This window comes from Rhinolophus hipposideros (genome assembly GCF_964194185.1).
Source record: "Rhinolophus hipposideros genome assembly, chromosome: 21".
NCBI classification, from domain to species: Eukaryota; Metazoa; Chordata; class Mammalia; order Chiroptera; family Rhinolophidae; genus Rhinolophus; species Rhinolophus hipposideros.
Window position 1 is genome coordinate 31417195 of NC_138067.1, and position 63521 is coordinate 31480715.

The 63521-nt window shown below is 50.5% G+C and overlaps 2 protein-coding genes across 2 annotated transcripts; one reads left to right on the top strand and one right to left on the bottom strand.

Moving 5' to 3' along the window:
* Positions 1 to 24919: 24919 nt before the first annotated feature.
* LOC308490189 (uncharacterized protein) lies at positions 24920 to 49836 on the bottom strand. The gene is made up of 4 exons (XM_081032102.1): positions 48297 to 49836; positions 47819 to 48032; positions 46782 to 46927; positions 24920 to 26729 (listed from the first exon to the last, which is right to left on the bottom strand). The coding sequence occupies exons 1-3, from the start codon at positions 48542 to 48544 to the stop codon at positions 46784 to 46786; spliced, it is 606 nt and encodes a 201-aa protein (XP_080888228.1). The 5' UTR covers positions 48545 to 49836; the 3' UTR covers positions 24920 to 26729; positions 46782 to 46783.
* Positions 49837 to 49981: 145 nt separating this feature from the next.
* On the top strand, positions 49982 to 54902 carry FOXF1 (forkhead box F1). The gene is made up of 2 exons (XM_081032122.1): positions 49982 to 51172; positions 52619 to 54902. The coding sequence occupies exons 1-2, from the start codon at positions 50044 to 50046 to the stop codon at positions 52777 to 52779; spliced, it is 1290 nt and encodes a 429-aa protein (XP_080888248.1). The 5' UTR covers positions 49982 to 50043; the 3' UTR covers positions 52780 to 54902.
* The last annotated feature ends 8619 nt before the right edge of the window (positions 54903 to 63521 follow it).

Consider the following 63521-nt stretch of genomic DNA (forward strand, 5'->3'; position numbering starts at 1 on the left):
GACGGTCATCTAGGAGCTCAGTCAAGATGAAGGTTGGAAGCCACGGCGAGGCCCTCAATCAGGACCTTACGTAGCTGCCTCATTCCAAAATGGTTTTGCTTGTCACAACGATTGGATACCTATAGGCAGGACTCTCTGACCCAAACGCCATTAAGCAAGACTGGTAGGAAAATCACTCAGTGGACAGTTTCCTAGCTCTGGCCCCCAGCCCTAGAGGGATAGCATCACCTGGGAACTTGTTAGAAAATCAAAATCTTGGGCACTGCCCAGCCCTCATGAAATTCCAGGGCTGAGTGGTAGGGGCATGGGGGCAGGCCCAGCATCTGTGTTTCACACACCCTCTGGTGCTGCTGATGTTCCCGATCAAGTTTGAGATGCCCTCCTTAGGCCAAGGTCTGTCTGTCAGCACCTCCCCTACAAAGGGGAGCAGTCTGGGGCCCAGACGATTGGTGGGTTTTCCCATCAAGGCTCTCCTAATTCAACTGGAGGGAGGAGCGATGGATAAGCTCACCCCCTCATCCTTGTCCTGTCCGTCTTGGGAATTTAGTGTCTGTCCTGCCCAGACACAGAGGACTCAGGCCGTACTCTGATGTTTCTTCCAGGCTCAACCAGACGGACAGTGAGATGGGGTTCAGGACACCCATGTGTGTACCCTGAAGGCACCTGCAGACCCAGGGCTAATGCTTGGATGCTGGCCTTGGTGGAGCTGGCCATCATGGGTGGGAGGGTCCAGACAGCTTGGGGGTGGGAGCAGGTCTACATAACACGGATATCTTGGAGGACACGGGAGAGGGCACAGGCAGACTTTCAGAAGGGCTGAAATCTCTCTCCTCACCGCTGGTAGCTTTGGGCAAGTTAACCAACATCCCCAAGCCCCCATCTATGAAATGGATGAGCCAGCCCTTACTGGGCACATGAAGTAATTTGTCCAGAGCACGTTTTCAATGAATGCTTCCATTGTGTATTATTTATTTCTTTGCCTTTTGGTGTAAAGACCCCCTGACCTTCCCCTGGCTTTGGAGGGAAGTACAGAGCAAGGAAGCGACACACTTGGTCAGGGGTCACCCACCCACCATGGTTACCATGGAGACAGGGACTGGGGAAGGGCAAGGTGGGGGAGTGCAAGGTGAAGGCAGGAAGGAGGAGGTAGCTGGTTTCTGGGCACCCTGCGTTCTCCTGTCTAATCCATGTCATATCACACCAGAGCAGGTGGTCATACACCTTGGACTGCCCCAAGTGCCAAATGCTGGGCCTTAGAAGTTGTTCAAACAACCATAGCAGCTGCTGTTGTTTCCATGGTAATGGTACCTCACTCTCATTACAGAGTGCCCCCCAGCTCCCGAGGACTGGACTCCAGCCGGGCTCGCTCGCTGCGCAGGGTGAGCTCCCTTCTCACCTCCCTACAGGAGTGGAGGGAGCACTCTTACCTGTTTTTTTATCATCTCAGTGCTGCACAGCCCCCGGGCCCTCCATCCCCACCCTGACTTACTTCCTGGGATGGCTGGTCCTCTTGGAATGTGCCTGGGCTGGGGTCACCTGGGTCTTTGCTCATCCTACATAATAGCTTCCGTAAACACAGGAAATGTGGTTTTATTCCCCAGACATGACTGCACGAGACTGCTGGATAGGACATGCTCCTTCCAGGAAAAGGCCCAAATCCACTCTCAAAGCTGACCGCCCCTGAGCAAGGACAAATCCAGCTCCCCAGGAAGGAAACTCTCAGGCTTGTGGGGTTCTCTAAAAATTTGAGGGGCAATGATGTCGCACTCTAAGGTCTTACTCGGATGTATCCCCCACCTCGTTCTTGACCATTTGGAACTTCCAGGCCCCTGTGAGGGGAAGAGTCAGACAGCTCAGGCACTGATGTGGGGACGTCCACAGGCCTGGGATCAAATGCTAGTGCTGCCTGTGGAGCTCTGTGAGCTTGGACGGCTCACTGCCTCAGTTTCCTCACATGTCCAAAGAAAGTAATAATAGTACCCATCTGGGAATGTTGTCATGGAGATTAAATGAGGGGTATATGATGACTAGTGATAATGCTCTGCGTAAATGCTTTTTGCTTGGATGGGTGGACGGATGGATGGATGGATGGATGGATGGATGGATGGATGGATGGATGGATGGATAGGTGTATGGATGGATTAATGATTTTATAAAGAGGAAGAAACCTGATCAAAAATTTTTACTTTTTGTTTTATTTTTGCGCTTGAAGAAATGCCATTTTAATACCTGGAGGGGAGAAGGAGTTGGAGATATTAATAGTTAGAGGGACTGGCAATACCTGGCAGAGACACTGGCCTGAGTAACTGTCCCACACTCCACGTGCACATGTGTTTATGAGAGAATTAAATCAAGAAGAGCCCATTGCATTTCTGTAGAGTCTCCACCTTATTAAAACATTAAACAAAGACATTTGGATACGATAAGTCGACCTCAGAGGTGAAGCAATCTGATACCAACATAAAAAAATGAAATACATTAAAAGTTGACGTATTCAATGGAATATTTTCAGCGGTAAGAAAAGATGAAATAGGACCGTTTGTGACAACATGGATGGATCTTGAGAGTATAATGCTAAGCGAAATAAATCAGACAGAAAAAGTAGGGAACCATATGATTTCACTGATATGTGGTATATAAACCAAAAACAACAAAAGAACAAGACAAACAAATGAGAAACAAAAACTCATAGACACAGACAACAGTTTAGTGGTTACCAGAGGGTAAGGGGGGTGGGGGGAAGGAGATGAGTGTAAAGGGGATCAAATATATGGTGATGGAAGGAGAACTGACTCTGGGTGGTGAACACACAATGGGATTTATAGATGTTGTAATACAGAATTGTACACCTGAAATCTGTGTAACTTTACTAACAATTGTCACCCAATAAACTTTAATTAAAAAAACAACAACGTTGATGTATGAGTGGTAGACAGAGGGATGGATAGACGATAGGTACCAGATCAAGCAAGAAAAGTAAGATATAATCTGGAGAGTCTCCGTGGTGTGGCTGGATGAATGGTTGCTGTACACTCCTTTCACCTTTTCTTTATGTCTGAACATTTCCATAATAAAAGTTGGGAATATAATGCCCCTCCCCCAGGCTGACTTTTTCCCAAAGAGCAAAAACTAATTTTCCCACAAGCCCTTTGGGCCCTGGTTAGTGGAGACACTGCTCGACCCCCACAGCAGCACCCAGGAAGGTGTTGAGGACGGCACCCAGGGTGACAGCCTTGCACCTGCCCAGCTGTGGGGCTCTGATGAGCCGGCTTTGTGCCAAACCCTGCAGAGGGGGCAGCGGGTGAGTGGCATCCAACCACTGCCCTCAATAAGTCCAGTTCTTTGTGGGGGCACCTCTGCTTCTGCAGCTCCCTTGCCCTGGAGAGACCCGTGGTCCCTCCTTCTTTTTTTTATCTGCCTAGATATCTCTAGATTCTGACTCTGGCCCGCCAAGGTTACCAAGGGCCAGTTGCATTATTAAAATGTTAAACAGACATTTGGGTTAAATAATTGGACCCCAGAGGTAAAGTCTATGCCTATAAAAAAATTGTTTTAATTATAAAATAAACCATGAATTGAGGCTGGGATAGAGGGATGGATGGATGGACAAATATCTGATAAATTAACTTCCTGTGCACTTACTATTGCAGGACTGCTCTATGTGGCTGAATGCATTTTATATTTAAAACTAACCTATGTGGCATTATGATTCCCATTGAACAGATGGGAAAACTGAGGCACATTGAAAGTCTTTTTAAGTCATGTCTAAGAACTCCCAGCAGGTCTGTGTCAGAGCTTGAATTTGAACCTAGGCAGGCTTGCTGCACACTTAATGTGCCTAGTTTTGCCCAATATTTGAGGTTAGCTCAATGTCTCTTTCTCCTCAGACTTGTGGCTAAGCCAAGCGCACAGTCTGGCCAAAGGGCCTGCCCAGGTCCAGCCAAAAGCACTGCCCCAGGTGACTCCAGAGCTCGATTACTGCACCCTCCCAGCCAGTGCTGAGCCAAGCTCACCGGTAAGGCCAACACTTTGCACCCTACACCAAAGGGCAAGACCCCGGAGGACAATGACAGGTCAGCCCTCCGTGTGGCCTAGGCTCACGGATCATGACCCCGATCAGCCTGAGGGCTCCAACCACCCTGACGAATCTTAGTGGCAACACAGACGTCAGAGAGGTTTCCTTCGCAGGCAGTGAGGGGGAAGACTCAAATGTGGGAGGTGAGTCACCATAAAAACCCATAATAATAATAACACCAGGCATGGACTCTCGTCTCTGCCAAGCCAAACATATGGTGGGGGCTGTTATTTCAGTTTATAGATCTCTCAGGCCATTTATGAGGCTGGTGGTCTGTATCCTAAGTGGGCAGTATGGTCAATTCTATTCCATCTGGGCCCATTCCAAGCCTCAGCGGTTTCAAAGAAAAACCAACCCTACAGAATAACAGTGCCATACCCGCTGTCCCCAGATACAATTTTCTTCGATGACTCTAAATCTACCCGCTGTTTTGATGGCTGTGGGCCCAAATGCTATTCTTCGGCTGTGGCACAGCCATCCTTCCCTTAGCTGGTCCTACATAAGCTCAACTCAGCAGTTCGTTCCTTTTAAAGGTGAGAGTGGGGTGGTGGGGCCCCCTCACTCAATTTTCTTAATTCTGGCTATACATTAGAATCCTCCAGAGAGTTCTACAAGGTTACTCCCCAAAATTTGGATTCAAATGGCTCAAGGTTGGATGCAGGAAGTGGTATTTAAAAGGAACGCCTATCCAAGTATTTTAAAGGGGGCAGGGAGCAGGAGAATCATGGCTGGTTCTAACTCTCGGGCATCAAAGTTACCTGGGAGGGGGGGGTCAAAGATGAGCATTCCCACCCCTGGCCAACCTCTGACTCAGCAGGTCTGGGGTAGGGCCCTGGAAGCCATATCTTTTAAAAGCAGCTTCCTAGGTGGACAGCAGGGAATAGCCTTCAGGAAGCGCTGCTTGACCAGGGTGCCCCTCCCTGGCCTTGGAAGTGTCCCCTGCAAAGGACGGGGACCTAGTCTGGTACCAGCTTCCCTGCTCTCACCCTATCAGTCACTCCCCCAACTCCTCCTCCCTAATCATTCTTAGAAGAGTGTTTTCAAGTGAAGTCCTTGAGTGCAGCAGCAGCACCTGGGAGCTTAGAAATACAAGTTCTTGGGACCCACCCCAGACCCAGCAAATCAGAAACTTTGAGGTGGGAAGCAGCAATCTGTTTCAACAAGCCTGTGGCCTAGCCTGAGGCAGGTTCCAGTTGGAGAACCCCCAGCTGAGAAGAAGGAAGTGAAGCCCAAGACCCAGGATGTTCTGAAGACCCATCCCCCACTCACAAGCTGTGCAATCTTGGATAAGATGCTTGCTGTCTCTGACCCTATTTCTGTAAGAGCACATGGATTCCTGATCTGTGGATAGCCCTTTAGAACCGGGGCACCTTCACCAATTTGACTTCAGGTGTAAGAAGCTCAAATCTAGGGACCCTGGCAGGGCAAGTTTTGTCATCCCCCTAGATGAATTCAGATGAGGAAACTGAGGTGCAAGGAGCAATAATGGAACTTGTCCAGACCCCCAGAGCTGATGATGGGTGGCCTTGGTCTGCTGCCCACCAGGTTTGGGACACTGTCTCCCACCTCGTGGGGGCAACCCAGGTGGTTCTCAAGTCCATTGCTGGCTTTCCAGGACCTCACCAGCTGCACAGCACCACTGCCAGGGCTGAGGGCTGTGAGTGGAGACGTAGGAGGTCCCCTAAGCCAGCAGCTAAAGAACAGCTGCACCTGGGGGTAGGGTGGGGTTGTAGGGGCATTGCCTTCAATGGTTTTCACTCTCAAATGACAGCAGTGGATCCAACATGGGAGTGGGGATGAAGGGGTGTTGGCGGCGTGACCTTTGGGCTGGAGCCCCAGGTCTTTCTGGAGAGTGCACGAATTCTTTGGTGTGCATTCCAGGCTTCACAGTCCCTTGTGGGGACCCTGGCCAAGAGTCACAAAATTTAAATGGATCCAAAAACCTCGAAATGAATACCAAAAAAAAAAATTCATGGTAAGCAAACTATCAAATTTTAAGTGCAGACAGAATCTGATCCTGAACTGGCACAACCTTGCCTCACTTGCCATACCCTAATCTTGGCCCTGGTTCCAATAAAACTTTATTTACAATAACAGGCCTGGGAACAGGTATTAGTTTCCCTGTGTTTTCATATTATACTAACATATTAACTTATCTTGATTACCAAGAATTTTGGAGCTCCCTTCAATGTAGAACCCAGTCCTGCCAACTGCCCCAGGCCGGACCAAAGCCCTGAGGTGCTGCATGTCCGAGTAGCCCCCAGAAGTCCTGCTGCCCTAGGTGGTGCCCCATCCTCTCCTCATTCAGGGATACTGTATATTTGCAGCGAACATTCCCGAGCACATTGCTGCTGACGGGGCAAAGCCTTTGCCAGGGGAATTCGCATCAAAGTCTTTTCAACTTTAATGGTGTATGACATTTTTGAGACAAAATATGGTTCGACTAATCATATTTTAATAGCTCTACCTTTATAAGCGGCCTGACTTGGAGTGTATACAGTAATATTTTAATTTCTTAGCTCTGATGAGCACCATTCTAACCAGGTATTCAATTTCTCCATTATAAATTTCGCTCCCAGATGTCAGATGCCAGGGAACTCTACAGAACAACTATACAAATATAATATTTAATATTGGATGTCAGTTTGGGTGTTCCACTCAATTTCCTGGAAAGAGCTCGAAACTCCTCTTACTTGGGGCGGAATGTCCAATCAGTTCCATACTCCGAGGCCCAGCCCGGATGGCTATGTAATACCTCATAACTAAGTTCTCTAATTTCTGAAATGCAAATTTGGAGCAGATGTAGGAAAAGTGTGTCATTTATTTCCAAATGCAACAGTTATCAAGCCGAGCAACGGGAGGGATGGTTTGCAAGGGGCAAGTTCACCAGGCAGCTGCCTCTCCCCCAAACAGGAGACTTGCTGGGCGATGACCCCTTTCCCTGGCAGGAAGGCTCCCAAGGGCGGCGGGTTTGGGGCCTCGTATCAGCTGCTGATCGAGGAGGCTAAACCAGACCTGTGGGCCTGCGGCAGGTCTTGCATTTGACTTTGAATTTAAAAAATAATAAAAGTGGATACCAGAGCAGGAAGGTGGACAGCACACAATCCCACCCCTCATTTTAAACATGAGTCCCTTTGAAGCTCAGAGTGTCTCCAATTACTCAGTCACCCATCCTGGCTGGAATGCAGACTCATTAATTTCCTCAATCCAGCTCGCTCTCAATTGGGGAGACCGCTTGGTTCTGTAAAACTCAAAGGAGTTTTAGCTCTTGGAGATGCCTCCTTAGTGACTTTGATGTAGGCAGTCAGCTGAGAAAGATCCCCTGAGTCCAGAAGCCGCTGTGCAAAACCAGTGTCCCAGGCAACCTGTGCCTCAGGACTGGGACCAGCCTTGGTGGCGTGGCCAAGGGAGGGACATCTCAGGTTGAAGCGCATCTTTCCAGGGCTGTTATTCATCAACTCATCTGTCCCTCGGTTTCCCCATCCACAGGAGGAATGCACGACACGGAGGGGTCCTCCAATAATGCAAACAGGGTAGAGGGAATTATGAAATAAGGTACCTGGAGGGAAATCGGGGTAAATTCCTGACATCCAGGACTGCATGCGGTTCTTGGTCCAGGCATAAGAGGCATGATGGCAAGTGGTGCAAAGCAGGCCCTTCTGAGGGACCCAAGAAGGACACCAGTGTCTTGCAAGGCAGGAGGCCCTGGGTCCAGTCCCAGCTCTCCTACGACCTTGGGCGACTCATGCTCCTCTCAGAGCCTCAGCTGGATGCTGGACCTGCGACGTCCCTGCTAGCTCTAAGAAGCTTTCTCTCTCACCTACCCCAGGTGAGGATGGAGGATGCAGACAAAGGCCCCTCATCGTTTCCTTGCAAGGAGAGAAAGGAACGTGAGTCCTTTGCGTGTTTGGCCCCAAGTAGAGCTTAAGGAGTCACAGCTGCGATGCCATATGGGGGAAGTGTGTGGGTGGTTCTGGCCTTTCCTGCTTCTTTCATTCTTGGTCCGGCCAAGTGAAGGAGCATCTTCCCTCTCCTCCTGCCAGAGTATTAAGTCACCTCCCTCCTTTCTCCCCCGTCCCTTACTCCCCTTCTTTTCAGATAGCAGCCTAACCTCTGCGGCAGCGAGCCTCACTGTGGAAGGCAAACTGCTCACGTCTTCCTGTTGTCTGGGGGGTCTACTGCTAATTGGATTGTAAAAGATGATCCCTTTGCACAGCTGTCTGCAAAGCTGGGGCCCAGTGACACAGGATAAATGAAACACAGACAGTGGGGTGGGGTTACCTGCTGGAACTCTGCAAGGCTCAGACCCCAGAAGTCGGAGAGGAGCAGAGGAGCGGCAATAAGGGACCTCACCTGGAATCCCTCAGTTAGCTGATGAGACCACCCCTCTCCTGCCGGCTTCCTCAATGCCCCAGCCCCCAGGGCATCGATGAAATCAAAGCTTCCAGAGCCTCTTTCCCAGCTCCAGTTAGAACACTGCTCCCTGGGGCCTCTCAGCAGCTGCGCCCTGGGTACCTTGCACCTTATTCCACGACGCCCTGCGAGAGTCGAGCCGCACATCCGAATCCTGCTGAGCCATTGATTCGTTCACTTACTCATTCAAGCATCACTTATGTACTGAGAATCTCTGACAATCCTGGCTCTAAGCTGAGCACTAGGAATAAACAGATGGTGTGGATAAGATGCAGCTCTCCTCCCATATTTGTCATTCCCCTCCATGGTGATAGAGCTCCGTGTTTAATTGGGGGCTTAACCAGAATTAGAGTTACATTTCCCAGACTCCCTTACAGCTAGATGTGGCCATGTGATTACATTCTGGCCAATCAGATTAAGTAGAGTGGCAGACCCTTCTTTTAAACTACAACAACACAGCTGACCCAAGCCCCTTGCCCTTTCTTCTCAGAGCTCTTCTTTCCTGCTGGTTGGAATACAGATGCGATGGCTAGAGCTGAAGTGGCCATCGTGAGCAAAGGTGCCTTTGGGCAAAGAGGCCCCACTGGTAGATTAATAAGACAGAGGAAGTCGTGTCCCTAAGGACGTTACTGAGGAGAGGTGCCACACATGCCCTGGGCTGCATTCCTCCAGATTTTGGTGTGAAAGAGAAAAAAAATACATATATGCTTTCTTTAAGCTATTGTTACTTTGGGCTTCCAGCAAAAGATAATCAAAACCTATAATATAGGGGTGGCCAGTTAGCTCAGTTGCTTAGAGCGTGGTGCTGATAACACCAAGGTGGCCAGTTTGGTCTCCACATGGGCCACTGTGAGCTGTGCCCTACTTTAAAACAAAACAAAACACCTGTAATATAATATTAGGTTGGCGCAAAAGTGATTGCAGTTTTTGCCATTATTTTTAACCTTTTAAACCGTAATTACTTTTGCACCAACCTAATAATTATATTATATATCAGGTAATGGTATACACCATAGTACACACCAGGTAATGCCACTCCCTCAGAGGGGGACAGCATTGGCTACACAGAGGAGCCCCTTGGCCTGGTCTTGGGGACCAGAGAAAGCTTTTCCAAGGAGGTCACGAATGGCTGCAACCTGCAGGGTGACTTAGCCAGGAGAAAGCAGGTGCTGGGACATTTCAGGGAGAAGAGAGGCCAGAGAACACTCTCTAGGGTTTGTCTGGGGAAGTACTGAGTCCTTCAGGGAGGTGGGGACCCCCTGCTCTGACTCTATGAAGTGCAGGTGAGGCCTCGAAGACCTGAAGCTGAGGCTGAACAATAATGAATGTCAACTACAATTTTATATGTATGTGTGTGTGTATATATATACATATAGTTACAAGAAGCGGAGAACAGCATTAGGAATAGAGCCAGTGGAAATGTAATGGCTCTGTGCAATGCCAGAGGGGTAGTAGAAGGGGAGGGGGGGTTATCACGCTGTGAGGGACATAAATGATAAATGTCTAACTATTAGATTGTTTTGTATACCTGAAAAAAAGATGTTATCCTTGATTCACAGGGAGAGACTCATTACTTAAAATGCAAGGTCACTTTGCTGCAGGGTTGAAATGTTACCTTCTGATTTTAAAGACTAGTAAAAACCTGTTAATAGGCTCATGCAGAAATTCACAATTGTTGATCTCAGCCTTTGGGAACAGCTTCTCCGTTCAGTTCAGGGCTTGAGAACTTGCGTTCTGTCTCCTTCGCCCTGAGGCCCTTATGTTCCTCTGGCAAGTGGTCAGCACCCTCTTCTCCATGGGTTCAGAAGATCCCCTTCTCTCCTGAATGCCAGCAAGTTGCCAAAGTGCCGGGGAAGAGGGAAGCCAGAATGAAGCCGCCCCACTGCCAGGCTCTGTGAAACTCACAGGAGTCCTTGGCCAGACACCCAATGTGCCATCAGAGGAGAGGGGTCCATCCCGCAGGGCCAGGCAGCCAGCTACTCGTATGGAGCAAAAGCAGCCTTTCTGATCCCTGTGGTCACCCCTATGTCCAGCTCTGTCCCTGGACACGCCAAGGCATTCTAGGAAGAGAGAGCCTAGAATAGCCTGGAAAGTGGGCATAAGAAAGAAACTCGAGAGAGGAGAGGCACAGATCAGACAGGCAATATCGCTGACTTTGCAAGCAGACAGCGCTCTCCGAGAAGTGAGAAGTGACCTGTATTCTTACAGTCAGCCGGTGTGGTCCATTTGTGTGAGCAGGTTTCCTCTCCTAAGTCTTTGGTGTGTCGTCAATAAGAAAAACCCCAGCTGGCTGCTGCCACCACTGGGGGCTCAGTACAGTTCTCTCCGTTTTACAGACAAGTAACTGTCCCACAGCTACTAAGCATCAGAGCTGGTGGCAGCCCAAGTTATCTGACTCCAAAACTCATGCTGTTGCCCACTGTGCCAGAATTCTGCATAGCTCTGTGAATTTAAAAATGAGAATGAGAATGGCCAGTGTGTATTGAGCACTCAGTGTGTGCTGAACCACTAACCTCCAGGACCAACGAGGATATGCAGCTATGGCTTCTCCAACCCTTGCCGGTCTATGGCATGCACCAAACATGGTGACAGGTCAGCTCCTACGTGGGAAGTGACACTGAGTGAGCATTTGGCAGGCATTTACAGTCCAGCTTGGCTGTGGGATACTGACCAGCATCCAAATACCAATCCATCCAGTGGCATCATCAGCTGCTGGCATGCTTTTCATCAGTCAGACAGAATAGGAGCTACCCTGCATTTAGAACTTCGCTGGTATTGTCTGCTTCCCCATCATGTGTTTTGGTTATTGCCAGGTAAACTTCAGTACATGTGGGACCATTATAGACAATCACTCATCCGACTATGCTTAAAGAAGCCCCTAGGAGTCAACATGATCACTTCATCCTGCTCCCCCCGAGTCATGCAGTGCAGCAGATGGTGGCTGAGTGCCCCCAAGGGTCCCCAAATTGGGGACGTCAAGAGGACTCCAGATGATCGCTGCCTCGGAAGCCTTCCCCAGCCAGAGGGCAGCCAGCCACGTCCAAAGACACACTCCATGCAACATGAGCTGTCTGCAGGACCTCCGTGGACCACCACCCAACACTCTTCTTAGTACACACAAGTTCAAGACTGTCGAGAAGCAAGAAGGCACGGCTGAGCTCGGGCCACTTCAGATCTATTTTCCTCTTGTGATTATTATAGTACATGCACATTTAACTGAAAACGACGATCTCCTTGCTGGTTTGGGAGGACATATTTACAGGAGGTATTTCTATGCTCTTGTCATTTAAAACTAAAAATGAAGACATCATGTTTGATGTTCAGGCTGTTTCTTCTGCAGAAATGCACACTGGTGGGTTACAATCATTTCTCCACCATTTGCGCTTTAGATGTGCTTGTAGGTATGTTTATTTGGTTTTTGACTATGCTTTTCGCTTAAAAATCAGGATCACATGTCTAATCTCAAAGGGTAGGCTAATCCCAGCTGGGATGTGAATTTGGCAAAGGTTCCAATTGGTTTCACATCAACAAATGGTTTCCATGGCGGGAGGGAGGGAGATTCGCAATTTTATACTTTGCAAAAGATAGCTTTCTGTTGCATCCCCCATATTGTTAGGAACAAACTATTTTCTTATTTGAAAAAAACAACAACAACCCTGCCCTTTTATGGGAAAACTAGTTGGGCTTTGTGCATATTATTCCACATGAAAGCAGTTTTGCCTTCATTTGTGGCTGCCTGATTACAAAGACAAGATCTTTAATTAAAATTGGTTTGGTTATGTGTATTTCTTTCAAAGAAAACCATCGAAATAGCATTTGTGACTCATTACCTTCTTAACAGCGATGTTATCCTATTTGTCTCCTTATTTCGCCCATTTTGATGGAGTCTCCAACCTCAAATGATGGGGATGGGCCAGTAAAGAGCCTTGTCTGCACCCTAAAGTTGGCTTTCTGGTCCTGTGACTTTGACCTGGGGAGGGGGTTTTAGTCTGACAATGTTTCTAGGGCATGTAAACCTCTGGGTCTTCACTGAGATCAGGGGGGCAGGGCTAAGGCTCTTGCAGACCAGCCAGCCTCTTTTGGGTGGGCCTGAAAGCGAGAGGGAGTGCTCCCACTGGGCTTGGCTGAAAGGCGAAGGAAGGCAGGGGCTGATTTTCTCATTATCCCCACATGCCCAGGGTGGATTTGGGATCACATGGCTTTCGGGAACTGTTTCCAGCCGAGGAACAGATTGCTTAGATCCGAAAGGCTGTCTAACATGTTAGCAAAATTAGTGCTTAGCAATATTTTTGAGAATTCTGCGGTTTGGGCGTTCTGTGTTTTTTTCCCCTGCCAAAACAAGCTTGCTAACTTCTTTGCTTCTCTGTTTGCTGCAAAGAAAAGCAAAGGGACTCTAAATCATTTGCACATTTCCTGTTGACGGCGTCCTGCACGAGCACAATCCTGGAGGTGCATGGACGGGAGGTGAAGTCCCAGCTTGGCTTTTAATAACAGGGTGACCCTGGCTCACCGACTCGCTGGTGTTTCCCATCTGACCCCAGCAGCAGCGGCTCCTCTACCCCTCCTCTCCCATGGCCTGGTGCATTTAAAAATTGTACAGGGTGAATTTGAATCTTGGATTTTTTTAAGTGTGCACGGTTATCTTCCAGTCCTCCCTCTCTCCACCTAGAAGAGACTAGCGATATTCCCATTCCTAGGGCAAGTACTGATGACAAGAGCTAATATTCAATGAGCACATACTATGTACCAGGTCTGTGTCAAAATGTTTTCTGTTCCCTGATGCATTTATCCCTCACAATAACCTGAAGCCAGATTGCTGGAATTGAATTCTAGCTCTGCTAAGTTGTGTGACCTTGGGCAAGCTACTTAACCTCTCTGTGCCTCAAAAAGACCCACGGGGAACGCAATGTGACTGGTTTTGCAATGTTGTCAAGGAAACGGGACTCGTACAATGCTCTTAAGAGGAGCGATGACTATGTAATAAGCACCCATGTAACATGTTGCTAATTATTATCCCAAGAGTCCTAAAGCACAGTAACTGCCCAAAAGCACACAATAAATTCGTGACAAAGCTGGGAGCCCAGGCTTTTGATCATGACTATGGTGCTATATACAGAAATGGTAGCTGCAAAATACCATCACTGTTTTCAGGGTATCTGCATAAAAGGACTCCTTACACAAACATTGTTCACTGGCTGCTGCGGGGTAGCTGCATACAAGCGTAGCAAATAGTGACACTCCCGGAAGGTAAGACCCATGTCTGCCTGTGAGAGGAGGCAAATATTAACTGAGTAGTGTTTGCCATCACCCCTGCCCCACCTTCTCAAAGAGGGGCTTTGTCTGCCTGGCTAGTTCCTGGGCTGGTGCGTAGAGAGTGGGCAAGGGGGGAAAGGAAATTATTAATAGAAGCTGGACAGAGAGAGGCAGCATTCTGTGACAGCCAATGTATGTAGCCAGCCAAATGTCCCTCAGTAGGAATACACTGTCCTGGAATACTACGCACCAGTCAAAAGGAAACTTGTCATGTACTGACATGAAAAGAGTGTCAAGATATATCGTCATGGGGAAAAGTCATATTACAAAAGAGGAACTTTTATGAAGGGGGAATAATATCATATATATTTGCGTTTTCTTTAATGTACATAAAGAAACTCTGGAATAAAAAGTGGTTATCTATGAGGGGGGTGGGGGATGATATACCAAAAACTGGCCAGATGGGACACAGACATAAGAGTGAGTCATGTATGTGTTATATGTAAATGTGCACACACACATTTACTGTGAAAATATTTACATATACAATATATATGCTGTATATATATATGCAGTATGTATGCATATATGATATATGTGTATATATTATATAGTGTATATATTATAATGAATAACTATGTATTCAACTATGTGAATGGCAAATGTGTATACACAGAGCTTCAACATATCATGAAGCAAATTTTATAGTTAAGAAAAGGAGAAACAAAACAACTCCACAGTCATAATTAGATATTTAAAATCCTACTCTCAATAATTGATAAAATGAGTAGGCAAAAGAAATCAGTAAAAATATAAAAGATTTAAGCAACACTGTCAGCCACCTCAACCTAACTGAATTTATAGAATACTCACTCAACAACTGTACAATGCTGACTCTTTTTGCGTGCACGTGAAATAGTCACCAAGACAGACCACGTGCTGGACCATGAATTAAGTCGCAATACACTGTAAAGGACTAAACATATGAAACATGTTCTCTGACCACAACGGAATTCAATTAGAAACAAACGAAAATACCCAGGAAAGTCTCAAAATCCTTGGAAATTAAGGGACACCCTGCTAAATAACCCATGGGTCACAGAAAAAAATCACAGGGGGAAATTATAAAATATTTTGTAATGAATGACGAAAGCAAAACACATTACAATCTGCAGCATGCAGCTAATGTGATCCTTAGAGAGAAATTTATAGTTTTGATGCTTATGTTTGTGGGTGAAGAATAAAAGTGTAACTTGAATGGTCCAAACATTCGTGTTAGAAAGCTGAAAAAAGAAGATTATGCTGAGCACAAAGTATGTAGAAGAATGAAATAAAAAAGATAAGGGCAGAAATGAAGGAAATAAAAAGCAAGTCACAGAAAAAAAATTAAAACCCAAAAGTGTTTCTTTGAAAAGATAATATAATTGATAAACCTCCAATTCAAGTGATCAAGCAAAAAACAGAGAAACCACAAATTACCTATATCAATTGAATAATCAATATTATTTTTAATCAAGAGGAGGGAAGAATAATCTTTTACACAAATGCTGCCTGAACAACTCAATAGCCTTAGGGAGAAAAAAAATGAACATTGATACATATCTGACACCGTACATAAAAATTATTAGAGATGGATTGCATACTTAAATGTAGGCAAAATGTGTAGACAAAACATGATTTGTTAGAGAAGACACAAAAAGCACGAACAACTAAATTAAACATTGCTAAATTGTACTTCATCAAAATTTAAAACGTTTGCTCTTCAAGAGACACCATTAAGAAAATGAAAAGGCAAGCTACAGGTTGTGAGAAAATGTTTGCAAAACATATATCTAATGAAGGACTCAGATCTGGAACATAGAAACTCCTACAATTCAATAATAAAAAGGACAACTCAATTTTTAAGGTTGGCAAACTATTTGAACAGACACTTCATAAAAGAAGATAGACGAAATGCCATTTATAACATGAAAAGATGCTCAACATAATTAGTCATCGGAAATGCAAATTAATACCATAATGAGACAACACTACACACGCCAGAACAGCTACAATTAAAACGACTGACAACACAAAATACCACCACTTTGGAAAGCAGCTTATCAGTCTTATCAAGTCTAACATATGCCTATCCTTCAACCCAGCAATTCCTGGGCATTTACCCAAAGAACTAAAAACAGATGTCCTTACAAAGACTAATACAAGAATATGCATAGCAGCTTTATTAAAGCTGCCAAAGGACAAGCCAAATGTCCTAAACAGGTGAATAGACATACATGTTATATTTAAATAATGGAAAGAGAGGCAATTTTTTTTTAAAGACTCCAGATGCAAGCATGATGGATGAAGCTCAAAAGCATATTGGTCCAAAGCAGCCAGACACAGAGTACATGCTCTGTGATTCCCTTACATGGGGTTCAAGGACAAATCAACCACGGTAATAGGAATCAGAGCATTGTTTGCCTTTGGTGGGAGAATGACTGTAAGGAGGCAAGAATGAGCTTTCTTGCACATTGGAAAGGTTCTCTATCTTGGTTACAGGAGTAACACGTGACTGCATAATTCATCAAACTTATTGAACTATACATTTTAAATTTTTATACATCGTTGTATGGAAAGTATACCTCAGTAGACGAAATATAAACAAAAAAAAAAAAACCCTGGCCAAAACTCTTTGCCCCTGGCTACCAGAGGTTAAGGACCAGAGATGGAGTGGGAGCAAGGTGGGTATGGATATAAAAGAGAAACACAGAGATACGTACTGTGATGGAACTCTCTGTATCTTGAGTGTCATTCTGAATACTGAAGCCTACACAGATGAAAAGTTTGCACACGACACACACAAAACACAAGAGGCAGAAATCTGAATTACACTGGTGGATTATGTCCACGTCCATATCCTGGTAGTGATATTGTACTAATTTTTTTCAAAGTACTACCATTGGGGGAAAACTGAGTAAAGGGCACATGGGATCTCTCTGTATTATTTCTTAACAACTGCATGCGAATCTACAAAATGTTTAAGCTTAAAAAACGACAACTATTTTGCCCCTCTTCATCCCTTTCTCTTCTGCTAAATGGAATGTAGATGAGATGGCTGGTGTTGAGGCAGCTGTTTTGGCCCGTCAACTGGCCCTTGGGAATGGAAGCCGTTCACATGAGAACAACAAGATGAGAGGGGCCAAGTCCCTGAGGACTTTACAGCACAAAGCATACCAGACCTAGACTATATCTCAATGTTTTCATGAAAGAGAAACCTTTAACTGATGTAAGCCCTTGCTACTCAAAGTGTGGTCTACAGACTAGCAACCTTGACATCATCTGGGAGCTGGTTAAAATAGAATCTCAGGCTCCACACCAGACCTATTGAATCAGAATCTGCATTTTTAACAAGATCCATGGCTATTCCATTTGCAGATTAAAATTTGAGATGCATTGCTATTATGCATCTGTCAATTTTCAGCCAATATTATGAGATTGCTAATTTAAATAATACTACTACTTAGAGATTTAGCAGTGCTTTTATTCCCTGAGAGCTATTTCTTGAAGATTGAGGCAATAGAAGTGAGAGAAGGTTTACAAAGAACCAGCATCTTTTATGTACGAATACATGGCAAGCGGTGGTAGATGAACCTGCCCAAATCCTGTTGGCCCACCGGAGTTTGCCTACAGCTGTAGATACACTTCCCAGCTCACTGACAGCATCCCATCTCAAGCACCTGTGCCTCATCCTCCATGGGGGAAGGGGGACCAGTGCAGGATGAGAGTCGTGGATAACTTCCCCAGCCCTCCCGCCTCCCATGGCATGACTCCACCCAGTTTCTCAGAGGGTCTCCATTGGGACCGTGCTTATCATGCATTAACTCGTTCTTTATTTTCTTTCCTTCCTTCACTGTCCTGCTGTCCTCATTCCCTCATTCCCTCATTGCTGGGATCTTCCCCCAAGTAAACCATCCACACCCAGATCCTGTCTTCGGCTCTACTTCTTGAGGACACAAACTTAGACACCTGGAAACAAGGAGTCATGAACCCCAGCTCACAAACTCAAGGGAGTTGGCTCATTTCACCCGGTACACCCACAAAGACCTGAGACCTTGCCTGTCTTAATGATGGATGAGTGGCTTCAACTTAGAGGAGAACAGGCTGCCCTTTGGGAGACTGCACCAGGAAATCACACAAATTCCCGACATACACTGGAGAGCTGGCATTTCTCAGAGGTCTCTCTGTCTCCATCAGAACTGTAGCCCTGTCACATTGGGAAGTCTCTCTCCTGTCCAGCACTCCTTTACTTACATTTTAGGTCATTTTGATTGTTTTTAATGGGGCCAGGTGGTCAAAGAGCAGGGACTCTCAAATCTGCAGCAATAAGATACCTGCTTTGACAAGTGTGTGTCCTCGAAAGATAACGAACACGGTTGCCCAATCAGCTCAGATCAACACGGGGCTGGCATTGTCACGCTGGCCAAGATGGTGGCAGGAGGCCCCAGGCTTCTCCTCATCCTTGACCTCTCTCCTGTGCACCCCTGGGAAGCTCAGCCATGAGGAGCTGCCAGCCCCCGCGAGGTGTGGCCCCCTCATCCTGCGCGGGGACCCACTTTGGACGGCAAAAAGAGAAGCAGCACTTTTGTCCGAGGAGAGCAGCAAAATCACCAAATGCACATGAAATCACTTAAGCTCTGGGAGCCCGCAGCCCCCTTGACTTAATTACACAGTGAGGCCGTGTTCTGCTGAAAGCAATTATGTTTCAGATCGTCCCCCTCTGCAGGCACATGCACAAACACCGCCCCGACCCCACCCGGCTGTCAAGGAGCCGCCAGCAAGACTTCTCCACGCACACCCACCCTCTCTGAGTTGCCTTTTGCAGGATGAAGATATTTTTGAATTAGCTATTTGTTCAGGTGGTTTCCTATTCCAAGGGTCCAGAAGGACAGAGTGTGAAGTTTCTTTCCCTCCCATTCTTTCTGCGAAGCCACTGAGCTCCCTGAACGTGGCCAGGGCTGTCCATCTCTTTCATATCCTTCTGAAACTGCTGACACCATAAATCCATCATCTATACGTCGTTTTTCTTCTAGAAGGAAATAGTTTGCCGACAGAGGGATGTATGTGTGCTTTCTACATCGTCTCCGTTGGAGTAAATAGCCAACACTTCTCTCCCCAACAAACAAGTTTGCTGACATCAGGAGAGCTCCCTGTTGGAAATCAAATAAAGGGCTTGTCCCAACGAGGGCGGTTCCAGGTATAGCACGGTGGACCGTGGCCACTGTGCCCAGAGCTGGCTAATGAGCGGGCCATGTGGTCCCCACCCTCCCAGATCAGCAGCACTGAAAGGCCCCTTTTGTGACAGGGGAGGGATCAGACACGAGTCATAATGCTCTCTTGTCAGAAGGGCCTCCTGGAACTGCCTGTGAGGCTGGCAGCCCAGCGGAGACATGCAGAAGGAAGGGAGCAATTTTGCGGTGGTTTCCGTGGCCCACTGGACCTGGTGGAGGTTCTCATGTTCCCAGGTCAGAGCTAGAGCCTGGGCTCCTTCCGCAAGCAGACGTGGCCCTCAGCCTCAGAGTTGCCAAGAGTGCAAGGCACAGGGACATCGCACTCCTTGGGACGTGCCAATCCCAAGATAGGGGGACACTGGGAGGCTGGATGGGGCTGTGCCCATCACTCTTTGCTGGCCAAAGACGGCAAGGCTCCCCAGGAGGACAAAATTCGAATCCGTAGTTACAGGCGATTCCCTTCTTCCTGTTATTCTAAAACTAAGTGCTTCACACATTTGGGAAGTATTATTAAATACGGGTCTGCTGGATGGTCTGTGGTTGGGGCTAATTTCTTGCCGTTTGCAAAGCGTCTAGTTACCAGACCCTTCAAAAGGACCTGTCAGAATTGCTTTGACTGTGCAAATGCCACTTGCAAACATTTCAACTGACTCCCCAGCCATGTGGCACCGCATGGGAAACGTGCAATGTTCATTTCTTTAGAATTTCCCCCAAGGTCTCAGTTCTCTCCTTGATGGCATCTGAAGGTGAAGTCCAAAGTGATGGCATGACTGCTGAAAAGCCAACAGAGTGATTATTTTTGTTCACTCCAGTGGGATGGAAGTTTGGGATTTTTAGGTCGTCTTAAGGCTACTCCAAAGGCAAATTTATAATTGATTAAAAGAAAAAACGGCCTGGCATTTAAAAAATTCTTTTCATGTTTCTCTGAAGCATTTGACAGACACAAATTCTCGAAACATTCCGGAGGAGAGAGAGGAGGGATTGTGTCCCGTTTTAGATAAGGAGGTACACTCTTGAGGGTGGGATAGTTTGAATTTGTCGAAAGAGGAACTTTGGGTTGGGGCAAAGATTCATAGGTGTGTGTCCCAACCCCTGCTGTCACCCCTGAGTCTGACATGAGGACAGAGAGTGACATCCTAAGATGGCACATGTTATAGGCACAAGAAAATGGATTCTGGAGGCAGAGGGTCTGGGTTTGAATCTTGGCTCCTCCCTGTGATAGCCACCTGACCCTGAGCAAAGTACTGCACCTTTGAGGGCCTCAGTTTCCTCACCTGTAAAATGGGTTCAAAAATAGTATCTAGCTATATGAGTAAAGGAGTTAATACTTATAAAGTGGTTAAAGACTCCTGGTGCATAGTAAGTGCTCAATTGTTGTGACTGCTTTGCTGTGGTTGTCCTCTCCTTCTGAGTCTGTGTGACAGCCCTGCCATCAGGCCATGGGCACGGTCCAACTCTAATATGTCAGTCCATGTGTCAATTTTCCTGGTGGCAGAAAGGCCAGTGCTGATTTTTTATTTATTTATTTATTTTTTTGGTCAAACTGACAAAGTCAGCTATGGAGAATGATTGGTTAAAACCTTGATTTGTCAGCCAATCTCTTCAGATAATTGTCAGTGGATGGCTGAATGGACAGGCTTGACAGAAGTCACCAGCAGAGTGACTCACAGCCCTTTCCAGTCCCTACATCCCCTCAGGGAAGAGGGACACAGCCAGGCACAGTGCGATTGGCTCTGAAATGTCAGGTGTGCATGTGGACTTGGCCAGGCTGCAGCGCCCAGTTATTCCATCAAACACTCGGCGAAGCGTTGCTGTGAAGCTGACAGACGTGATTAACATGCATAGTCCAGTAGCTGAGAAACGGAAATGACCCTCCATAGTGTGGGTGGGCTTCATCCAATCAGGCAGAGGCCTTAAGAGCAAAACTGAGGTTTCCTGGAGAAGAAGAAATTCTGCCTCAAGACTGCAGCATGGACTCCTGCCTCAGCTCCTTGCCTGCTCTACAGATTTCAGACTTGCCAGACCCCACAGTGGTGTGAGCCAATTCCTTAAAGCAAATACATATATATGTGGAGATTTCCTGGTTTCTCTCTTGTTTAGGTACATGTCATTCTGGACCTTTATTACAGCAGGCAAGCCCATACTCTACTGACACATCTTCCATCCTCTCCTTCCCCCTTCACACTCTAGTTTTGCTTTCCAGGCATATGAAGCAGAACAGTTTTCAACTATAACAGCGAACATCTCAACACAGGTGAGGATCTTCGAATGGCTAGTGCTGGTTGAATGCTGCCCCTCCCCCCCATACACACAGATAGGTCCACGTCCTAACTTCTCAAACCTGGAAATGTGACCTTACTTGGAAAAAGGGTCTTAGCAGGTGTAAACTAAGAATTTTAAAATGAGATCATCCTGGATCAGGGTGGACCCTAAATCCCATGACAGTGTCCCTCTACCTGGGGCTTAGGTGACGTGCCCCCTGCCTCAGCGGTCTTGCCTCTTGGTATATGAGGGCCCGTGGGTAGGATGCAGGAAGCACGCTTGCCTCCTCAAAGCCTCCAGACCTTTCGCATGCCACAAACTCACAGGGGCCTATTCTGAAAGTCAAAAGCTTTCGCTTTGCATTCCTACCATAACATCCTAATCCCTCCTATGGTGAACTGCTGCCTCTCAAGGATATACAGAAAAGGCCAGACATTAATACATGTTCAGTTACAAGTCACATAAAGCTGCTACAATGGAGACCTGAGCACAGTGGCTTGAACACACGGAGCTTTAATGTCTCGTGTTCACACACCCGGAAAAGAGGTCCCACTGAGATGGTTTCGGAGGGAGTGGAAGTGTCACCAGGTTCTCAGACCTGGGCCCTTCACCCCTCTGCACACCAATCTTTATGTCACAAGATGGCTGATGAAGCTGAGGAGAGCAGTGACAGCTTACCCTATGCCAACCAATTCACTTATCCTGGCCCATTTAATCTTCATAGCCTTCCAGACTTGGCCCCGTTTTACAGGGGAGAAAACAGACATGGTGGGTGGTGTAACTTGCCCACAGTCACACAACTAGTAAGTGGGGGAGTAAGGGCTTGAACCCAATCTGCCTCCAGAACCAGAGCTCACCACAACTATGCAAAGACATGTGAACCCTCCTGTGTGTCTTGGCTGGGCTTCTGAGAAAGCTTCTCTTCCCTAATGAAAGAAAAGTATCTCTTCCACTTGCCCCCTTCTTTCTTGCTTGGGATATGGAAGGAAGGACGTGCTGTGGGAGGAAGGATCCCTTGGCTTGCTGCTTCCAAGCTGTGTGACCTTGGGTAAGTTACTCATTTCTCTGAGTCTCGGTTTCCTCTCAAATAAGATGAGCTATGAATGAAACACCTTCTGACGTGTAAAGCTCTTAGCACGGTCTTTGCAATACAGGGACAGCTCAATAAAACTTAGCGTCTACTTCTGAATGTTTGGTGCCTAATAGACCCACGTGTCCAAAACAGGTTGTCCGGACTGCCCATTACAGGTATTGTAAGGATAAAGATTCAATGTCACAGGAATGAGGTGGAGTCCCAAGGTGCGTAGTTGGCTGCCATCATAAGATTATGGAAACCATATTGCAGTGTATGTCTTTCCAGGGACCTCTGCTCTGAGACCACCTGGTGCTGGCTGTGAGCAAAGAAAAGACGGCAGTTGTTTTCATAGCTACCTGATTACAATGCCTAATTTTTAAAAAATATTTGCCAAAGCCCAACCAAAACACAGCTCTGACAGAATATGTATCTAACCCTCACCTTTTATACACATATATATTCATTTTAGGACTTGATGCCTTCATGTAAAAATAAATCTGATACCTTAATCTGAATGGAATGATCGCAAATCAAATTTACCATGATATGGAACTAATTTTTACAACATGTCTCTTCATGCAAGGTCCATCAGATTCAGAGAGGGAAAAACTCTCTAAACGGCAGACATGTTTCCAGGTGGAGTACTCTCTGTCCCAGGCAGTCAGCCTTTCTCTTCATTCGGTTATTGCTGAGAACAGAAGGTAAATGCTCTTTGCCTTCTGACGTGAAGATATTTCTGTGGGTCTCAGCCTTCCATACAGGAACCTTCTGGGGTCTCCATCCTTCCATCATCTCCTGTGAGAATGTGTCGAAGAGCAGAGTGCCATAGGAGTCAGTGAGGGGCCATGGAAAGGCCACGAGCTTCTGCATAACAAACCACCCTGAAATGTAGTGGCTTAAAGCAACAGTCATGTACTTCGTTCACAAATGGGCAATTTGGACAGAGCTGAGCAGGATTGCTCATTGTCTCTGCTGCCTGGAAGGTGACCTGGGGCTGAAGGATACATGCCCAAGATGGTGCACTAATGTGACTGGCAGGTTGGCTGAGAGCACAGCCAGGGCTGCAGGCCGCCGCCTTGGATCCTGTCCACCTGGGCCTCTCCACAGGCTGCTTGGGCTTCCTTGTAGTATGGTGGCTGGGTTCCAAGAACAACTGTCCCAAAGCCTGGGAAATCACATCCCATTACTTCTGTTGTCCCAGAGTCAAAGGGAGGGCACGCGTCAGGTGACTTGGCCTCCCCACATCTCAATTGTATTTTCATTGAGGGTTCAATTACGAGCCCCATGAAAAGAGCCTGGCACTTAGTAGGTGCCATACAAATGTCAGCAGTTGTTGGAGTTACTTTTGCACACGTTCTCTCCAGATTCCTAACTTTGGGACCCGATTCGCGCCTCCATCAGTGCCCCACGCCTGGGGGTGTTCCTTCCACAAGGACACAGGACCAGGGTATCGGAGCTAGGCACTGCCTGAGTGCCGAGGAAGTGACCTCAGAGGGAACAAGACGGAACATTTGCTGCCCTCAGGACATGGCCTTCCCAGAGGGGGCATCAGACTCTAAACAAATAGCACAACTGTAGGCCGTGACAAGTGAGTGCAGAAATAAAACAGGCTATGTGTCAGTGAGAGCTTGGGCAGGAACCTTGGAGAGTGGGCAGCCCCTCTGCACGGGCAACATGTCAGCTGAAATCTAGCTGGAAAGGAGCCAGGCCTGAGGACACCTGGAGGCAGAGCCAAGGATGAATCCACTGGGCTGCTCCCTCTAAGCCCTCTGAGACCCTCGTTGCCCCCTCTTCACCCTTCCCTAGGCTTCGAGAGGTTCTGGAGCCACACGCTGAAGGATGGGTGTGGTGGGCACGCTGGAGCTCTAATCCCGCAAGTGCCAATGTGGGAAAGTGATTCACCCTCTCTGCTTCAGTTTCCCATCTGTACAGTGGGGGGATGAAGATAATAATTTTATGGCCTTGGCCTCCTAGAAGTGCCTGGGGATTCACTGAATAGTACACAGCAAGTGCTGAGAACAGAATGCCCAATGTTTCAGGAATCCCGGAACGCTGGTGAGTTTTTAAAGACATGGGTGCTCTTTGCTCCCCACAGGAGGGCCAGCCGTGGAAGTTCTAACTGGTGTGTCCTGAGACTCAGGGACAGATGGTCACCAGGATGGAATTCTGTCCTGAGGGTGGAGGCTCCTGCCTGCAGCTGGGCTCCAAGGGAGACCTCAGGAGGCAAAGCCACCTTCACACCAGGCTCGAACGCAGAGCCAGTCAGGGAGCAGCTGACATTGCAGCCCAGACTGAACAGGCTGGTGAGCATTTCTCGGAAAGGGCTCCCATTCTCTACCCTCAAAATGAGCAAAACCCCAAACCCCACAGAACACACACACACACACACACACACACACACACACACACACTCTGTCTAGAGCCCAAACCCTGTTTTCTACGCTGGTGGGATGGTTTATCCATTTAAGTCATTGAACCCTTTCAGTTTGTTTCATGAAAAAAATTTTTTTTCTGTTTGTTTTAGCCACATTGTTGTTGTTTAAAGGAATGAAATAATTAAAACAAGAGGAACCCTATGCAAGCTTGGATTTTTATCGTGGTGAGCACATACAATGTATGGATATATCTTTTTTTTAACCAGCACAATTTAATGAGTTTTATTCATTGCTCAGTGACTTATAATGCTATATATTTTATTATCTAGATCTACATTTGTTTCTTAGGGCCGCCACAACAAACTACCAGTAACTGGGGGACTTCAACCAACAGAAACTTCTTCTCTCACATTTCTAGAGGCCAGAAATCTGGCGTCAAAGTGTTAGCTGGGTTGGTTCCTTCTTCAGACTCCAACAGTGAATCCATCTCGCGTGTCTTTCTAGCTTCTGATGTCGCTGCCAATCTTGGCGATCCTTGGCATAAAGAGGCATCATTCTGATCTCTACCTCCATCAGTGTGTGGCCTCTGCCTGTGGCCTCCCGTGGTACTCTCCTCTCTGTGTGTCTGTCTCTGTCTTTTGTAAAACAGCTTTCTTTGCCCATCTTTGCCTAAGCTGGGTAAAAAGCCAGAACAACAGGAATGAATCTGTTCTGTCCCAGGAGGTACAGTTGTCTCTAGCCATGCTGTCTCTGTCGGGTTCCAGCAACTTACCATACACACAGCCAACTCTCAGCAGTCTGTTTGTGCCCCCTCCCTCCTCCTCCTAGCAACCGTCCATGCGGTGAGCCTACCTTCCTGCCTGCATATTTTTGAGTATGCAAACACCCAGAGAGGGTAAGTAACTTGCCCAAGGTCACGGCCAGTGGGGCAGTGGGGGTTTGATCCCTCACATTCCAGCTCCAGTGTCTGAGCTCACCCTCATGGTGCTACACAGCCTGCACCCTGGCCCTAGGTGGCATGTATCTAGAATCTGTTCATGTTGCTGTGAGTATCTTCATACAGTTTTCACTGTGGCGTAGTATTCCACTGGGTGCATAATCCACTGTGTCCCTATCCATTCTCCTAGAGAGGAACATTCAGGTGGCCCCTGCTCTAGGCTCTCCAAGCCCCATGCTGGTGAATGTCCTCATCGCGCCATACGGGACAAACATCAGAGTTAGCGCTAAACTGCTCACATCTGCATGGAGCTTCAGGATCTGTGTTTGGGGTAAAGTGTAGACCATTTCTATGGAGGAACCACACTCTGGTTTGTGGAGGAAGGTGTGCTCTTGGGAACCCAAGCCAGGAACAGGAGCCAGGACCAAAACTAAGCAAACTTCGCGGGTCCATCCATCAGAATGCAGGCCATGGGAAGGTGTTGAATCTCATTTACTCAGTGCTCACATCCAGGGTTTCTTGGGAGGGCTGGCCTTTAATACAGAGGTTGAGGTCACGATAAGGAAGGCCCCAAGGTGATTCTTAAGTCTTGGTGAACTCTGAGCACACAATTCCCTCTCCATAGCAACAAGAGTGCTCATCCTCAAGTGGAAATCAACATCCTAAGCTCCAAAGATGGTTCCCAAAAGCGCCATTCTCCCTGAGGTGCATGTCCGTCCTCCTTTCCAGAGATGGAGCACATTTCCCTCCCTCCAGTCCAGGCCGACGCTCTCACTGCTCTGGCCAATAGAATGAGGGTTGAGACATCTGAACCCAGGTCTTGAGAAGGCTGAAAACTTCTATTTCCTCCCTCTTGGAATCCAGGCACTCTGTTATTGGAAGCTAGAGCCACATGGTGAGGCCACAGGGAGGAGAGCTGAGGTGCTTTGGTCCAAAATCTCTGCTGAGCTCCCAGCACCCACTGTCAGCCAGGAGAGCAAGCAGCTTGGGCAGCCAGCCTAGTTGGTATAATTGAGCGTCACGTGGAACAGAAGCACTGCCTGGCTGAGCCCAGTCCATCCACAGAATCCTGAGAAACAAGAAAAGTGTTATTGCTTTAAGCCACTAAAGTGTAGGATGGTCTCGTACACACTGAGAGATACAGAGACAATACGCAATGGAAATGCATACAGATGTTCACCAAAAGACGTGCCAGAATATTCATAATAGCATTATGGATGATCGTTTCAAACTGGAAACAAGCATGTGTCCCTCAATAGCCGAATGAACAAAGAGCTTTTGTCGCATCGTGTGACGGAGTGCTACATAGTCATGGAGATGAATGAACTTTGGCTCCCTGCAACAACCTGAGTGCATTGCACACACAGTACAGAGGGAAAGACACCGGGTCAAAAGAGTACATTCTGTATGATTCCATTTATACAACATCCAAGATGAGGCAGGATTCTGCGGCCTCAAGTAAGGAGAGTGACCACCTTTGGGTCTGTCTCAGTCAGCTCAGGCTGCTATAACAAAAATGCCATAGACTGGAAGCTTAAACAACAGACATTTATTTCTCATGGTTCTAGATGCTGAAAGTCCAAGACCAAGAAGTCCAGTAGATTCAATGTCTAGTGAGAGTTGGTTTCCAGGTTCATAGGCAGCACCTTCTCTCTGTGTCCTCACGTGGCCTAAGGGGCAAGGAAAAGAGATCCCTAGAGGATCTCTTTTATAAGGGCACCAGTTCCATTCACTGGCTCTCCCAAAGGCCCCACCTCTAAATACCATTCCATTGCAGGCTAGGATTTCAACATATGCATTTTGGGGGGACACAATTCAGTCTATTGTGAGGTGGCAGTGACTGGAAGAGGGATGAGGGGCTTCTGGGGATGGAGATGTACGTTTTGATCTTCACATTTCTTATAGAGCACGTTGCCTTTGAGAAAACCCATTGAGCTCATTTGTGGACTTCTCTGTACATAAGTCATATTTCAATAAAAAGTTTACTTTAAAAATGTAAATCAAATTCTTTCTGGTTATCTATTGATGTATAACAAATTGTGCCAACATGTCATGGCTTTAATATTTCTCACAGTCTCTGTGAGTCAGGAATTCAAGAGGGAGTGGTGGGCTGGGCAGCTCTGGGGTGGGGTCTCGTATGTGGTCAGTTACATGGGGGCTGGGTTGGAGTCATCTGAAGGCTTCTTCACTCACACATCTAGCACCTGGGCTGGGAAGACTCGACAGCGGGGGTGGGGAGGAACGAGAGTAGGATGGGCTCCTGGGTCTCTCTCTTATCTTTAAGTGGCTTCTCCACGTGGTCTTTCCAGCACAGGGGCTTCTGAGTAGCCAACTCCTTACAAGGCTATCAGAGGTTCCAAAGGCATGTGTCCTGAGAGAGGCAGACAGAAGCAATCTCCTTTTTCCACCTGGCCCAGAAGTCACACCGTATCACTTCTGCCATATTCTGTTTGTAGAGGCGATCACAAAGGCCTGCCCAGGTTCACGGGAGGGGCATATAGACCTTATAGCCTTTCTGACAGAAAGAGCATCAGAGAATCTGCAGACATATTTTCAAACCACCAAAAGATCATGTCATTCTTCTCATCATAAACCTTCAATGGTTGACCGTCACGTTTAGAATAAAATCCACACTTTCCATGGCCCATCAGACCAGACCCAGACCCTGGATCCTGCCTACCGTTCCCGCCTCCTTTCCTACTTTCCCCGCCCCCGCTGCTCTGTCCTCCCCCCACTCCAGCCACACTGGCCTCCTCTGGATCTCGGGCCTTTGCACGCGCTGTTCCCTCCTGGTAGAATGCGCTTCCTCCTGATGGTCCCACTCCCTGTCATCCAGGCCTTGGTTCAAATGGCACCCTTTCAGATGTGCTCTCCTTTCTCTCACACTCAGTCTCGCTACCTGGTATTACTTTCTTCATTGTCCTTCACTCTATTTGGAATTAGTTTTCCTGATGCTTTCCTCTTCTTGGTGTTAATCGTGTGCTTCTCCCAACCAGAATGAAAGCTTCTTGTTAACCACCAGTGCAATGCCTGGTGTTAGTAAATGCTTGTTGAAGGCATAGATGGGTAGATAGCGGATGGACGGATGACACTAAATACAAAACTAGTACGTCCTTTTTGAGTATGCGCTTGACACAATGCCAGATGCTGGAGACAGAGGCCGACACCCCTAGCTAATCCCAGGCAGCTGGACAAGTGCTTGGCCAGTGCTATGAACAGAGCCCACTCTGGACACAGGAAAGGACCTGTGTTGGATATGATTGGCTCCAGCATCCACTCCCCTTTATTTATGTGTCTTCCTGAACTGGAAACCAAAAAACTACATTTCCCAGAATCTCTTGTAGCCCACGTGCTGGATGGGCATGAGATTCAGCCAATGCAATGCAGCTGCCCAAGACCGAGAGGCAAAAGGGAGGCAGCCTGGAGCAGAGCCCAGCTGGAATCTGCAGGTGTGCAGTCAGGGAGACTCGCGGTTTTCTGCAGCAACATTCCAGTATCCAGTCTCCTGCTTTGGGGAGTCAAGAGACAAGTGGGTGGTGACTTCCTGACTCTGGATTGCAGACATAGCTGTGTTCTTGAACTCAGTAGATCCAGTGGCAACCTCCTGCTTCCTGTCTGAGGGAAACACATCGCTCTCTTGGCAGGTCAATTCTGTGTTGTTCCAGAGTCAGTTCTGGTGGCCCAGCTAGAAGACACTCCAGCCTGTCTGGTGATGCTGGAAGCCTCTAACTCCTCGCATTAAGTCCCGCTCTATGTAAAAGGCTTCAAGGGTGTCATATCATCTGCCGTGACGAGAATGTCTGAAAAGATGAAGAGGGTAGGATTGCGCAGTGTCTAGTCACTGGGGGATATTTCAGCAGCTCCCTTAACATCCTGAGAAAATGGAAGACTCCAGCCACAAGACCACGAAGCATCCAGATATCTGGAATGTCCAGGTGACTCACTGCATTGCTCATCGTTTTACCCAGGTGGTGGTGGGTATAAGATGGGGTGACTGCCTGCTTCAGTGATTTTACACAATAGCAAATACTAAGTTCTTTCCTTCTGCTACATGACATGGTGAAAAAAAGCAAAACAAAAGAAAAGGACCAGAAGTCTGTGTCATTATGCAATCTAGTCCTGGCCCTTTAACTAACACTGCTCTGCCAGATTGGGTAAACCACTCAGCCTTTCTGGTCTTCATATTTCTCATTGTAAAATGGGACAATGAAACAAAGCCATCTCAACTTTCCTCCTAGCTTTAAACGCCTGGATTCCTGTGTGTGTGTGTGTGTGTGTGTGTGTGTGTGTGTGTGTGTGTGTGTGTGTGTGTTTAATTCATCCTTATACCCAGTAAATTGTGCATCCTCACTGTCTGACTCCCCACCCTGCCGTGTTGGTCCCTATGAGCTGAAGAAAGCCGATTTTAATGTTGTTTTTTTTAATTTTTTTTGCCATAAATATAAAACCAAGCATACCAAAGTAAATACCGTAACCAAACCCCATCTTCCCATTGCCCCAGCATCAATTTGCCAACTCACTTCCAATTTTGTTTCTTCTCCTCTACCCCTTCCCCTGTCCGTTTACCCATAGATTATCTTGAAGCCAATCCTATCTGTACATATTTCACTTAGAATCTTTAAAAGACAAGGACAGAGATGGTTTTGATGGTGATGCCATTGCTGGTCAAATGATACATTTCACATCCCGAAGTTGTCTTCAAATCTGAGTCACCTCTTCACAAATCCTGTTTGGAAATGTGCCCTTATCAAGAACAGATGCTCCAGATGTGTCACACACACTAAAACACACTCAGAACATCCCCCTACACACTTATTAGAAAGCAATTTTTAGTATGCAAATTAGGCAATTTCTCTTAACACCGACCCAAGCCAGCCTCCACACTCCTGCACTGTCACCTACAGCGCCTTCATCTTACACGTGCAGAAGTCCCCACCCTGTATCTGTGTTCGGTGTGAGTGGCGGAGATGTGTGGACGAACCAGGTCCCCTAACGACAGAGACTCCAGAGCTGGATGCCGTGTCAGCCCCTGCCTCTACCACTCAGAAATGTGTGCCTGGACTCGTCCTGACTGTCTGGGCCTCCATGACTCCATCTGTAGAATGGGAATAATCATCTCAAAGTCTCCCTCATAGCGCTGACTTGAGGATTAAATGAGATAAGCGAACACTCAGCTTGGTGCCTGACGTATAAGAATCATACTCCGTAAACACCATTGTCCTGGTATCATTGCCCGGTTTGCCAAACTGCGATGCGGGCTCCCTGTGGCTGGATGCCTGCTGCACTCTGTGTCAGTCTCCCTACAGGCCAGCTGTAGAAATCCGTTAAACACAGAGAACAGACCCAGATATGATCCCAAAAGGGAAAAAGTTGTCTAAGTTAGCCTAATCCTTCTGGATTTTCTGTGATTTCCTCCACCGCTTGAGCAAGCCTGACACAAGAAAGGCATTCATTCTCATTTTCACAGGGGAAGAAAGCACAGAAACAACATTTTTTAACAGAAGGAACGTAGATTTTGCAAGAACTGCAATTTCAAGACCCTGAAGGACACAATTGGAGTGTTGTACTTGGGGCTCCTTCTTGGAGCAGCCGGCTCGCCGGACAGTTAAGTACTCTTCCAATGAAACAAAAGTTTTGGGCAGCCGTTTGCCATGAGTAACAGGCAGTGTGCTTCCAAGAGTATGTCAGGCTAAATGCATTTGTCATCTTGAAGGGAGACCCTCCCAGCAACAAAACAACCTAAACAGTAGCAAGGACGCCAGCATTGCACGGAGAATCCGTCTCTGATTCAATCCAAAGTTTGTCCAAGGAGGTGCTTTTCAACAACCCACCTGAGGCGAATAAATCTGAGCAGAATCATCCAGCCATGCGTATATGCCTTTGCTGCCTGCGTCATTCTTTCTCGTCTTCACCCCCTGGAATTCCTGGGTAATACATGTGCAGCCCAAAGAAACTTAAGCCCTCAATACACGTTGTCTTAGAGCAATAAATCACATACATATTTCTATTACTCAATCAACAAAAACGACATATGGCAACATCATTTAATAGGAACTCCATATGATTAAATCTGTTGAATTTCTCTTTGTGTCCCTGCCCTAGCCACTGAGCCATCCGAGAAGCCTGGATCCCGGAGTCATCTCGGGATTAAATGCGCATGAAGCACCTGGTGCGTGCTTCGTGAAGCTGATGGGGGCGGTCATGGGGGTGGTGCCCTAGGGAGAGATAAGGTGATCCAACTGAGAAGGAGGGTCACCCCATGAATGTCATAGGTAGGCCTGGCCTCTAGAGAGTCACACAGAATCCCCTTTTCCCAGAAGAAGAAACAGAGGCTTGGAAATGGGTGGGATCGGGTCAAGGTCATACAGCAATGAGTGACAGTACGACATCATCATGCCGTCCAGCGCTTCCCTCTCAGACCTGCAAGCACTTCCAGAAATGGCGATGACGTGTAAAGATGAAGAAAGAGTGTTGGCACCCGTCCCCTGGCCAGGGCTTAAGTTCAGAAGGACCCCCAGGACTCCCTGCTGTTTGCCAATGGGCAGTGTGGAAGAAAGGCAAAGCATAAGCTGAAAGGACAGCACACAGGACAGTGTGAAGGTGTCCTAAGGGTCAGTGTTGGCTGTGTGTGTGAGTGGGAGTGTGTGTGTGTGTGTGTGTGTGTGTGTGTGTGTGTGTTTGTGTTTTCAACAGGAGAGGTCTGGGGGATCTGCTTTTGCCCCAATACAACCCACATCTACCTGACAGGAGCTCCCAGGATCTCTGAACAGGACATCCATGGGGAAAGGATGGACATTTTGGTGTCCTGCCCAGCCTGGAAGCCAGGAAAGTTGGGTCTTGGCCAGTGGAATGGGGACCACGGCCCCTTTCCTCTAGGACACACCTGCCCTGCTTGGGAGGGGGGAGGGCATTAGCCTTGTGATTAATCTACTCCCTCAGAGGCCTTGGGCAAACATTTAGACTGGGCACTCCCTCTTTTCATTTGTCCAAATATCTGTAGCTTGTGGGTCACCCAGTCACTTCCTGAGAAGCTAAATTTGTGGTGGTTTAAGTCCATGCAATTTCCATCCCCCCAGAACTACCAGGGTCAAGCTGTGCATCACCCGTGTATCTGGAAGCTTCTGGTTCTGACCAGCGGCACCCTGACATCCAGAATGTTGGAGAAGAGCAAGGTAGGGGGTGAGATAATGTTTAAGCATCTTCTCTTGTGTGGACCTCTGCACAGGACATCATCCCGCAGCATCTCCGCTACTGCTAGCTACTCTGAGTCAGGTAGTGTTCAAAGAGGAGGATCCTGCCGTCTGAACAAGAGAAATAAATTACCCAAGCTGATGGGCGCAGCTGGTGGTGGTCTGGGCCCCATTCAAACTTAGGGGTGTCCAACACTGGACTCCAAAGCTCCCACAACCTCTTACACAAGTGGCTTCATTCATTTACTCACTTCAGCAGCCCATAGTTATTTTTTACCGGCATCCTCATCGTTTTTTCCATTGGCCACCATTTACTGAACTTCCCCTTTGAGTCAAGAGCTGGGCTACAGCCTTCACATTAATATCTGATTTAATTCTCTTGAGCCTCGTAGGAGGAAGTAGGACTTCTCCTCCATTTTACGTGAGGTACAGGGAGACTAGGTAACCCACCCACGGCTGCACAGAAGTAGAACCACTGTAGATGTCCCACTGCAGATGTGTAGACCTCTCCAAGCTCCAGACTATTCCATTGCATGGCTGCCATGCCACCTTTATACAACCCTACCAAAGGCTTTCTCCGCTATGAACCAGGCAAGTGAGCTGGGCTGCGTGGGAACTCCAAATTTGGGAGCTGAGGCCAAACAGTGGATGTAAGCGCCCTCCTGCCCACTTAGATGTTGCTCCTTGGCGGCCCAGTATGCCCTGAGGCTGTGCCTTTGGAGCCTTGGGAAGCAGTGGGGAGGCCATGCCCCTTAGAGGTCTGGGGTGGGGGTACAGGCAACGCAGGAAAGGACCTGGAAGCTGCTCGTCCTGCCTGGGGTCGCCTGGAAGCCGGAGTCTGTACTTAGTTCTCCCTGGTAAATAACAGCTCTGGTTTCTGCTAAAAGGATTCATTCCCAGAACACAATAATTTTCATCTCCTCCTCGCGACAACCCATAGTTTATGGCTAAATATATGCCATAATGAGCCGCTGGCTTGATAGCATTGTTAAGGAGATATTTGACCTTGGGTTTAATTGCAGGATGGAATAAATGGCTGGGACGGGCAGAGGGGCTCCGCCAGCTCAAAGGCAGCTCAGGGCTCAGGTCTGGCATCCCCCAGCCCTGGAGAAAGTGGTGCCAGTGAAGAAAGTGGCTCCCACGGTGCCCAGGCCGCCAAGATGGGCCAAGGCTCAAGAACCAAGTGCGGCTGGTGCGGTCCTTGGCCAGGGCTGCCCCTGGAACGCTTCCCTGTGGGTGGATAAGGGTGACTGTTAACCCTGGAGATCAGCCCTCATCGGACTCACTGTCTTTTGGCCCAGCGCCCTGCTTTCCAGAAAAAAAGTCACCTCTACCCCCACAGGCAGAATGCAAGGTACAATAACTGGGCACTCAGCTGGCTCAGGAGTTGCCTCACCACCAATCGCAACAGACAAAACACTGACGTGAAGTGTTTCCAACACCAACCCCCTGTCTCAGTCCCACTGGCAAGGACGGAGGAAAGGGAAGCCAGGGAAGAGAACGGCCAGGTACCTGCTGAAGGCTAGTGAGCGAATAAAATGTTGGCGTGCATTGGCAGACAACGTGGAGAGGAGCAGGGCAGCAAGTGGGGAGGGACTCCGTGAAGCAAATGCTCTGGTCTCCTGCCCTGGGCCTGCAACCACAGCGCTTCTGCAGGGAAAACATGGCCCAGCTGGAGTCTGTGACCCCCAAGGCCTGGGGGGGGGGGCGATTCAGGCCGGCAGCCTCGCAGGGTGCTGCACATGTCCACACACTGTCTCTATCCTCTTGGATGTTTTCTCTCCGCTGCTCAATGTCAAAGCTACAAAACCCATCAGGGTCATATCAGCTCAACACACAGGTTTGACAAATGGCAGCTCTTTCAAAGAAGGGGGTGCCCAAAACCGTGACTTAGGCCCAATTTGTTGGATCTTGGTGGTTCTTATTTGGGAGGAGGGATAGGAGTTTCGAGCAGCTGCTGAAAGCTACGGCTCTTCTCGTCCCCAAAATGCACCCACATACCTAGATTTATACCTCCCACCTCAAGACCCTTTGATCTCAAGTTAAGAACTTCACACACACACACACACACACGCACACAGAACAGCTCCACTTTCCCCATCACCTAAGACCCAGGAATCGTAGAATCCAGCCTCCTCACAGTGTCCGGCCTCAGTTTCCAAGGGTTGGCATGGAGCCCCGAGGTGGCAGAGGAGAAAGGGAAACACGGTGTAACTCGCCCCCACACATGTGAGCTCTCTACCTAAACCTGGGGGTTAGAATGAATCATCCTAAGAACAACTCTCCTTCCCTGGGAGAGAAAGGCTGAATGCAGATTTCTTCTGTTGCCCGGTAATTATCCCGGATTTTCCCTCTTTCTCAAGAGCTCGTTGGTTTTTTGGTTCCCTCTACTTCTTTACTGCTCAAGTGCCAGTTGGGTTACCGGGTCAGGGTGAGCCTGGCCTTCAAAGCGTTTTTGAGTAATGAATCTGCTTTGTAGTGAAGAGGGAAGCAGAGAAGCAAAACCCAGGAAGGTGGGGCGCAACGTTGCTGGTAGACCCTGCTGGCCAGGTTGGAAGACCCCAGAGGGGGTGTTCTCTAGGCGCTGCCTTCTATCTGCAGCAGCCGGCACCCTGTGCACCTAAACGGGAGCTGAGCTGATGGGAAAGGGAGGGAGCAGCGACTACATGAGCACAGCATGGTGAAGAGCTGCGACAGTGAATGAAAAAACCCAAATCGCCCTAGTCCGATGTCCTCTAGGAAGAGATTAGACAAGGCCCTGAATTTTCCACTGGGCTAGCCGCCCTCAGTCTCCGTCTCACGTCGTCTCACGTTGCCCGTGGAGACGCGGCCGCACAGTGTTTGCAAGTGGCCAAGTGCGTTTCCAAGAGGATGCGCGACGGTGACCCCCCGGGGCATAATGCGGGTGTCTGCCTGGCTGCCCCAGCCCCGGCAATGCCCCTCCCGCGCCAGCGCCACTGCCGGCCTCCTGCGCGCGGTGGGAATCTCTCCCGCCTGCTGCGATCGGCAGCTCTTTCCAGCGGGGTCCCGGTTTTCCTTCTCCGGGTTCTCATTTACTAAAGAAAAGGAGGCAACAATCACACACGTGCTGCCGCGGTCCTTTCCAATCCACGGAGGAAAAATGGGGCGGTAGGTGTTGAGAAAGAGAAAAAGATTTTTCTCTTGGGATGGGGGAGTAGAAGCGGCCTTCGGAAAGCCAACTGCTTTTCCCCAAGGTGCGGGGGAGGGGGGAAGTCATCCATTACAGGAAGCGAACGTCAAAGCTAGAGAGAATTGTATTATTTTTAAAATAAAAGAAAAGCAAGCGAACGGCGGGCGGTCAAGGGGAGGAAGGAGACTGATTTTACCCCACTGGACTGTCCCAAAAGAGTTTACCAGGGGGCCGTTTTCAAAAGGGCGCTGCAGGACTTAAATTAGGGTTTTTTTTCTTATCCAGAAATCTGATTGTGCTACTGCGGGTCGCCGGGATAAGGGGGCAGGATGATTCCAAGCAGAGTTCCCGATGTGTGGGGGGGCTGGAGGGAGGAGACACAATTTCATACAGACGAAGTAGGGGTTCTGCTAAAGGTCCGAAGCGGGCCCAACCTGTGCGCCCTTTGATTGTGCCTGGGACGCGAGTCCCCGGTGGCCGCAGTGCGATCGGCAGGCTGTTTGTAATTCCATCCTTTTTTTCATTAACATAAACACCACTTGAACAAAAATATACAGGGCCACCTACTTCGCCAGGAAAGACGGCCCAGCGCCCACCAGCCCGCCCGCTTGCCCGCCCGCCGGACCCCCTGCCCTCCCGCGCGCCCCGGTGCGCCCAGGTCCACGCCGCGCGCCGCGCCTGGGCTGAGCTCCCCTTTGGGTGGCTTTGAAGTTTCAGGCCGCCCCCCCACACACACACACACACAGACACAGTGCAGCTTGTCATCCCAGCTGGCCGCTGCCGGAGCCCCGATGGAGGTGCTGAGTTGTCAACGTAAATTCCTAGTTAAGCCACTTGTAGATAAAGCCTCGAGGCAAATTTGTTCCTCTTTACCTGAGCGCCCCCGCCCCCGCCCCCGCCCTCGCCCGCGCGGCCCTAATTGCAGGAGGAGCTCGTAGCCGGCGGCGGCCTCCGCAGCGAGCTAATTGAGTTGGAACCCGCAAAGTCTCCTTTGAGCTGGACGCTTGTCGGGGATGAAAAGAAGGAGCTGGGGAACCGGGGTCCACGCCGCCTGGGACCTCCAGCCTGGAGCGGAGGCCTAGGTTTGCTGGCGTGGGCTTTTGCTGGAGGAAGGGCAATAATGGGGGGTTCTCTGCGGTCCACGTAAGTGAACGCAGTGACTTCCTGGCGGCTCTCGTGGGTGCGTCGGCCTCCAGGGTCCGCGTTCAAATAGTCCTGGTTCCTGGTTCTCACCTCCACACACACACACACACACACACACACACACACACACACACACACACACACTGCTCGTGTGCGTGTGCACGTGTCCCTAGGGCCCGGCAGGGATCAGAGCTCTCTAAAGTCATCCAGGAGTCCTGGGTCTGAGCTTCGCCCTATTCTGCCCCCTTCCGTACCCGCATTTCGTCTCCCCGCTACTGCCCGAATTAAAAATCGGGTTTTGGAGACCGCAATGGGAAATTAGCCCGACTCATCTAGTAACCCGGTTCCAGGCTTTGTCTACATGGGTACAGGCCGGTGGAGAACAGAGCTAGTTGCCCGTATAATTCAGGCTCCCAACAACGTAGGAGGAATGGTACCTGGAGCCGAGTCCGATGTGCTTTTTTTCCCCTCACATTACTGCATAATCTTTGGTGTCCGCTACTTCTCACTACCCGTATAGACACGTCCCAAGCAATCTTGCACTTTAAGTGCGTTTCCCGGTTTTGCAAGAAAAAAAGGAAAAACCAGTCGAGGCTCCCCAGCTTCGTGGACCTTAGATTCCGGTCTAGGCATCACCCTCTAGCGGTAACCAGGTTTCATCCAGAGTGCAGACCCTCCCTATCCTCCCTTCTCCCTCGTGTGCCCGGCGACCGCAGCAGTTATCCGAGACTGGACAGTCCAGGGGGCCGTCGGGGCCCGCAACGCGCGGACTTGGTTTCCAGAAGCCACCTCTCCACAAGCACAAGTCCCCGTTGCGCCGGGGTGCCCCGAGTCCCCCCTGCCCCCCAGCCTCAGCTCAGACACGCACGGGAGGAGGCTGAAATGCCCCCTGGCTCCCACCGAGGCCGGGCCAAGGCAATGAGAAAGGGGCACTCGCTGTCCCCACCTCCTAAGACCCTTCCCCAGACTGAGGGCTCTCGAATTTGCAGCTCCAGCGTCCCTCGCCGCGGCGCCCAGGGGAGTACCCCCTCCCCGGGGATGGTCGAAGTGAAATAAAAGACCGCATTCATGCCAGAGGAACCCATCATTAGCCCAAACCGCGGTTTCCACTATTGCTTCGTCGCTGAATGAGAGCAGCAGTAGCCAGGAGGGTCTGCCCGGACCCTCCTGCCGCCGCGGCCGCCAGGGCCTGGGTGGACGCGGAGCCACATCGCAGCCAGGGCCCAGCCCTGACCTTCGGGGGTGGCGCACCCAGAGCCCTGTGGGGACCTGGTCCGCGCGGAGAGAAACGCGTCCTGTACTTCCTACGAAAGGCAGATACACCGCCTCGGCCGAACGCCAGCCCTTTGCCAATTCTTTTCTGAGAGGCTACGTAAAGAACGCTTGAGTCAGACTCGAAAAACCAGAGTGAGTCTCAGCTGCTTTTGAGAGAGAGAGAGAGAGAGAGAGAGAGAGCAGGTCGGGGTGGTGGAGGGCAGCTACCCTGAAATGAAATCCTTCAGAAAATGCTGCTTTGCAGAAACGCGGAGAAAAACGTGGTGGTGGTGGTGAAGGGGCTGTTGGGACACTTATTACTGGTCTCTTTTAAAAGCGAATTTGATTCCTAATTGAGTTAGTGTTCATGGCGAATTAAATGGGTCTTAGCCTAATTTGGAGGGGAGGGTGACCCCGTGGACACGTTGCCTACAGCTGCCACGTGGACCTAAGTCATTCTCAAACTTTAACAGCAAAAAAGGAGGTGGGAGGAGAAGCAAGATAAAAGGATCGATTTTGACCGTGGGAATATAACAAAAATGCTTAAAATATTTTGAGGGTGATGCTTCTTAAAATAGCGGGTCTTACACATCTTCTCCTGCCAGGGATAGAATTTTGCAGGTAATCAATTGCTAATTATTAAGAAAAATAATTATAAGAATTAATTGCTGCCGGGGTAAAGAAATGGAGTGCATACATGAAAACGAAGTGCCCCAAAGAAATGACTTTTTAAAACGAACCCATGCGAGGACCTGTGTGTGATCAAATTGTTCAAAGATTTGGTGTAACTCCAGCATGGAGAAAATATTTTTCAAAATAAAAGGACCGCAAAGTTTGAGTGACGATTTTATGTTTTCACCTCTGATTTTTAAATTCTACAGGGTGGAACACTGTTCACTGTAATAAGGTGAACGTTGAGCGAGAGGCAAAAATAATAGTAGTAAAAAGGGACGGAGGCGCGTTTTAAACGGCAAGGAGTTCTCTAAGCGTTAGGCGTGAGGAGAAGCCACTGGATGGGGGCTCTTTAATCGCCCCAGGTAGAGACCTAGTGGCTGGGTGGGTCAGGGGCCTCCACTCGGAGGTCTGCTGCTGGGGGACAGGGACCCCTGGGCCTCCAAGCAGCTAAGCCGGGGGCTGTTCTGATGCCGCATTGCTATAAATCCTCTTGTCCCAATTTCGTGCCACAAAAAGAGCTGCAGGAAAGATTTTCCGTGAGCACCCTAGGAGGAGAGAGCCTAGGGACTAAATGAGCCCTAACTTCAGCAAGGGGAAGCCTGGTGAGGAGAGTGGTTCAGGCCACCACCCACCCTCCCTGCCATTTCTCAGAAACTGGACTGTTGGGGAACCGTACCGGGAAGCAGGAGTACAAATTGGTGGGGCCTCCCAGGAGGCCTAGGATTCTGCCTACCCCCACTCTGTGGGGGGGTTATAGGGTGAGACCCACCGCAGGCTGGAGACTGTTATTTTCTTATTACTCTCCGGGGAAAGCTGGGGGTGCACTACGCAGAGCCTCTGAGTTAAGGGGGGGGGCGACCGTCTTTCCTCTTCTTCCTGGGTTTGTCAATGGAGGCCCAGCGTCGGGGCCCCACAGGTGCCCTCAGGAGGAGGGAGGCGAGTGTCTTACAATTGGTCCCATATTTATGAGCCCTCACTGTGTGCCCACGCTGTGCCTTGCTCTCCTGTCTCTGAAATGAGCTCAGCCCTAGATGAGCACTGGCACTCCGTCGATGCTCAGAGATTTCCTAACGACAATGCTGTTCTCGATTAGTCTTCACACAGCCCTAGGGTAGAGATGTCTATATTTTCACCATCATGCAAACGAGAAAAGGGGACTCGGAGAGGTTAAGAAGCTGCACAGAGGTCACACAGCAGAGAGGGCAGGGAGGTGGGAATCTAATCCAGGTCTTTGGCAGGCTGGGCCCTGGGCAAGGTGGTCACCCCACAAGGGTCAGCAGGGAGCCCTTGAAGGACTCTGTTGACGCAGGGACCAAGGCTGGTTGGGGCTGGGGGGACAGACTTCATCAACATTCCCTGTGTCAGGAAGTCTGCTGTGAGTCGTCATATTCTCCAAAGAGGCTCCCCCTCCAACGCGACATTCTGCTCCCTGAAATTGGTGCCAGGATGTTGAGCTACTTTTCCTATCCACACTGGGGATGAGGGTGGGAGTGATTCCCTGGTGGCAAAAACAGAGCCACAGGAGAAGGGACTTGTCCAAAGGCCCACGCAAACTGATTCCCCTGCTTTTGTTCACTCCACCAAATCCTTGGTCATGTCAAGCCAAGTCCACAGGCTGGACACCCCCAGGCTTTCAAGACTGCAGGCAGAAGGGAATGAGGAATTTCATCCCCTAGTACCCCAAACACCCGTGAGGAAGCACCCTCAATTATAACAACTAGGGCAACAATTACTCATTTATCTAATCCTCTTGACTACCCAGAAGGAGGCACTCCTGTCACTGTTCTTGTTCAGCAGATAAGACGACCAGAGCACAGAGAGGTAAAGCCACCAGTCCCAGGCCACACAGCGGTGGAACCAAGTCTCAATCAGGCAGGTCCCAAGCTCCTAACTGCTCTTGGGTTTGTTTGTTTGTTGTTTAACAATTGCACCATGGTTCACATTAATGGTGCGCCCTCCCACTTCATCTCCCGCCTCCCACCAGACCTTGCACAGAGCACTTCGTGTTTCTCCTCTGGTTCTCAGGCCAGCTTTATAGATGGTACTGAACGTATCCTCCTTTTAAGATGAGAAAACTGAAGCAAGTAGAGGTTAAATCACTTGCCAAGGGACTCTTCAGTCCACTTTGCACACGGCCTCATGGGGCTTTACTCACAAACACTGAAAAGGGTTGCCACGAAGCCCCTTCCGGACTCTCTTGGGAAAGCCCCACATCAGGTCTAAAGGGGAGCAGGTCTGGGACCCACTCCCAGGAGAACTGGACCCAGAGAAACTGCAGTGTCAGAGCAGCCACTGCCAGCCCAAGAGCCTGGAGCCTGGAGAGAAGGGTGTCTCCCTCCCTCTCTTTGTCTTTTTCTCTTTTCCTCTCTTTCTCTCCCTCTGTCTCTGCCTGTCTCTCTTTCTCTTTCTTCCTCTCTCTGTCTCTGTCTCTCTCCCTCTCCCTCTCAGTCCCTCTCTGTCTCTGGCTCCCTCTTGCACACATTCCTCCCTTGGGTAGGGGGCTCCCTGCCTGACCCCATCAACAGTGGATACCTTTCTGGGTGCTGCCCCCCACCCCCAGCAGACCAAGGGACTTTGTCTATCCATGGTTTCTCTCTCCCTCTCCCTCTCTTTTTCCCTCTTCCTCTCCGTCTCCCTCTCCCTTTCTGTCTCTCTTTCCCCCTTGGCTTTGCTCTCCTGTTCCTGGCTCTCTCACCTCACTGTGCAAACTTCTGACTCTCTTACCATCTGTGTGTGTGTCTCTCTCCGCACCTTGCTCTCTGTGTCTCCGACTCCAGATGTCTCTGGATTCTGATGACTGGACATTGGTTCTCTCTCTGGGGAAGGGGTTGGGTCTGACCATCAGTGCTTCTCTGTTCTAGAGCACAGGGCAGGCGGCCTAGCGCTCTACCCAGCTCTGACTTCCCAGGAGCTGTGTCACCTTCACCCATGGCACATACACATAAGAGCTGGCTCTCCAATAAATTGTGCAGAAAACAGGCCCAGCAAAACGGTGCAGATCCTTCCAGGGGGCCCTGGGGCAACCCGGCTGGGACAAAAGGACCCAAACTAGACCTGGGGAAGGTGTGGGAGAGGCTGTCACTTCCATTTTCTCCGCAAACTGTGGGCAATGGGTCCTGACCTCAGGCAGGTAAAACCCCTTCCTCTCTCCTCCCTTTTTCATCCGTGTAGGGATGAACAATTTTTTTCTCCCTAAAAACAATACGTTTTTCATTGTCAAAATTCTATTCTCCTCTAAACAGGGAATATACAGAGCATTACCAGCTCTAAATGGAGACCTACACACTGGCAGGTTTATGGGAGCAAATTGCTGCTTTTGATTAAGAAACAAATCTGGGCATGTTCCCCCCACCTCCCTGCATTGCCTGGCCCTCATTTCCCCGATCTCACTCTGTTCTAACTCCCTCTTCCCTGCGTGTTGTGTGTGTGTCTGTCTTATTTTATCTCTCCCTCAAATCTGAGAAACAGAAAATACCTGGCCCCTGAAATTTAATTTATATTGTCCTTTTTTTTTTTGTAAGTCAGACAGAACTCATTTTCATCTTCTCTCTTTACGCTGCCTACCCCCATCTGAGAAGGACTCGTTTTCACTGCGAGTCCCACCCTCTGAAGAAGACGCTTTGAGCGACAGTCCCTTTCTCTCCGATATACCTTTTGGGCATCACTCTCTCTCCTTCCTCAGAAACAAAATCTACCGTCACACACACACCCCCATGCTGGAAGGAACATCTTCTCGCCATCTTTCCAAGCCCAGCTGTCCAGGCAGCGGGGATAAACACATTGGATGCTTTGGAGCCTGCCTCTGTGGGAAGGAGAGCTGTGGGCGCGCCAGGCATCTGGAATGGGAGCCGCGGGACGCTCCACGTCCCTGGAGCGGTCTCTGCTTCTTACAGCAGCAGGCACTGCAAATGCCAGAAAACTCCCAAAAATTTCACAGGGGAAGAGGGCTGTAAATTCCTGGGCTGCGATGTTGTCAAATATTTCATTGAAGAACGTCATGGAAAATGTGTGCTTTTGGGTAAAAGGGCCAAGTGAGGGGGCAAACTGAGGACTGCAGCAGTGCAAGCACGAGCCTTCTTTTTTTCTTTTTCTTGACCAAAATCTGAACCTCTCCCCAATGTACAGCTGACAGGGAGATGAACCTGCCAGGGCCTGGCGCAAGGATAACCCCTGTCCCCGCTGCTCCCCAAATGTGGCCCTGGTGGTCTGAACAGGTGGGTGCCGAGGGCGTGTGGCAGGGATGGGTGAGGTCCCGGGGTGCTGCCTCTCTGTCCTCCACACCTGGGGGGTATCCCCATGAAAAGTCTCAGGAAGCCCCAGAACCCATCTTGCAACTAACACAAAGGAACAATGGGACTGCCTTGGTTTGCAGTTTACTTGGGCAGCCGTGGGGCACAAGTGGGAACAGCATTCCAAAATGTGGGTGTGCGGCACAGATGAGGAGCATTCCCAACGGCCCTGGTACACCCAGGCACTGGGGCTTCCCAGGGTTCAGGGCGCCTTCTATACTTCTCTGTTGTTTCTGCATCTTTTCTGGGCCGGCTGCAGATAGAGGGTGACAGGGCCCGGCGCTCACAGCCTCTCAAGACCCACGGGGAAGACTCACTGTCCCCATGTCTCCATACTACTTTGAGAACTGCCCACCCTTCCCAGCACAACGAAGTGCGTGAAAGTTGTTCCTACGTTACAAAAATAAAGTGGGAGAGTCACTTGGCTTCCCTGGGACCTAAGATCAAAACAACCTACTTTACAGGGTTATGGTTGGGGTTTCCTGAGCCAGTGATTGCCTTCAGGGGCTTCAGAAGAGCACACAGTCAGCCCTCCATCATCATTAGCTGGGTGGGCTTTGCATTTTTTATTATTGCGTGTTCCAGCGCCTGCACATCTCCTGACAGCCTTTCATTCACCTAGCCTTGCTCTATTGTAAACACATTGCCTGGAGCTGGGGTGGACAGAGCACCCCGGGGTAGACCCCTCTCTGCAACATGCTGTACCCAGGATGCAGACTGCATTGTCACCACATTCCCCATCAAGTTCTGTGCCACAGGCATCGAATTGGACATATTTCCCAATGTTCCTGCAACGCCATGATGTCATGTACGATATAACTCATGATATCATACACACACACACCACAACAGTCTGTGTAATTCTATATTATATGGGCCTCAGAGGCTACAGTATCCTGTATCTGGATCACATTATGTTGTACACACCCCCAAACCCTTCCATGTGCATCACCTGTTATCCTATACACATTCTATAATGTTCTGGGGATGGAACACCTCACACTGCATTCGCATATCCTGCACACATATTGTGTTATATTGTTCCATCCCCATCTTAAAATATGAATTACACATGCAGTCACTGCACTCTACCCACCTCCTATAATGCTTAGCATAGGACACGCGTCATATTCGCACAAACCTCAGGCTATTCTGTGCCCAACCGTTACACTGTCCACCCACCTGACATTTTCGTGCCTGCCGGACACTACTTGGTGCCTTTCTAGTTCCACGGTTCTCGCCCCTCTGCAAATGGGCACGCATGTGAGAGCACATCTAGTTTGCAGAGAAATATCCCACTTCTTGTGTGCACAGAGAAGAGGGAATGTCCTATCTCCTCCCAACCCTGATGTGTCTCCCCACAGTGCCCTGCCCCCAGGTTGCATTTTGACCCACAAATGTCCCAGCCCAACCCCTCAGGGCTCCTTACCAATGTCCCCAGGCCAGGTGGTTTCCCTTACTGTCCAGCGCCGCCTGGGGTCTGGGGCCCAGCCCACACACTACCTTGCATCGCCTTTGGACATCGTCTGAAAGGGGTTCGAGGGAGCAGGGCAAGGGAGGCGCTGGCGCTGGCCGGGTGCTAATGCAGAGCTGGGGAGGCAGCGGGCAGGGCGGCTGCCCTCGAGGTGGGTGGTCGGCGGCCGCCTCTGCCCCCGCCCGCGAGGCGGGCCGGGCACAATCCAAGCTGGATCTGGTTCCCTGCTCGGGTTACCGCGCGCTCTCGGCCCGGGCGGCTTCACTTAAGCAATTAGCCAGTAAAAATACCTTGGGCTTGGGGAGTGGGAGACATGGCAGGCATGTCTGTTTTTACACCCCCTCCCCACATTTTGGGATTCCTGGGACTGGCGCTTGGGTGCAGATTTGATTTGGGACGGGGGGGGGGGTGTCTTTATCGATCTTTAAGCTAAGAGCCGGAATCTGCCATATCCCAGTCTGCATTTTCTCCAACTGCCCCTCAAGCTGGGCCCCAGGGGTTTTGTTTGTTTCTGTCTGTTTGGATAGTGTAAGTCTTTCTCTGCACAGTCTTGCCCAATGCTCCCAACAGCCCGAAGAAAAAAGTGTCATTATTCATCCCATTTTTCAGATGAAGAAACTAAGTTACAGCATGGTGATTATAGTTAATAATACTGTATTACATCCTTGAATCTTTTTAAGAGATCTTAAATAACGCTCTGAACACGCTCGCGGGCACACACACACAAATGGTAACTGTGGAGGGATGGAGGTGGCAGCTAACGTTGGGGGCAGTAATCATTTTGCAACATATAAATGTATCAAATCAATACCTTATATACCTTAAACTTACACAATGTTATGTTTCAATTATATCTCACTAAAGCTGGGGAAAAATAAACCCACCAACAACTGCTGCCCCCAAAAGATGAAACTGAGGCACACACAGCTCATGTAACATCCCTGCATGGTGGAGGCTGCCTCCAAATCCTGACCACGATTCCAAATCTGCAGGCAGAGAGAGGGTCTCTGCCTTGTCTATCGCCGGCCCTTTCATCCTATGGCTGGGGCTTAAATCCCCTGTCCTGCCGTCAAACCTGGGTTTGTATCCTGTCTCTGCAGGGTGACCTGGGACATAGGGTAACCTCGCTGAGCTCCATCTGTAAAGGAAGGGATAATATTGATCTCGTAGAGGCTTCTGTGAAGATTAAAAAAATATCTTTGGGGTGTTTAACCAGGGTCCTGGGTTCATGGATAAATGGATGGGAGGTCGCACACAGGGTTGTGGATATGCTCCCACCCCTGGATGGTGAGTTTAATAGGTTTGGTGTAATCTTGAAAATCATTCTACAAACGTCGTAGGTATGCGACTTCTGTGTGGGGTGGGTGGGAGGAGGGTGAGATGTAGTTTTCAACAGTTTGTCAAAGGGATTCGCAGCCCAGAGAAAAGTTAAGAACATCCAAGGGGGGTGTTAATAAGGTGCTGATCAGTACTTAGGCGCAGTGGACAATCCATAAGTCCTATTAACATTGTGTTTGCAGTTGTTATTATTTTATCCCCATTAGTTCTCCAACAGGTCTCTCTGTGCCCTTGGGCCTGGGAAGCCAGGGGCATGCCGGGCCTCAGAGCATTTCTAAACCCTACTCTCAGCCTGCAACAAGGCGTCTGGGAGGGTAAAATACAATGATAGATTGTTCTTGGGACAAGAGAGGAAAGATGAAGACCTGTTTGCTTAACATCATTGGTTGACTCAGGCCACGTCTTCACCAGGCCTCAGTTTCCCCACCACAAAAATGTAAGGTCAGGGACCTCTCAGGGGCATCTTGAGAGCCAAGAGCGTAGTCTCTGGGCATATCAAGAAGCTCTCCTTTCTATGGCTGTTGTTCTTCCCAGAATTGAGGGGGGTTCGCCCCCAAATTACAGAGCTGGGAACTAATTCCTCCTCCCCTCCCTCTCAAACCCCCACCTTTATCTCCTGCTGGGGTGGAGATTAGCGGTTGGGAGAGAGCCTCCATCTGCCACATTCCTGAGGCTCCAAGGCCACTTGGTCCCCTCTCCATGGAAAAGGTAACTGCTGTCCTTCCCCTGCTGAGTCTGGTTTGCTGTCAGAATCTGAGGGATAAATGGAGGCAAGGTGGGGCCCGACTCCACACTTCCTGCCCAGGAAGGCAGAAGCTCCTTCACCCCAAAATACACAGGGCCCCCCAAGGGGAGCTGGTGAGAGACAAGGATGTGCAGGAGGGAGGGAGCCTGATCTGGGGGTGAGCCAAGATGAAATCCGCAGCCCCTCCCAACTAGAGAGAGCCTCCGAGCGAAGGGGGCTACTGGACAAAGGGCCCCCCAACATCATGCTCTATAGAGGCCCCTCACTTTGGAGGCTCCTGGTCAGTGGAGGAGGAGCGAGAGAAAGGGAGGCGTTCCTATCACTTTCTGGGAGCCGTGGGGAGTACTGTTCCCGTGGCTGGCTGGTGAGCAGGCAGCCTCCCCCGCTCGCATCTCCTCTAAAAGCCAGATGTGCTCCCAGCAGCTGGCGGTAGCGACCCCTTCGCGGGAGCTTCCCTCCCGGCGCTGCCGGGGCCTCCTTGCCTGCAGCTGCCGTTTGACGGGGTGAAAAAAAAGTGATGGAGGAAAAAAATGTGAGAATGCGGGTGTGCGTGGACGTGCGCGCGCGTGGAGAGGTTGCGTGAGATTGTGTGTGCCTGTGCAGCTGGCTGTACTGGGGTGAACGCGCAGTGCAGGAATGTGTGTACTTAACCGAAAGTGTGTCCTCAGCGGTGGGCAGGCTTGTGCGTCTGTGAGAGGGTGGGGGGCGCCTGAGCTGTGTGCCGGGTGTCGCTTGGTGGTGGTGGTGGTGGGGAATGTATTGGAGGCGGTGCGCGGTGCTCAGTGTGTCAGGTCTGTGGGTGCTGGCTGAACTGAGTGAGGTGAGGGTGCGTCTGCCAGTGCGCGTCTACCTGAGCGAAGAAACAACGGACACACAAAGCAATCACGTCCCACACTCACCCTTTCCCTAGGCCGGCTGGGCTGCCCGCGCGCGGAGCCGAGGCCGGGAGAGCCAGGCGGAAGCGCAGCGCAGAAGGTGACTCTCCCGTCTCCGCGAGCGCGGCTCCGCCGGGGAAGGCTGCGATCGCTGGGCAGACAGCGCCGGCGAGCCCTCCAGCTTCCTCGCAAGGACATGCCAGGCGCCCCGGTGGCGATGAGACGTCTCCCGCCAAAGCTGCAGGCGAGCGAACGAGGAGGGGGATTAGCAGGGGACAAGGAAGCCGGAGAAACGCGAGAGGCCGGTGGTGGGCTTTGAAAAGCGCCGCGGGCCCCGCTCCGAGCCCGGCACACGCCTCTCACTCCAGTTCGCGCCAGGGCAAGGCGTCTGGGCTCCTCGCGATGCCTCGCGAACATACCCCTCACCTCCCTCCACCCGACTCGGGGCACTGGCGGGAGGCCCAGCCTGGTGCCCCGCAGTCTGCGCGCAAACAGCACTCACCTGGGTCCCTGCGTGCCGCGTCGCGCCCGGCTCCTGCGCTGTGCCGTGCTCGGCGCCCCCAGCCCCCAGCCCTGTCCTAGCCCGCACCTCAGTGCCGTGGGGTTGGCGGGGAAGGCGTGCTTGCGAGCCCTCTGCTGTGGGCAGCCAGGCGCGTGAGGGCCGCCGCCGCAGACTGTGTTCCGGAACCTGGCCTGGCGCGCAGTGTCAGAGGCCCCCGAGGAGGCGGCAGGCCGAACCCACAGGGGCATTAGGCCAACTCCCCCCGCGCACGCGGAATTCTCTATTATTATTATTAGAGAATCCCTCAGAACATGTTTACATTGAGCCGTATAAACTTCCTGCCAGGGCCTTTACCATCTACGAGAAATCGGAACCTGCTCTTGGAAAGTGGGGACACCGGGGCTGCGGGGCCAAATAGGCGGGTTTTCAGTGAGTGTGTGTGCGTGCGTGTGCGTGCGTGTGTGTGTGTGTGTTTGGGGGGAGGAGGTTAACTTGGCTACGTGTGGGCTCAGATACGAGCGCGGCTGATGTACACGTGAGAGTTGGTGCACGTTTAAGCTCTGTGGGCCTGCTATGTAATGCGTGAATGCATTAGTGGGAACGTACGTGTCTGAGCGCCGTGTGCGTGAGTTTCCACTCACGCATGGGTGTGAGTTTGCAAGCCTGAATGTAGTAATTTCCCCTCAATGCACGCGTATGTGTGCATGAGGGCACGAGGGCATGAGTGGGTGAATGAGCCAGGCTGCGTGTTGCGGGAGCCTGTGCGGTTTCGGTCCCCGCAGGGCCAGCTGTTCTGACTCGCTCCCGCCCGGCCCCGCGGCGCCGGAGACAAAGCGGCAGCGACCCGCCCTGCGCTTTCGTTTTCCGCCCGCGCTCGGCTCCGGTGGCTGCCTGCCTGCTCGCGCGCTGCTGGGCGAGTCCGAAGTCCCGGGCGCCGCGCAGCCTTCCCGGGGCGGGGAGAGTGGGGAGGCGGTCCCTCGCGGGAACCTACGCCTGCTGGCCGCGGGAACCCGAGCCGGCTGTGCCCACGATGGCCACGACCTGGCGTCCGCTGCCGCCCCTGCAGTTGCGATTTGCCACGGGTCTGTCCTCGTCGGGGAAGGCCGAGGACCCGGGGTGCGTTTCCCGCCGCGCGGCCCGGGCAGGGAAGGCGGGGGCCTGTCGGCCGCGGGGCTGAGCCGCAGGCTGTGGGGGCCTTAGCACTTGCTCGCCAGGTTGGTGGAGGCGGGGCGGGCTCTTTCGGCAGCCGCCGCGCGGTGGGGGTGGGGGCCCTTTAAGCGCCCACCCGCGCGGGGGCCGGAGGGGGGCGGAGAGGGGAGGGAACTCGTGGAGGGTCTTACGCCGGCCCCGGAGACGCGGCCGAGAGAAGATGCAGTGAGGGCGGCCTCTGCAGGAGTCGTGGAGCCGAGCGCTGCGGGTGGCGGGGACCGAGCGCCGCTCCCCGCGGGGTCTCACGGCCGCAGGCCCTAGAGGTGGTGCTTCCCCCCCCAAAAAAAACTCGTGGGGGTGGGGGCTTCCTCGCGGCCGCCGCCCTTGCTGCAAAGAGGCTGCCCTCTGCCTCCGCTCCGCTCCTTCCCCGGTGGGAGGGCGAGAGGGAAAGAGGGAGGAGAGAGCGGTGGGGGAGGAGAGAGCGGGAGAGAGAGGGGGGCTGTGCGCCAACCGCCGGCCGCTCCAGCAGCGAGTCCGGGAGGACGGGCGGGCCGGCGGGGGAGGTGCGCCCAGGCTCGCTCGGGAGCAGTGGCCGCCGATGACGGCAGAGGTGCAGCCGGCCCCGCGCGCGCAGCCCCCTCCCCCCCGCCCCCCGCCCCCCCCTCCGCGTCTTCCTCCTCCTCCTCCTCCTCCCGGCTCGTCCGCGGCGCAGAGCAGCGGCGGCAGCGGCGGCGGCAGCAGCCACCCGATGTCTTCGGCGCCCGAGAAACAGCAGCCACCGCACGGCGGCGGCGTTGGCGGCGGCGGCGGGGGAGGCGGCGCGGCCATGGACCCCGCGTCGTCCGGCCCGTCCAAGGCCAAGAAGACGAACGCCGGCATCCGGCGCCCGGAGAAGCCGCCCTACTCGTACATCGCGCTCATCGTCATGGCCATCCAGAGCTCGCCCACCAAGCGCCTGACGCTCAGCGAGATCTACCAGTTCCTGCAGAGCCGCTTCCCCTTCTTCCGCGGCTCCTACCAGGGCTGGAAGAACTCGGTGCGCCACAACCTCTCGCTCAACGAGTGCTTCATCAAGCTGCCCAAGGGCCTCGGGCGGCCGGGCAAGGGCCACTACTGGACCATCGACCCGGCCAGCGAGTTCATGTTCGAGGAGGGGTCCTTTCGGCGGCGGCCGCGCGGCTTCCGAAGGAAATGCCAGGCGCTCAAGCCCATGTACAGCATGATGAACGGGCTGGGCTTCAACCACCTCCCGGACACCTATGGCTTCCAGAGCTCGGCCGGCGGCCTCTCGTGCCCGCCCAACAGCTTGGCGCTCGAGGGCGGCCTGGGCATGATGAACGGCCACTTGCCGGGCAACGTGGACGGCATGGCTCTGCCCAGCCACTCGGTGCCCCACCTGCCCGCCAACGGCGGCCACTCGTACATGGGCAGCTGCGGCAGTGCGGCGGCGGGCGAGTACCCGCACCACGACAGCTCGGTGCCCGCCTCCCCGCTGCTGCCTGCTGCCGGTGGGGTCATGGAGCCGCACGCCGTCTACTCGGGCTCCGCAGCCGCTTGGCCACCGTCGGCCTCCGCGGCGCTCAACAGCGGCGCCTCCTACATCAAACAGCAGCCCCTGTCCCCCTGCAATCCCTCGGCCAACCCCCTGTCCGGCAGCCTCTCCACGCACTCCCTGGACCAGCCCTATCTGCACCAGAACAGTCACAACGCCCCAGCTGAGCTGCAAGGTGAGTCGGGGAGGCTGGGCGGCGGTGGTTCTAATCCCGGGCCAGTCGGGGTATTTGTGAATACACTGCGCGCGACCCAGCCCCCCAAATCGCTGACCGCCCTGGGCGAGAGCCTACAGCCGCTTCTGTGGGGTGCCAACCCCAACACTGCTGTGTCTCTCAGTCCCACCTATCCCTGTTTGAGGGATTAGTGCAGCTTGGTCTCCCAGTTTGCGCCAATATGTCGTTTCTCCTTTTCTGTTCCAACTCCAGGCTGCTGGACGCCCAGAGCCTGACCAGGTAGGCCCTGTCCCCACCAAAAAGACTCAGACCCATATATTCTAAGACCTTTCTGGTCCCTTAGGCCCCCTTATGCCTCGGCAAATTCCCAGGATTGAGCTGGGGCCAAGCCCTGGCCGGCTGGCTCACCCTCCTGGGGTGGTCACTCAGAAAGCTACTGAAAGAGCTGCCTCTGCTCCTTGCCTGGGCGGATGGTAAGAGTTAGGCCCAAAGCCGCCTGGGCCTGGCGCTGAGAGGCTCAGCGCCCCAGCCCTTTAGGGAACCAGGCCTGGCCATGGGAACGTTGAATTGGGGGCATTTTGTGATGACAGAGGCGGAGAGGGGCTGTGGCCACAACCAGAGCAAGGGTCAGAGTTGCAGACCTCCCAGACTCTTTGTTTCTCAGGATCCAGGTTTTCAGGTCCCCAGGTATCCCCTCCCCAACCCTCTGAGAAAGCCGATACAGAACACTCTTTCCTCCTGAACTCGGGGTCTCAGCACCCACCAGCAGCCTTCTGGGCCTAGTTCTGGAAAGAGCATGGAATTAGCTAAGTGGGGCCTGTCAGGGGTCAGCTGTCAGCAGCCTACCAGAGGCAGAAGCTCCGGCCTGGAGGCTGGAAGGCCGCTTCTCTGCGGGAGCTGGGGGTCACCCTGCTTGGGCTGCTTCAAACTCCTGGGCTCCAGCTGCCCCAGGTGCCCTGTTCTCCAAGGGCACTTCCTCTGGAGAAGCCACCCTTTGCCCCTGTAATGGCCTGTGCCTGCCTCTCGATGCACTGAGGCCTCCAGAGCCTTTGGGGTTGGGAAGTGGCTGCCCCGGAGGCAGGCCTCAGGCTGTCCAGGAGGTGGAGGCCACTAGGGCCCTCCCTGGAGTCTGCTGGCTCATCTCGGCCGCCCTCACCCCTTCCTCATCGGCATCCAGAAGCCCCCGGTCCTGGGCTCAGTGTCCAAGGTTGGAGACGCCCAGGTGGCGGGCACCCGGATGGTTGCCTTGTCCCTGGATCTTCCTCCGGGGCACACAGCTTGGCCCAACCTAGGGTCGGGGACTCGGAGGGGAGTCTGGGTGCGGCTGGTGGAGTGTGAGGACGGGAGGGCCCTGCGTCCCAGGGGCAGTGGGCAGCCCTGCGTCTCTACCTTGAACTCTGGTCCCTGGCACTTACTCTTTACTTCTCCCTGTCACCTCCCTCGCAGGCATTCCTCGGTATCACTCGCAGTCGCCCAGCATGTGTGACCGAAAGGAGTTTGTCTTCTCTTTCAACACCATGGCGTCCTCGTCCATGCACTCCGCTGGCGGTGGCTCCTACTACCACCAGCAGGTCACCTACCAAGATATCAAGCCTTGTGTGATGTGAGGCCGAAGCCCACGGGGCCCTCTGGGCAAGGGCCACACGGCACAGGGACCCCGGAACCCATCGCAAGAAACTGCTTTATTCTCGAGGTATAACCGTTGGCAGAAGAAAAGGGTTTGACTCCTCCCCAATCGGATTATTTGGAAAGGAATCCCCATGGCAGAGACACCGCTCGGTGGGGCACGGTGGTCGGCACCTCCTCCCCTACTCCCTCGAAAAATTTAAAAAATGGTGGCGGTAGGGCCTGATCTGACTACAGCTGTTGGTAAATAAATATCTATTTTTGATCCAATTGAAACCGGCTGAGAAGGTGCTGTGTTGGGGGAAAACCCTCAACATCCAAACAAAAATTCTGCTGAGGTCTCTCCCCTCTCTTCCCCTCCAATGGAAAAAGTGGGGGGAGAATTTTTTTTTTTTTAGAAGAAAGGCAAACATATGAGACCATCATTATCAAATACTTTTATTTTTGGGTTGAGTATTTATCTTTTTATTTTTAATTTTTAATTTTTTTTTTGGAAAGAATGTTGTGGAATGCGCAAGTCTCTTGGTAGAGCTGTCTTTTGCAGGGAAGGGGGGGCACGAAATCGCGTTCTCCCTCCCGACCTCAGAAGCCCTCCATCAACCACAGGTGGATCTTTGTGCGGACAACTTGCATTTCTGAAGCCACTGTTCGTCTTTTAAAAAAAAAGAAACTAGATGGAGCCCAGAAGCGAGCGGCTCTCCCGGCCTCTGCCATCCCCCGCCGCCTTCCTCTTTTTCCTTCTCTTTTTGGTTTTGTTTCGAATTATTTGGGCTTTTTTTGGTGGGTGTTTTTCTCACGAGACCCGGCCGTTTCCTGACCTCTACTGTAAACTTTCTTGTGCGCGAGCAAGGCGAACACAGCGCGACGCGGGGACTGCGAAGGCCTGGCGAGCGCGCCAATTCAGGATTGCGGTGACGCAGAAAGGTTAAGGCACTTTTTAAAACTATAGCAAGGCTCATCCTGTTATTTATTCTTTCTTTCCCTAATAACCGAAACACCGCATAGGCTCCTCCGTTTATTAGTATTAAGGGTGTAACTTTGTTGGCAATATTTGCCGCGTAGAATTTTTTTTAGCTATCCATTGTAAATTTGAAACAAAGTCCGAAACAAATTTCCATATGTTTTATATAAATATATATATAAAATGAAGGACCACCCTCCTTTTTTTCTAGTATTTTGGCTGCTGGGGTGCAGCGTTTGTGACACGTATTTTAAATTTCCTTCTGCACTGTATAAAATGACAATTTGAGGATGTTTTGCCTTTTGTGTATTTTTTTCCAAAAAAAGAACAAAAATAAAAATGTGTAACATTTGTATATGGCCTTAACATTGTATCAACTAGAAATAAAATCGCATGAGTATTTTATTGGGATTGCAGAATATCTTCCAAACCCCCAAATACAGACAGAAACCCGCTTGGGATAGCTCTCCTTTTTTCTTGTATTTAAAATATGGGTGATTCTGAATACCTTTTTTTCTTTTTCATTTTCATTTTTTTGGCTAATCCTCCTCTTTTCACTCTTCATTTCACATTGAAGTGAAATCTGGACGTGAGTAACTATTTTTCTTGGCTACTGTTTTTTAAGAAGAGCCCTCTGCCCCTCTAAATGTCATTTCTCTTTTTAAAGAAATAATCAAACGTTTAAAGAAAAACTATCATCCTCCTCCCAGGGAAGACCATAGATATGTAAAAATATATAAAAATTATATTTTTACTTTTTTCCCATTCCAAAACCAATGAGAGTTTTGAGTTTCAGACTTTACTATTCCAGTATTCTATGTTATGAATTATGAAAGAACTCTTAAGTTTCTTGGTAGGTTTTTTTTTTGGGGGGGGTGCCCTACACTTGGTTTTCCCCAATCAAGGAATGAGTAAAATGTGTGCAAAAAAGGGCTGTTGGTGGGAAAGCAAGGTGACAGGCACGTTTCCAATCCTGTAAGCAACATTTCCTCCTAAATCGTTAGGGGCAAAAAAAGCATTTTTAAAAACCTGTATCTACTGCCGATCACCCTCTTTGTATTCCCATCCCCGCTATTTGGGAAAACAAACACAATAAAGTCGCATTGTTGGTGCGGCCGGTCAAGACCCACCGCAGTTTCTCTGAACCTGGTTCTTCTCAAATTTGACATTTTGGACGTGAGGGTAATTTCTCCGGTGCTCTGTTACATCAAAATTATCAATAAACTCCCCCGGGCAATTAATGTCCCAAACTAACAGCTGTCTATAAAACCGAGATAAAATGGACAGGAAAAGGCCGGCGACTCCATCCCTCGGGGTCTCCGGCGGGCCGAAACAGCCGGCCGGGGTCTGCGGGACGAAGCGCGCGCCTGGCTCGGCGCTCCGGCCGTAGGTTCTGAGCGGACCGAGGGGCACTGTGCTCTCTAGGCGAGGCCACGTCTCGGCATCCGCTGCCTCCCCCCGGTGCCCAGGAAAACAGGCCAGAGAAAAGCCCCCGGGCCTCCAGCGCGGGAATACCGCGTTCGCCCTCACCCAGACGACCTCCGCAGGCCACAGCAGGCCTCTTCCTCCCTCCGTCGGAGACTGCGCCCCAATTAGGTCCCAGGCTCCGGGGAAATGGGGCTGATTAGGAGAAACTCAATGCCAGCCCAGCCGGCGCGCTCCCTGGTCTCCTTGAGCAGTGTCTCCAGCTCTGGTCCTCTCGCTTGGCCCCTTGGCGCGCCAGAGGCCTCGGTGCGCCCCGGTTGCGCGTGGCTGTGGCGCCGCTGTTGTGTCAGAGTCCCGGCCGGCGGCGAACCCTGGGCGGTTTTCATCTCCCTAGTGGCGCCTGCCTTTCTGCAGTATCTCCCAGCGCACCCACATCCAGGGTGCAGGAAAACGGGCTCGGGGAGCCCTGGGATGGGCATGGCTGCTGTCTCCGGGCTTGCCCCGGGGCCTGGGGATGACAGAAAAATTCAATCTTCCCAGCGAGGAGAGTTTGGCTTCTGGCAAACCCGAAAGGATCAGATTCCGCAGGCAAAATTGCCTCCACACCGACGTCCGAGATTTCACACCACCGCCTCCGCCGCCGTTGCTGCACGGAGACCAAACTCGATTGGGTGGGGGACACAGGAGCCGCGGGGCGCCGCGCTCCCACCGCCCTGAGCCGTGATAAAAGCGTGCCTGTCAAGCGCAAGTTACGAGCTTAAAATGTAAAGGCCCTCCTGAGTCTGGCGCAAAATCCCTCGCCCTGCGTGCATAAATGGGAATCATTCGCGTTAGTATAGGGGGCATCCTCGACGGAATTAATTCAACAATTTTGCGCATGCCTTTAGGGGCTTTGTCTTGGAACAGTGCAGTCCATTACATGCCCTAAATGTATGTAACCCCTCAAATAATAAAAGGCGCAGAGGCAGGGAAATGGCAAGAATGTATGCGAAAGGGTTTCTGTTCGTGGATCAGAAATCCCGCCGATGCCGCATTTCCAGAGCAGGCTGACGCCCTGGGCATAGCCGAGACTCAGCAGCACGCCCATGGCACTCCCCTGGCAGCAGAAGCGCCTTGGCGCGGCCTCTGGGCTCCCTAGACCCAGGCGGGCGAGAACCGAAGCCCGGGAGGCCCCTGGAGCTCGCTCCCAGGGCCAGGTAGGTGGAGAAGCACAGGGTGGCTGGAAGGTGCTCAGGGTGTGCGCTTCTGATGGGAAAGCGTATGGCCCACCGAGGTCCACCGTGTCCCAATGTTGTTTTCCCTTTGGGGCTGGAGTGCCAGGGATGGTAAGGGGGGTGATGGCACATGAATGCCTGGCTACCTACCTGCCTGCCAGGGGCCCAGTAGCAGGCAGCTCTCTGTAGGTGGTGGAAAGATGCAGCTAGAGTCCATGCTCTGCCAGCACCTGACCACAACCACTCAAGTCACGTTGGAGCCTGGGTTTTCTCATCTCTAATAATACTGTTCTCCCAGACCTGTGGGTGTGTGTGTGGGGGCAGCGGTAGCACCCATAGGAGTGGCCATGCGACCCAAGCATGTCTCACTTTCCTCCTGGAGAGATCTGGTGGTGTGTAGGTGTGAACAGGTGGGCTGGGTGGTATAGGAGGTGCAAGAATCCATATTTTACAAAGCCTCCTGCTCAGGGACTTCCGTGGAGCACCCAGTTTGTGAACCGCTGAACTCCCCATCTCCTGCAATGACTCACTTGGATGCTCCTTCCCTCCCCAGGCAGGAGGGTGACATCCCATTTGTCTCAAGAGAGGGAATTTTGACAGTGGGGTTGGTCCTGGGGCTCTGACACGGATCTGTCCCCAGATCTGCTAACCTCCCGGTCAGAAGGCCTCTGTGCTTTCTGATGGTGGCTTCACTTCTGATGGTGGTTCTCAGACTGCCACCCCGGAATCTCCCTCATCACAAATACTTGGGTGGTCTGCTCAGACTGCAGATTTTGGAGTGGGACAGGGTGCCTAGAGCCACTAGTTTAGAGTCCGTGGAGGGGTTTCCCAGGAATCCACAGTCTTCACAGATTTCCAAGTGGTCCTGGTGAGGTGCTAACGCTTACTCTCCTCCAGTGTTCTCTGGGCTCCCAAGAAAACCTCCGGAAGGCATCTCAGCGTGGCCTCTGCTGCCCCCTCCCGCCCAACAACCCAGGGCAGTCTAAAAAGTAGCTGTCTGAGAGACGGTGGAGCCTAGCAAGCTGACACACATGCAGCTAAGGCTTATGAGGCACACCCTGTGCTGGCCAGCGGCGAGCCCTCTTCACACACGCCATCTTAGGTCACCTCAGCAGGCCTCAGGGAGGTCTTATTACTACTCCCGCTTTCTAGATGCAGAAACGGAGCTAGGACAGGTTAGGGGACTTCCTCCAGACACTGCTGGTAAGAAGTGGAATTGAAACTCAGACCCAGGATTGTCTGACCCAAAGCCCATGTCCCTAAACATTGTGTTACTTGGTGATAGGACACTCATTGTCCTCCAGCCACTGGGCCTAGTGAAAAAAAAAAAAAAAGAGGGAAGCTGAAGAGTGGTCCATAATCCAGCTTCTGCCGGTTTCCAGCTTCTGCTGGGGAGATGGCAGTAGACTGGGGCCTCATAGGGGTCTGAGGTCTCTAAACACAGCTCCTTTCACACCCCTCGATACCTTCAAGCTATGGGGGTTCATGCAGATGGGGTGAGGAGACTGGCACAACGGCCCCAGAGCAGATCCGTGATGTTCACCTCCGCGTTAGGACAGTGGCCTTAGCTTTCATGGGCTCATACCATGGCCCCTCACAAGAGCTCCCTTGACTTCCTTGAGCCCCCTTAGTCCAGGGGAGAAAAACTCAAACAAAAGCTGAAGCTTACGGCGAGTGAGCTTGGCTGGCGTGTGTAACTGAGCCTCCCCGCTGTTTCTGGGATCTCCTGGGCATCAATATCTCGAGGTTCCAGACTATTTTAAGGAGAATGGCCCTTGTTGGGGGTTTTCTGCAGGCACATCCTGGGGCAGAGCTCTGCTGGGCAAGTGGCGTGGCCAATAGGCGGGACAGTCAGAAAAAGGCCCATTCGCAGTGGGACACTGATTTATTGTAGGACGGAGACAAATCTGGGCCTCTAACAAGTATATTACGTACTTTGGGGATGGGCAGAAGAGGGACAACGCTTTGCAAGAATAAAATATTACTGGCATCCATGAACAGGACAAAGCAAAAGCCACCACAGATTCATTCATTCAAGAGACACCAAGCACCAATGTGTCTGCCATTGGACTAGATTCAGTGGCGGACACACCCCCGTCATCATGGGTTGACCGACAAGTGCACTGTTTCCAGCGTTTTCTAGCACTAGAATACTGGTGTGTGTATGTGTATGTGTGTGTGTGTGGGGGGGATTCATGTCCACATCCTGAAGAAATGACATCACCAAGGGCAGGGCCACCTGAGTCAAAGCAGAAAGCTGGCACTGTTCAAGACCTCAGTGTGAACATGGTCACCAAGGTGCCCCCGCTAGCTCTTATAGTGTACGCTGTCTTCTGGGGACGTGGAAAGTGAGCCTGACCAGAATGGATGAAGTCGCTTGGGCCAGGTATAGGCCACACCCATGTCTTATTTCCTACAATGCTTTGCGTCAGCAGATGGAAATGCAGGGAGAAACTTTGCAGTTGGGCAGTGGTGACAAGCCCCTCGGAGCATCTTATTAAACTAGGGATATCATAGCAGGGAGGAGGCACAGACCACACGTCCCACGGTGTCCAGGGTTTATGGTCCTTAGATGTCCCCCGGAAAGGGATAAAAATGTTTGTGTTTGGAGATTTCCCCCAAAGGAAGCCATAGATCAACACACTGTTTCCACGTGGTCACGGCTTGTGTGAGGCATTGCGCCACCTGGCTGTTCTCTGTGAGGCAGCAGCGCCACCTGCTGTCTGCTTTGAAGTTTGTGTTGGGACAACAGCAAACTTAACTACAAATAAATCCCACCAAGGAAAACTGATTTCACCCGAACGTGGACAGCTGACAATGTGCACAGACGAACCTGATTTTGGTGTTTCGGGCCTATTGACCTTTGTTAATGGGTAGCTGGCTTTTTGGGGGAGAGGGTCAAACTAAATTAGTCTTTTCCTAATTATACAAACGATAGGGCTTATTTAAACTAAAATAAATAAACCTTAGAAAAGTGAAAAGAAAGCAAACCACTTCAAACCCCGCCCCGGAGACAGCTGTGTGTGTCCCAGGAGATGTCCCCCTGCACACACAGAGACCCTGCCGTTCCTGGAGAAGCAGACGGCAAACGTAGTGATGGAGAGTGTGGGAGTTCAAGTCCTTAGTCCACTTCCTAACTTCGCGAGCTTCAGCGGGTGATTCTCCTCTGCATGCCTCAGTTCCCAGTCTATAAAATGGGAATGATGGCAGGAGCACCTCTCTCAAAGCATTGTTGTGAGGCTTGAGTTAAAATCTATGAATGGCTTACAGGTGAAACTGAGGCACAGAAAGGGTAAGCACTTTGCCTTAGGACACGTAGCTAGTACACGTCAGAGCTGAATTCAGTGCATACTCTACTGTGCATGGCTTCAACACCATGTCTCTCAACCATTAATCATCTTTCTAGTGTCCCGACAAGTCACCATGGTTGCCAATGACCCCTGAGGCGCTGTTGGTGGTCAAGAGATGAGCCATCGATGTTTCCCCAGAAGACAGGCTTCTCCCGTGCTGACTAGGAGGCATCCTGGGGCTAAGGCCAGCTTTGCTGTGTGACCTTAGCAATTCATGTAACCTCTCTGAGCCACATCTGTCTCACCTGGAAAATGTAATAGTAGCTGCTTCGTGGGGTTCTTCTAAGGGTTAAGTGAGTTAATCCACCCTCCCTCCGAGGTGAGGAGGGATGTTTAATTTGCTCACAACTCAGCACTTCAGGACCTGAGTTTATTGCTTCCAAACCATCCAAAGTGCAAAATGTCCACATTACATGGTCACATGTCAACTCCCATTTTAACCTTTGTGATTTATGGACATAGAAAATAAAGGGGTCCATTCACAGGAAGAAATCCTGCCCAGTTAGAGGAACAGGAGTGTGGGTTCCACTATTTAGAAGTCTCTGCTGGTTTGAAAACGCGCCCAGGCGGTCTCCGGTGAAAACCTGGGATGATGACAAAGACTGGCAAAGCCATCGGGACTCATGGGGGGAGTGTGGAATGGGGGGGCCAGAGGGGCTCTGCCACACACCAGGGAACAAGCCACCACAACTCAGCGCCTCAGTTTCCTCATTTACAGATGCAATAAAATACAGGGCTATTTCAAGCAAAGAGACAAGTCTGAACCAGTGCCTGTCACATGGTGGGCTTTCAGCAGGGGTAGCTATTTAGAGATGTACAGACCAGAATTGAAGAGAATAGGATAGACGCAACATAGACTGGACAAAAAACACTGCCCTGTCTGGAGACTCTCCTGCAGGCTTCTGAACGCAGCAGACCGGGGCCCCAAGGGCATCTCTGCCACTGGCTTTCCATGTGCCTTGGGGAAATCACCCCACTCCTGCACTCTTCTAGAAAAATGCCACTGGCTTGTCTGCCTCTTTCTACCTTAGGTGGCAAGGTGAAGACCATCCACTGTGAAGGAAGACACATGAAGAATTCTGGCTTCATCTACGATCTGCTCTTGACTTTGCTACCAACTAGATGGGAGACTGTGGGTAAGTCCATTCTTCTCTTTGTACCTCGGTTATGTCTGTGAAATAGGGACGTCCCTCAAACGTGATTATAAGAAGTAAGTGCAATTATGCAATTGTGTTAGTGTGGACAATTCATACTTATATATTATTATATCTTTAACAATACATACGTATATGTAAATGCATCATATAATTTACATATAAATATCATTATAATATAAATGAAATTATGCGATTGTCAATGAGAAAAAAAATCACCTCTTTTTTTGGGGGGGGAGTAGTTTTGTTCTCAGCCGTTTGTCATCTTGTGTCATAATCAGCTTCTTTCCCCTGATGTGGTGTCTGGAGTGAGGTGTGCGTGGGTCACCGGATGAGAACTAGGGAATCCAAATGATGCCAAAGGACAATGGGGGGCCAAAGCGACAGACGTGGTGGGCAGGACTGTTCCCCTGGAGGGGAGGCGAGGAGGGCAGACTGCTGAGCTCTGGCTTAGGGCCTGTTGGCTGGGATGGGGAGGATGGGTGCAAACAGCGCCATCCTTGCTCATCTGCTGGTAGAGAGAGTAATAGAGAGAAACAACTATTACTTGGGGATAGAGATCAGGGGCCAAGTACCAACTTTCCTTCTGCCTGGATTTGGACAAGTCCCTTAAGCCATCGAGCACAGCCTTGTTTATTTGTACTTGTCATACATTAGTTCACAAGGTAAGGAGTTCTTATTCCAAGGCTGAGCTTTTGCCCAGTGGGATGTGCAGTCCTGACCTTGGGGAGCCTTCAGCCCAGCGGGGCCTGGCTGTGAAAAGTTGGGTGCAGAAGTGGAAAGGGCACTGGTTTAGGAGCAAGGATCTCTATGAGGCTCAGCTCAGCTCTGCCGGAGCTGCCTGTAGGACTGGATGGGCGGAATCACTTCCCCCGAGTGGTGTCAGTCTTCTCATTTGCAAAAATGGGGAGAGCACTGTTTTCCCACTTTGCAGGATTGGGGTAGTATGTGCTGGCGCCTGGTCCACAGGGAACACGTGATGCATTGGCAAGTCCACCTTGGGAGCCAGACTCCAAGAGCCAGGGTGGCCATGCTCACCGTGTGTGTGTGTGTGTGTGTGTGTGTGTGTGTGTGTGTGTGTGTGAGCATAACCCCAAGCACTGCCCTGAGCATTCCAGAGACTGATGTGAGAAGTGGGAGACAAATATGTAAAGATTTGTCCCAACTATCATTCCAAAACCAATTTCGTTAAAATTAAGACTAAATAAAATCATGTATGTGTAATGACAGACATTAGAAAACAAAACCACATGGAAATCAGAATGCTTCTTTAAGGTGGTGGGGGGTTACTCTTTTTCTTGATATTTTCTAAACGTTCTGTAGTCTTAATTTTAGAATTCTTTTGCAACCTTTACATTTGAATCACTTTGCAGCATGGTGGGAATCCTATGTAAAGAATTCTTTTCAACAGACGGTAGAACTGGGTCTATCAATCCAATACTTGGAATGAAGAACAAGAGGTTTAGAGGTGCTTATTCTAACCAACCACTACTCTTTATCTTACTGAGAAAACAGCTGTGAAACACTTACGTCATTCAGACGACTTCACGTACAGAAACCACCTATTGAAAAACCCTGCAGAATGTCAACAGAGAGCCCTAGCACTTCAACGTCTGCAACACAGCAGTGCTGCTCAGCCAGGCAGTGGCAAAAAGATGCCTGGATTCAGCCGTGTGTCCCACCTGTTTTCTTGGGCAACATAGTGGAATTTAGGGGAAATCTGTGGAAGGAAATGAAGGTGGAAGAGACTGGATATCAAGGAATTTGGGTTTCCTCCTGACAGTGAAAATTCTTTCCCAGATGTTGAAACTGGATTGTCCTATCAACTTTCCTCCCACTTTATGACATGAATTGGGTAGGAACCCTTTGAAATTACTCTTATGTTCTAGGTCCCCACTTGCTTCGAAACTTTCTATTATGTTCCACTGAGGTGCCTATTCCCCGGTACCACAGTGCTTTAAGTACTGACACTTGAAATAGGTTTTAATATCCAGAAGCTAAATCCCTATTCCTTACTCTTGACTCTTCTTGAGCACTGACAATCCACCTTATCGAGTTCCATGAAAACATCCAGTTGGGATTTTGCCATGTATAGAAATGTCTTAATGTAGGGAGAAATAAATAGCTTTATAATACTGAACCCTTCCATCTAGAACATAGCATGTCTCTTTATTCCGATCTTTCATCTTTTTCAGGGAAGTTTTATAATTTTATCCATACGAGGCCTGGACTCTTCTCCAGGCATACTCCCAAGCACTTAATAGTTTTCGGTGCTATTGCATTAAAAACAAAGTTTTCAATGAGTTACTGACACTATTTGGGAAGGTCACTGATCTGTATGCTTCCCTTGTTTTGGATTTTGAGGATTTTTCAACATGAAGTCAAATCTTTCTTCAGCTGAAGAAAGGGTTAATTTGATTATTTCCTCCATTGTTTCATACTTTTCATCTCTATCCCCTTTGCATTCATTTCCGGAAGAATCATGTGACTTAATCTTTCAACTAATTGTATCTGTGTCTATCCTGCTTTCAGTTTGAGTATTAAGTTTATTTCACAGTGTTTTTCATTTCTAAGAATTGCTTTTTTTTTTCCTTGACAGTTTATTCTCCTTTTGGTGGA

What these genes read in the sequence shown, in the direction of transcription:
- FOXF1 (XM_081032122.1), top strand. Translation starts at nt 50,044, where the DNA reads ATGACGGCAGAGGTGCAGCCGGCCCCGCGCGCGCAGCCCCCTCCCCCC. An exon ending in CGCCCCAGCTGAGCTGCAAG is followed by an intron (nt 51,173 to 52,618) that starts GTGAGTCGGGGA and finishes CCTCCCTCGCAG; the next exon opens with GCATTCCTCGGTATCACTCG.
- LOC308490189 (XM_081032102.1), bottom strand. Translation starts at nt 48,544, where the DNA reads ATGCCCCTGTGGGTTCGGCCTGCCGCCTCCTCGGGGGCCTCTGACACT. An exon ending in CGCGGCACGCAGGGACCCAG is followed by an intron (nt 48,033 to 48,296) that starts GTGAGTGCTGTT and finishes GCTCGCCTGCAG; the next exon opens with CTTTGGCGGGAGACGTCTCA. An exon ending in CCAGCCGGCCTAGGGAAAGG is followed by an intron (nt 46,928 to 47,818) that starts GTGAGTGTGGGA and finishes TTTATCCCTCAG; the next exon opens with ATTCTGACAGCAAACCAGAC.